Source organism: Vidua chalybeata, chromosome 6 (genome assembly GCF_026979565.1).
Source record: "Vidua chalybeata isolate OUT-0048 chromosome 6, bVidCha1 merged haplotype, whole genome shotgun sequence".
Classification (NCBI taxonomy): Eukaryota; Metazoa; Chordata; class Aves; order Passeriformes; family Viduidae; genus Vidua; species Vidua chalybeata.
In genome coordinates, this window is record NC_071535.1 from 2,483,240 (window position 1) to 2,544,187 (window position 60,948).

A 60,948-nucleotide genomic window follows, 5' to 3' on the forward strand; every position below is an offset into this window, starting at 1 on the left:
ATCAGGAAGCGTTTTGGTAGTCCAGAGTAAAAATCATGGAATCACAGAATCCTGGAATGGTTTGGGTTGGAAGGGACCTTAAAAATTCATTCACAGGGACACCTTCCCACCATCCCAGCCTGCTCCAAGCAAGCTGTCACCGTAGGTCCTGAAATAAAGCCACCAGCACCCAGCCCAGCACGGATCTGTGCCGATATCCCAGTTTTTCCCAAGCACCAAGATCAACTCCCAACCCCTTCCATCCTTTTCCGTGTCCGTCAGAGCAGCTCCAAAGCCAAACGGTGTCGCTGGGGTGGGGGGAAGGAGCCGAGTCTCTCCTCGCCTGCCAGGCAGCTCAGCTGTTCCCTGGCTCCCCTCCAGCTCCAACTCTCGCTCCCTTCCCTCCTCACCTCCCCAGGATTCGGCTCTGGAGCAGCATCTGCCGAGCAGGAGGAGGTGAGGAGAGCGTGGGCGAGCTGCTGCTCCCCGTGCGGGCCCTGATGGGAATAAACCCGTCGGCACTAATTGCGCTCATTAGCTGCAGGCGGAGAGGAGAAGCGCAGCCCATCTCCCGGGCATGGATTTGTGCCCCGCGCTCGGCTTGGAGGAGGGAACAGCGGGAAGGGCTGGTCCGGGCAGAGGTTTCGCTGCCTCCATCCTTGTCACCGCCGGTGGCACGGGCAGGCTGCGACACTCGTGTGGCTGAGGGCACCGCGGGGACGGGCACGAGCTCCTTTTCTCCGTGCTGGAGTCCCTCAGGAACTGCAGCCACAGGACAAGGGAGAACGGCTTTTTGAAACGGGAAGAGTGGGAGTTTGGCTTGGCCCTGTGGAATTCTTGGCTGGGGGAGGCGGTGGCACACGGTGCCCAGAGCAGCTGTGGCTGCCCCTGGAAGTGCCCAAGGCCGGGTTGGACAGGGCTGGGAGCAGCCTGGGGCAGCGGGAGGTGTCCCTGTGAATGACATGGGGTGAAACTGGATGATTTTTAAGGTCCCCTCCAAGCCAAACCATTCCAGGATTCTGCGATTCCACGATCCTTCCTCGTTCTACTCCCAACACACTTCCTGATCACAGACTCAAACATTGGTTGGACAGGGCTTGGAGCTCTCTGGGACAGTGGAAGGTGTCCCTGCCGTGGCAAGCGTGGAACTGGATGGGTTTTAATGTCCCTTCCGACCCAAACCATTCTGGAATTCCGGAATTCCAGAAAAGCTGAAGGAGGCCGAGGTGCCAGGGAGTCCCTGCCCTGCTGACACCACTCCAGGAAGAAGCTGGAGGAGCTCCAGCGGATGGGAGAGGAATGTCCTAAAGGGAAAGGGGAGGCAGAGCCCCCCTGGATCCCGCTGAGGCCACGGAGGGGGCGGGCTCGTCCCGCTGCCATCCCAGCTGGAGCGCCGGGAAGGGCTGGCACGGAGGAAATGTCAGGATGAATGTTGCAGTGCCTCGTCACGCTGTCACCGCCTGGCTGCCTGCAAAGTGCCACCCCAGCCCCGCGGCAGGGGTGGGGGGGGGACGGGGGCGGCCTCGCTCCCCCCGGAGCTCATCCCTTCCCCAGGGAAAAAAAAAAAACTTCAGCTGGAACCTTCCCAGTGCTGCCCAGTGCAGATCTCAGTGCTCCCAGTACAGCTCAGTGCTCCCAGTATAGCTCCCAGAGCTCCCAGTAAAGCGCTCCCAGTACTCCCAGTACAGCTCAGTGCTTCCAGTACTCCCCAGTACAGCTCCCAGCTCTCCCAGTACAGCTCCCAGTGTTCCCAGTACAGCTCCCAGTGTTCCCAGTATAACACAATGCTATCAGTACCCCCAGTACATCTCGCAGCTCTCCCAGCGCAGCTCCCAGTATAGCTCCCAGCACTCCCAGTACAGCCCAGTGCTCCCAGTATCCCAAGCACAGCTCCCAGTGCTCCCAGTACAGCTCCCAGCACAGCTCCCAGTACAGCCCAGTGCTCCCAGCACCCCCAGCACAGCTCCCAGCACAGCTCCCAGTGCTCCCAGTACAGCTCCCAGAGCTCCCAGTACAGCTCCCAGTACAGCCCAGTGCTCCCAGTATCCCCAGCACAGCTCCCAGCACAGCTCCCAGCACAGCTCCCAGCACCCCCAGCACAGCTCCCAGCACAGCTCCCAGTATCCCCAGCACAGCTCCCAGCACAGCTCCCAGTATCCCCAGCACAGCTCCCAGTACAGCTCCCAGTGCTCCCAGTACAGCTCCCAGCACAGCTCCCAGTGCTCCCAGTACAGCTCCCAGCACAGCTCCCAGTGCTCCCAGTACAGCTCCCAGCGCAGCCCCAATTCCCCACTGGGCGCACACCGCGCCAAAGCCCCGCCCCCTCGCAATAACCCCGCCCATTGACATGACCACGCCCCTCAGTGTGACCCCACCCACTACAGGCTCCGCCCCCTCTGCCGCGTCCATACCCAAGGCAGCGCGGCCACTTCCCCTCCCGGCAGCCCGTTCCGCTCGCTGATTGGTCGAGGCGACCGCCGCTCAGCGCGCTGGCCAATGAGCGAGCAGAACGCCGCGCGATGGGGGCGGGCGTTCCCCTTCCTTCCGGCCCGTGCGGTGCCGTCGGCGCGGCCTGAGCGGGGGAGGCGGCGCCGGCACCGGGACCGGGACCGGGATCGGGACCGGGATCGGGACCGGGATCGGGATCGGGATCGGGGTCCGGCACCGGGACCATGTTCCGCCGCAAGCTCTCGGCGCTCGACTACCACAACCCCGCCGGCTTCAACTGCAGGGGTGAGGAGGCGGCGGAGGAGGCTGGACGGGGATTGGAATGGGATTGGGAATGGGAATGGGATTTGGGATTGGGAATGGGATTTGGGATGGGATTGGGAATGGGAATGGGATTTGGGATTGGGAATGGGATTTGGGATGGGATTGGAATGGTAATGGGATTGGGATTGGAATGAGATGGGATTGGGATTGGATTGGGATAGGGGATAGGATGGGTTTGGGACTGGAATTGGGATGGGGATGGGATTGGGGTTGGGATTGGAATGGGAATGGGGGTGAGATTGGGATTGGGATGGGATGGGGATGGGGGTTGGGATTGGGATTGGGATTGGGAATGGAAATGGGAATGGGATTGGAATGGGGATCGAGATGGGATTGGGATTGGAATGGGGATGGGATTGGAATGGAATGGGATTGGGTTTGGGATTGGAATTGGGATGGGTTTGGGATTGGGATGGGATGGGATTGGAATGGGGATGGGATTGGAATGGGGATGGGATTGGGATTGGAATAGGATTGGGATTGGGATGGCATTGGATGGGCTGGAGTGTCCCTTGCCACCAGAGCATTCCATGATCCCGTGGCTAAAGCTGGTCCAGAGCCGAGGTGCCCCGGCTGGGCTTTGGGGGAGCGGTGACACCGCGGGGCTGTCACCTCCTGTGTCACCTCCTGTGTCACCAACTGTGTCACCTCCTGTGTCACCCCCTGTGTCACCCTGTGTCACCAACTGTGTCACCAACTGTGTCACCCTGTGTCACCAACTGTGTCACCAACTGTGTCACCTCCCGTGTCACCCTGTGTCACCAACTGTGTCACCTCCCGTGTCACCCTGTGTCACCAACTGTGTCACCAATTGTGTCACCCTGTGTCACCAACTGTGTCACCAACTGTGTCACCTCCCGTGTCACCCTGTGTCACCAACTGTGTCACCTCCCGTGTCACCCTGTGTCACCCTGTGTCACCCCCTGTGTCACCTCCCTGTGTCACCCTGTGTCACCCTGTGTCACCAACTGTGTCACCCTGTGTCACCCTGTGTCACCCTGTGTCACCCTGTGTCACCCCCTGTGTCACCTCCTGTGTCACCCTGTGTCACCCTGTGTCACCCCCTGTGGGTTTTTAATATATGTTCTATATAAATATATTTATAACCCACTAAAAATATATGTTTATAAACATATACTAACTAAAATAAATATATACTAACTAAATATATGTATATTCTAAATATATAAATAAAATATACTGTAAACATAAATATATAAGTATATATACTAACTAAATATATGTATATTCTAAATATATGAATAAATATATTGTAAACATAAGTATATTATAAATATATAAGTATATATACTAACTCAATATATGTATATTCTAAATATATAAATAAAATATATTGCAATCATAAATATATTATAAATATATAAGTATATATACTTACTCAATATATGTATATTCCAAATATATAAATAAAATACATGCTAAATATAAATATATAAGTATTTATACTAAGTAAATATATGTATATTCTAAATACATAAATAAAATATATGCTAAACATAAATATAAATATATAAATATATACTAACTAAATATATGTATATTCTAAACACATGAATAAAATATATTGTAAACATAAATATGGTATAAGTATACAAGTATATATACTAACTAAATATATGTATATTCTAAACACATGAATAAAATATATTGTAAACATAAATATGGTATAAATATATAAGTATATATACTAACTAAATCTATGTATATTCTAAATGCATAAATAAAATATATGGTAAACATAAATATAAGTATATAAGTGTGTATACTAGCTAGATATATGTATATTCCAAATGTATAAATAAAATATATTGTAAACATAAATATATTATCAATACATCAGTATATATTATCAGTATATATATAATATGTATTATAAATATATAAATGTATACTAACTAATAAATATATACTAACTATATATAAATATATATAAATAAATATATATATATAATATATTTTATATATATATATAATATATATTATATAATACATAATATATATATATAATATATATAAATAAATATATACTAACTATATATGTACCCACTAAATATATATATTTATAACCCACTCAATATATATTTTGTGAATTTTAATATAATTTTCTATAAATTTCTTTATTTCTATGTGGGTTTTTAATGGGACAAGTGCTCCGAGGTTTGTACCAATCAGATGGAAAGATAAGATAATTCTGAATTCCTGCTTTTTTCCCCTCCTCCTCCGCTCAGATGAGACAGAGTTCCGGAATTTCATAGTCTGGCTGGAGGACCAGAAGATCCGACACTACAAGATCGAGGACCGGGGCAATCTGAGGAACATCCACAGCGAGGACTGGCCCAAGTCCTTCGAGAAGGTATTTCCTTGCTCCAGCGCAGCGCTGCTGGAAATGCTATCTCACAGAAATAACCCTGCGGTACTGCACTTCTAGCAATTGCAGTGTATTTTTGAAGCCAAACTGGGGCAGTTTATTACAGTGGAGGAATTTTGTGCATCGTTTTCCCTCAGCTTTGTTTGTTTAATAAGTGGATTATCCATCTTAATCTGTTTTTTTTTTTTTTTTAATTTTTTTTTTTTTTTTTTGCCTGATTTGATGCAGCTCTTGAAGCATCAAGAGCTGACTGCAAATAAACAAAATTTTTTCCCTGCATTAATGCTCCTCCTGTACCAAAAGGAGGTGGATGAGGCTCCTGCCAGCCTGTGGGGGAAAGCTCATCCCTGCTCCTCCTGCCTTTCCAGATGGATTTTCTGCATCCAGATGGATTTTCTGGGTCCAGATGGATTTTCTGCATCCAGATGGACTCTGGGTCATCTCTCTGCTCCTGAGCATTTGCAGCCACCACAAAGCTCTTGAGCTTTTCCTCTTGCTTCCCATTTTCCTGCTCTGTATTTCCCAGTGCCCAATTGGATGGACTCCATCCCATTTTTTTTTTTTTTTTCCCTCTCCTGGAAACTCTTGCTTTGCTCACTGCTCAGAGGGAACCTGAATTATTCCAAAATCCTGTAGGTAAATGGGAATTTCTGGAATTCCTGGCAGCTGGTGCTGTTGTGGTGCCTTTCCTGGCTTGGGGAGAGTGTCCTGTCCATCAATTCCAGGGAATTCCTGTTTTCCAGCCCCTGGCTTCCTTTTCCCAGCTGTGTGGCACTCCTGTCCCTGCAGCAGAGGGACATGACAGAATGTCACCATGTCCTGCTTTTTGGGAGCCTTGGCAGCAGCCAGGGCTGGGATCTCGTGGTCTGGGACAGAACCTCAGCCTGGTTTTGTCCTCTCTTGTTGTACAAAATCCCTAAAAAAGGGAAAAATTCTTCTGCTGCTCCAGGGAATCCTGTGGTTTGGGGAAGCCTCAGGTGGCTTCATTCCAGGTGGGAAGGCTTTGTTGCAATTTGTTCCCCCTTGCCTTGTTCCATTTGCTCTGTGACATGAGCAGAGAGCAAAGCAAGGGCATTTTGGCGCAGTCTGGCAATAATAAACATTAATTAAAAATAAAATTCCATTATCAGGTGTCAGACTTGAGCTAGAGGTGGACTGGGACACTCCAACGTGGATCAGATGCCACAGCAGGAATTTCACAGTGACACCTCTTGTTAATTAATATTTTCTGTGGGAAAGCGACAACAGTTCTGTGCTCCCAACTGATTCATCCACTAAAATCCTTTTGTTTTCTCCTTTTTTTTTTTTTTTTTTTTTTTTTTTTCCAGTACATGAAAGATGTGAACTGTCCCTTCAAAATACAGGAACGCCAGGAAACAGTGGATTGGCTTCTTGGCTTGGCTGTGAGGCTGGAGTATGGAGATAATGGTATGAGGGAATCCATTTAATGCCTCAAAATGGGAGGGGACTGGGGGATTCTGATTCATTTCACAGAATCCCAGCATGGTTTGGGTGGGAAGGGACCTCGAAGATCCATGGGCAGGGACACCTTCCACCATCCCAGGCTGCTCCAAGCCCTGTCCAGCCTGGCCTTGGACATTCCCAGGGATCCAGGGGCACCCTGTGCCAGGGCCTGGCCACCCTCACAGAGGAGAATTCCTTCCCTTTGCTTGGAGGAGCTTTGCAGCATTCCCAGTGCAGGGTCACTCCCTCTGTTCCCTGGATCCATTCCACGTTCCATTTACTCTGGAGACAGTTTCATCTGCAACCTTTATTGCCAAAGCTGTGCTGTCCCTGTGCTCTGGGACAGCTCCAGCACTGTCCAGCCTTCCTGGGAGCCTTGCTACAGCTGGGAATTTGTTGGCAAAGAACCAAATGTGTCTTCTCCTCCTTGAAGCCCTCCTGTATTTTCTTGCTGTTTGTTCTGGGGAATCGCAGAGGGATTTGGATTGGAAGGAAGCTGTAAAGACCTTCCAATCCAACCCCTCTGGCAGGGCCATGTCCAGCCAGGCCAGGTTGCTCCCAGCCCCATCCAGCCTGACCTGGAACACTTCCACAAAGGATTTCCTGCACTTCTGCAGGTGCTTCAGGTAGAGCTTCAGCAAGTCAGGGTTTTCCTTCAGCTTGGAGAGCAGCTTGGAGGTCCTGCAGGAGCATCCATCCTTCCTGCCACATCTCTGGAAGGCACAGGGTGACAGGGACAGAGGCACCTCAGGCCTCTCCTGGGCTGCCCCAGGGAGCAGCTTTGGGTTGGAAGATCCCCTAAACCCCACCTCATTCCAGCCCCAGGAGTGCTCAGCCTGTCCTGGTTTTCTCCACAGTGGTCAGGACCCAGCTCTGCCTGCTGGGCACAGTCTGGGAAGGCCCTTCCTTGTCCCCACGGGCTCCTGGCCCCCTGGCACCCCTCCCTCACCTTCCTCCAGCGGGTCCTGGCTTTCCTGCTGAGGAAAACCACCAGGAGCAGCAGGCACAGGGCTGGGATGCTCCAGTAAAGCACCTCTGGCATGGTGATGCCCTTGTGGGCACTGCCCTTCTTCTCCAGCTCCAGGGGGGGCACATCCCACACCAGGGTGGCCCAGGAGGGTGGGCAGGAGTGGGGGGTGCTGTCAGAGTAGAAACAGCTGAGCCCAAAAGCCACCAAGAGGAGCTGCTCCAGGCTGGGCATCCCGCTGGGATCCTGCTCAGGCCATCCCTGTGTGGCTCCTGGAGCTCTGCAGGGTGGGGACAGGAGCTGTCACCCCCACTGTGTCACCAAATGTGCTGTGATGTCACAGTGCCCTCGCACACACCGAGTGCCATGGGCAGGGACACCTTCCCCTGCATTTTAAGTTTTCATCAAAATCAGTGTCAAAAGTACATTTCACTTCTTTAAAAAAAAACCCACAATTTCAAGTGCTTGTTTCCACCCCATGCTTGGAGGAGCTGTTTCTTTTCAGCTCCCACGGGACTGGAGCAGCATTTGTTATTTTATTTTGTTTCTGGGTAGAGCCAATCCCATTGTAGATATTTACCCCCTTCTCCCTGTGGGATTGCCTTTATGAGAACTTCCTCTGAAGTGTATTAAATGCATTATATTTAGTACTGCATTTATTCAGAGAAGTTATTCTTAGAACCCCTTTTTTTTTTTTTTTTTTTTTTTTTTAACAAGTGGATGTGGAACCCTTGGGAACTAGGACAAAGTTCTGAAAAAGTGGAGTTAAATCTCCCCAAGTCACAGCAGCTCCATCTCCTTGTGGAGAGAGTGGGAATACAAATGTAATTACTGGTGGCAAAATAACAACAGCCAAAGTGCTGGTTTTCCATTGCCTTTAATTCCTGCAGGGCTGAGCTCTGCCCAGAGCAGGGCTGGGTTATGAATACCTGTGATGTGATTCTCAGTCCCTCATGATGGGCAAAATGAGCTGCCTGTTCCTTGGGATTGTGTGAAAAAGGAGGAGTTCAGGAGCTTCCATCCTCCAAAGGCTTGGAAAACCCCAGTGTGGGCTGTGAAACAAACCCTGAGCTGGAAAAGTTTCATTTGCTCAGCAGGACCAACATCATCCCCCAGTTCTTGATCCCTGCTCAGGGCAGAGGGCCCTGGCAGTGGGACTGATGGATTTTGGAAGTGGCAGATCTGGGAGATGCTGATGCCTCAGGTTTTGGCTTGTCTATTTTTCTCATTCTGTGCTGCTTTAGTGTGTGGGTCTGGGCTCCATATTATGGGATGGTGAGCTCTCTGCACAGAGCAGGGAGACAAAACAATTCCTGCTCCAGCTGGGCACCAAGGACAAATGATCCAAAGCTCAGCCCAGGAGCACAAACAGCGTGGGCTGGAGAGAGAAAAACAAGCAGGATGGGAGTGCCTGGGCTAAAGCTGGAATGGGACAATGAACTGCAAGGTGCAAATGGAGCAGAGCTGATCAAAGTGACCAGTTGTCCATTTTTCTGGCCATTTTGGGTTGTGCTGCCCAAGATGGATCCATTGAGGCCTCCTAATAAATCCCTACTTTATTCTTTAGCTCCATCCAGTCTCTGTTCTAGGTCAGCCTTCTCAAGGCATCATGGAATTTCTTGTTGGGACTCAGATGTTTGTTAGTTCTGAACTCTGTCACAGTCTCACAAACCCTGAGTTCTGCAGCACTTCAGCAAACTAAAAATGGAGCCCCATCTCTCTCCTCTACAAGGCCTTTTAAGGATAAACTGCCCAATTCAGAAATGACACCTCAATTATTTTCACTTTTAACCCAATCACCAACCACCCGTGCCCGCAATGGGGACTTTTTTATCCAATTACACAAAACCACCCAAACCCATGGAGAAGGAGGAGAAGAAGGAGCAGCCTCCACCCTAAAACCTCCATCTTGCTTTCTATCTATTCCTGCATTCTAAACCCTTAAACTCTGAGTTTCCCACCCTGTGACATCACACACTTCTGTTCAAACTCCACCCCCACAATCCCAGTTCTGCCATTCCATTTTGGAAGCTTCTCCACGGCCTCAGGTCAATGCAGAGTTCTCTTGGGGGTCAGACTCTGTCAGCACAGAAAGTCTGAAATTCTCAGCACCCAGATTTTCATCTCTTGTTCAGCATTCTGGGGTGAGGCTGTAATGAAGAGCATCCTGCCCTATGGAAAAGTGTGGAGCAGGCTCTGAGGCTGCTCCTGGAACCTCTCTGCAGCTGGGAGCTCTTGGAGCAGCTCACAGGAGTGGCAGCATTTGGTATCATTAATGGGGAGCTCCAAAATCCCAGTTGATAAACCCAGAAATCTCAGTTTATAATCCCACAAAGGCTCTTGGGCAACCACCACACCCCAAAAATCCACCTGTGACACCAGAGCTCCTCGCTAAACTTTGAATTGGTTCTTTTTGCCATTAGTGCTGATGATTTTTATGTTTGCCTCCTCATTTTGCAGCTGATAAGTACAAGGATTCCACCCCTGATGGTGCTAAAAACGCTGACAACACAGCAAAAAATGCAGAGCCACTGATTAACCTGGATGGTGAGTGTGCCACAAGCTCCTGGATGGGGATGTGCTCCATGGCCTGTGTGTTCCTCAGTTGGTTAATCCTATGATGTAGATTTTTTTTTTTTTTGTAAGCCCCATATAAAGCTTCAGGAATGCAGATCTGAACATTTACATGAACAGCTTTGCTCTGTAAATCATAATTATTTATTGTAGTTGAGGGAGAAGTAGCAAGGTGCCTTAAAAAATAAAAATTTCCAAGGCAACATGATGGCAGGCTGGTTACTTCCATGCTGCCAGGATTTTCTTGTTGGCTCAGTCTTCCCCAGCTGTTCTGTCATAATAATTTTCTTTTTTTTTTTTTTTTTTTTTTTTCCTGGTAGGCACAGACAAAATAAATGGAAGTGGTGGGAAAGAGCTGCTAAAATGAACCCTAAATCTTCCAAGTCTTTTTCCATTCCTCCATCTCCAAAAAGACAGGGATTGATCCTGCCCTCACCAGCAGCAGGGATAAAAAGATACAGAATTATAAAAATGTACAAAGAATGTACAGAACACAATATTTGCTTTATTCTCAAGCACTTTACCTGGTTATGTAGCCCAGTGCTGATTCCTCTGCAGCCAAATTGTTTCCTCACTGCTTGGAATAATGGAATTAAGGTTGGAAAAGCCCTCTGAGATCACTGAGCCCAACAATTACCCCAGCACTGCCACATTCAGCACTAAATAATGTCCCCAGGTGCCACATCCTTGTTTTTTTGAGCACTTCAAGGATGCTGGGGAATTGCCCTTGTCCATCCTTAAGAGCCATCCAATGCCAGGGAGTCAGGGAGCCAGTTCTGCCTGCTGGAATCAGTGAAACCAAAAGAAATGATCGTTTCTTTTTAATGATAATGCTTTTTTTTTTTTTTTTTCCCAGTGAATAATCCTGATTTCAAGGCTGGAGTGATGGCTTTGGCTAATCTGCTTCAGATCCAGAGACATGATGATTACTTGGTGATGCTCAAGGTGAGTTTCCCACTTTTCCCACCTCCTTTTTCCCTTCTTTTCTCCAGTGCCTGGTGTGTGTTCACAGCTTGAGGTGCAGTTACTGATAAACATGAATTTTTAGGCAAAGATAAGAAAAAAAAAAAAAACAAAACCAAACACATCTATGTTTTTTCAAGCAGATAAGAGCACAATTCATGGAAATTCATGCAGGGAAAATTACCCTGGTAAACAATTTTAGCTGAGTTCCTTAAGGAACATCCTCCAAGGAGAAGGTTCTTTTGCAGTGCTAGAAATTAAGAGAAACTCCAAAATTTAAAAGTTAATGATGCCAAAGATGTTTTAAAGCAACATCCAAGGGAGGAGCCACTGTTGAAAGTTTCCTTTTTCTTCTGAACTGTTTACTCCTTGTCATTACTGAAATCAGTTTGATTTAGTTTTGACAACTAATTATGGGGTTTAAGTACCCTAAATAGGGTAATTAATTTTCTAAACCATCTTTTTTATGCCTTGAAGGAAATTTCTGATGGAACTCTACAGATTTGGGGTCAAGCCCATACTGTGTTTTTTTTAAATAAAAAATACACTATTGATGAGAGTGTAAAATCCCAACTTCTTACTTGATCATGTCATACTATGGGAATAAACTTGGTTTTGTTTGGCATTAAAATAAAAGCATTTCACTGAAAAAAAAAGAAAAAACCATAAAGTTCTGTTCATGACAATAGTTGTGATATTTGCTACAATTATTTTGGAGATACCAGAAGCTGTGGATATTGAAGTTTATTGAGTGAAAGTCTGTAACTCTTGGAAGAGTATTATGGTAACCTGGTTTCTTGAGGAATTCTCAGCCTGCAGTTATTCCATCCATTTTTTTTTCTCCTTCTCTCCAGTATGGTTTCCTATTTTTCCCTTCCCAAAATATCCTTCTCCAATCTTTAGGGAGCATGGAGATCTCACACCCCCTACCAAAAAACACTCAAAACCCCACAAAAATCAGTGAAAAGGGATATCAGGTAGGGAGAGGAGACCCTGGGTGTGGTGATACTGAGGATTTGCAGCATGAATGAGCTCTGCTCTTACCAAAATTCCTTCAGGTCTTCCCTGAAGGAAACTTTAGAGAATTTATAATTCTGCATAAATGTATTTTTATTTCCACTTTTTTTTTTGGGCAAAACCAGCCTGAATTTTCTTGCTTTTAATTCCAGCAAGAGTGGATTCCTGCAGTGAAAATCCACATTCCAGGCACAATGCAAAGCTGGTTTTGGGGTTGAGATGATGATATTAGAAGGTGTCAGTCAAACTCTCCAATTCTCCCCCACAATAAGCAGATTTACAGAGAATTTCTGATCCCTATCCAGGCTTGGACACTCAGGAGTGGATGTTTTGGGAGAGCCAGAGGGTGCAGGCACACCACAGACATCTGGCTGGGGGGAGCAGAGATTTAGATCTCATTTTCTTCATTTAAACCTGGCAAGTTGATCTGAAAGCATCTGTGGGACACAGTTGGATATTTCCTAATGCCAAAGGCACTTGGAATTCTCTTCCACAAGGTCTGGTTTCACTGCTGGAATTAAACTCCCCATCAAACCATCCCTTTGTCCAGGCCACTTCCTTCAGTGACAGATTTCTAGAAGTATTTAAGTGACAACTTTCTGGTAGCAGCTCAACTTTAATCATGACCAAAACTGGGAGAAATCCTGGGGGAGAAACACGGAGCTGCTTCTGTCACTTTTGGCTGCTCATCAGGGAGAGTCTGAGCAATGTGTTTGACAGAGCCAGTTCTTCTTTCCTGTGGAAATCTGCCTGCCTGGTATTCCTGCAGCTATTTTTGGAGGCATTTGGAGCTGTAGGTATCAGTAACTGATGGCTCTGATAGGATTTCACCCCATGTGCTGGAGCCAGGGAAAACAGATGAGCACCAGGATTGTCAGAGTCAAGGCTGCTCTTGTTCCCAAGGCTAAAATTAATTCCTTTCTGCTCTCAGTCTTTTCCAAGCCTGCCTGGGGAGCCTTGCTCCAGGTTTCTCTGCATGTGGGAGGTGGTTCAGCACCTCCTAAAAGATGCTGGCAGTAGGATTTCCTTCCCAAGGCAGCATTTCCTTCCCAAGGCAGCATTTCCTTCCCAAGGCAGCATTTCCATCCCAAGGCAGCATCTCCTTCCCAAGGCAGGATTTCCTTCCCAAGGCAGGATTTCTATCCCAAAGCAGGATTTCCATCCCAAGGCAGCACTTCCTTCCCAAGGCAGGATTTCCTTCCTAAGGCAGGATTTCCATCCCAAGGCAGGATTTCCTTCCCAAGGCAGGATTTCATCCCAAGGCAGCATTTCCTTCCCAAGGCAGCATTTCCATCCCAAAGCAGGATTTCATCCCAAGGCAGCATTTCCTTCCCAAGGCAGGATTTCCATCCCAAGGCAGCATTTCCATCCCAAAGCAGGATTTCATCCCAAGGCAGCATTTCCTTCCCAAGGCAGCATTTCATTCCCAAGGCAGGATTTCTATCCCAAGGCAGCATTTCATCCCAAGGCAGGATTTCCTTCCCAAGGCAGGATTTCCTTCCCAAGGCAGGATTTCCATCCCAAAGCAGGATTTCCATCCCAAGGCAGCACTTCCTTCCCAGAGGAGCTGCATTGCTGCAGAGTTTAAGGTGTGAGAACTGAGGAAAAGAAGATTGGTGCTGCTGCCTTGGGGTTGTGATCAGCTCATTTTGGAATCATGGAATTGTTCAGGTTGGAAGAGACCTGGAAATCATCGAGCCCAACCATTGCCACTTGTCCCCAAGTGCCACATGCACACAGCTTTGAAATCCCTCCAGGGATGGGGATTCCACCACTGTGAAACCCTTTCCATGCCTGTCCACCCTTCCCAGGAAGAAATTTTCCCTGATATCCAACCTAAAGCTCCCCTGGCACAGTTTTGAGGCCGTTTCCTCTTGTCCTGTCTCTTGTTCCCTGCCAGGAGATCCCAACCCCCAGCTGGCTCCTCCCTCCTGTCACCCTCCTGAGCCTCTTCTCCAGGCTAAAAACCCCAAGCTTTCCAGGCTGTTCCTTGTATTCTGCAGCTTCTGTGCCAGGAGTGGCAGGAATTCATGGTGTGAAATCAGTGTCCATGTCACTTCTGGTTCTCTCACCTGGGTGAGATCCTACATGCCAAGATTATTCCTAAGTGGAAAGGTTTAAGGGCTGGAAAAGTTTAAAAAAACCCCACAAATCTGGGTTTGAGGTTATAATTTTGCCTCTTTTTCCCTTGGAATTGCTGAGAAATGCCTCAAGACATGAATTAATTGCTGTCCCCTTTCCATGTTTTCCCCAGGCAATTCGGATTCTGGTTCAGGAGCGCCTGACACAGGATGCCATAGCCAAAGCCAGCCAGTCCAAGGAGGTTTGTACCCATGGCCAGGCTTAATTATTCCACGTTAATTAATGAAGATAAAGCTCTGTCCCCTCAGTCAAAACCACTTCTGTTGCAGCACCTCATTTGGGAGGATGGTGGAAGCTTCATTTATCCCAAGCATGCTGATTCCAGCAGATCTGGGGGATTATGGAGAGCAGGACACAAAGCTGGTTTTGTTCCATGTTGATACAAATACACCTGTGTGAGAAAGCATGGAAAAGCTCTTCCCTGAGTTCTTTTCCAGAGGATTATCCTGACTGTTCAGTGCAGCAGCCCTATAGTATGAGGAGAAATGCATGACCTGGCTTTTCCTTGGAATTACCAGTGTTAGCTGCATAAAGAAGTTGAAATATTCCTTGTTTGGAGTGTTCTGCTTCATGTGGACACCTCATATGTGTTCAAGGAATGGCAGTTTGGAAATCCAGCTCCTCCCAAAAAAAAAAAAAAAAAAAAGGAGCAGTGAAGGAAAATTCTGCCCTTAAACTCAGATTTTTGCAGAATTCTTTGCTGACCACGAGCTGTCTGTTGTGAAGATGTTCCAGGGCATGACTGTGGGTTTTTAGTTTGGGATTTCCTCATCATTGCAGACCTCTGCAGCATTTGGCAGAGCTGGGGAAGGCTGGGAAAGGCAGCCTCACCTGCCCTCAGGTGTATGAGTAGGAGTGTCCCTGCTAAAGCAGCTGGATCTGCTCAGAGAACCCAAATCCCTTCCTTTTTTTTGGCAGCTGCTCACAACAATCCATGGTTTATTTATTTATTGATTGATTAATCAAAGCTTTGGACCTGCAAATCCATGAGACTGTTCAAAGAACAGGAAAATAGGGAAGCAGCTGAGCCTGTTGTCTTCATTTTAGGTTCTGTAATGTTAATAAAAAGCAGCTTTTAGTTGTTGTTTTCATAGCTGCACAGCTGGGATCAAAATGAGATTTTCTTGGAGGAACAGGGAGGGAATTCTTCTGCCAGGGAATTGTTCATTTCTGATAGATCTTCAAAGCATCAGCAGGGATAAGATGTCTCTGTCTGGGAGATAACCTGGGAGTGGTTTTTTTCCTTAGGAATGCCACATTCCAAGGGGTGTGAAGAAAAGGGAGTGGTGAGAAGCAGGAAAATCTGTGCCAGGAGGGACCATCAACATCTTCATGTGCCAAGGGAAAAAAAAAGGAAACATCTGCAAAGCAGAGAGGATGGCTGGGTTGGGAATTAAAGAGAAAAAAAAAAAAAAAAAAAAAAAAAGGGAAAATTAGATTTATTCTTCAGGTCTTGACTGATTTGGAAATGGCCACATTTTTGTGCAGCATTCATAAATCAGATTTGTAGGGAATGAGGCTGGAAATGAAGTTGTGTGTGCAGTTCCTGATGTAAAGGTGCTCTTTTTTTTTAGTTTATCCCCTGTTTGAAGGATCGTGAGCTTGTTGTAGGATGGGCTGAGGGGATTCCAAAGGCAGCTCCCCAAAAAAGGATCAGACTCAGGGAGTGTGGGAAGAAATTCCCTGCTACCAGGTGACACTGGGGGGAACCTTGGGCAATTCACCCACAAAGAACTGGGAGGGGAAAAAAAAGACAAAAAATGAGAATTTTTCCTCAGAAGCACCCCAGGCTGGCAAGAACTTTTAAGTATAAACCTCAGTTCTTTAAAAAAAAAAAAATATAGGAAGTCTGATATTTCTGGAATCTTTCTGAAGTGCCTTTAATGGCATTTTGATCACCAGCTTTAACAGTGGAGATGGATTTTTAAGATTGCAGTTGACTATAAAGGCCATGGAAAAACCCCACTTTTTGCAAATGAGTTACAGCCACCAGTTTGTGTTTAATGTGTGTTTTGATCAGCTCAGAATCTTTTTTTTTTTTTTCCATGAGTATAAAAGCCTTTAAAGGAAGTTTTCACTGTCTAAAACTTTACAGCCCCATCCCTGCAGAAATTAATGGTGTTGGAACTCTGATGTTTTTGTTGTGCAAAATGCAAGGCTTTTGGCAAATGTTGAAAAAAAACTTACTGAGGGTAATAAAAGCAAATGCTGGGGTTTGGAATGTTTAAATCGAATTTTAAGTGCATGTTGAAGCTCCCTGAGTAATGATTTAGTGTGACCACTCCTCTGCAGCTGGACAGGGCAAAGGAAACAGAGCAATGCTTAGAAATGACCACGAATAAATTTTGCCTTGGAGTGTTTTAATAGAGAAAATGTTTTAAAAAAATGGAATATTTCACTTTATTCCTAAGCTTAACACTTGAGCAGATGCTTCTGGGGATATTGTGAGCTCAGCAAAAGTTGATTGCAGAGAATTCCTGCAGCTCTTTGCAGTCAGCCCCTGCTCAAAGCCTGGCAGCTGTTGAAAGGCAGAAGTTTCTAAGAAAGCCCAGTTTTGTTTTCCTGGGAAGCTGCTGGGCTGGGTGATGGCTCCCAGTCCTGCTGTTGGCCTTTTAAGGATTGAATGCAGGCACTGTGTATCCACTGAGGGATTCTTAAGCAGGACGGTTTTTCTGTAATAATACTCCGGGTCTGGTGTTTCAGGACACAAAGGGAGTTGTTTAATCAACTTTTCAAGCTTTTCACACATTTTTGTCTAAGCAAAACCCCTATTTTCTCCCCCATTTACCTGCTGGAGTACACGATTTTATTTACCAAACATCTAAAATGACATTTTTTACAGGGTTTTTTTTTTTTTTTCTCTCTTTTCCAGGGTCTGCCTGTTGCTTTGGAAAAGCACATCCTTGGATTTGACACGGGAGGTGAGCACTGCTCCTAATGTGACTTTTAAATGGGGAATAGTTTGCCTTTGACAGAGTTATTACTGTCAAATCCAGGGCTGATGTGGACAGTAAAAAACCCTGCAGTGGAAAGAATTCCTCCCTCCCAGCTGGTTATTTACGAGCACCCCTGAGCACTTTGGGTTTGGAACAGCAAAGCCTGGATCCAGTCTGGCTGGAATCTGTTTAAATCCCAGCTTTTAATGCAGCCCGAGGAACGCATCCTGCTGTTTGTAAATCCTGCTGCTACCAGCAGGGGGCAGCTGTGCTGCTGCCACCGACTGCGGCTGCCTCCGCTTGCCTAAAATCCCACCGGGGCAGCTCAGCTCGGCGTGACCGGGTGGGTTATCGATAAACCCCATGGGTTATTGATAAACCCCATGGGTTATCGATAAACCCGATGGGTTATTGATAACCCCGATGGGTTATCGATAAACCCGATGGGTTATTGATAAACCCCATGGGTTATTGATAAACCCCATGGGTTATCGATAAACCCGATGGGTTATTGATAACCCCGATGGGTTATCGATAAACCCGATGGGTTATTGATAAACCCCATGGGTTATTGATAAACCCCATGGGTTATTGATAAACCCCATGGGTTATTGATAAACCTAATGGGTTATTGATAAACCTAACGAATAATCGATAAACCCCATGGGTTATTGATAAACCCGATGGATTATTGATAAACCCCATGGGTTATTGATAAACCCGATGGGTTATCGATAAACCCCATGGGTTATTGATAAACCCGATGGGTTATCGATAAACCCCATGGGTTATCGATAAACCCGATGGGTTATTGATAAACCCCATAGATTATTGATAAACCCCATGGGTTATTGATAAACCCCATGGGTTATTGATAAACCTAATGGGTTATTGATAAACCTAACGAATAATCGATAAACCCCATGGGTTATTGATAAACCCGATGGATTATTGATAAACCCCATGGGTTATTGATAAACCCGATGGGTTATCGATAAACCCCATGGGTTATTGATAACCCCGATGGATTATTGATAAACCCGATGGGTTATTGATAACCCCGATGGGTTATCGATAAACCCCATGGGTTATCGATAAACCCGATGGGTTATTGATAAACCCCATAGATTATTGATAAACCCCATGGGTTATTGATAACCCCATGGGTTATTGATAAACCTAATGGGTTATTGATAAACCTAACGAATAATCGATAAACCCCATGGGTTATTGATAAACCCGATGGGTTATCGATAAACCCGATGGGTTATTGATAAACCCCATGGGTTATCGATAACCCCGATGGGTTATTGATAAACCCCATGGGTTATCGATAAACCCCATAGATTATTGATAAACCCCATGGGTTATTGATAACCCCATGGGTTATTGATAAACCTAATGGGTTATTGATAAACCTAACGAATAATCGATAAACCCCATGGGTTATTGATAAACCCGATGGGTTATCGATAAACCCCATGGGTTATTGATAAACCCGATGGGTTATCGATAAACCCCATGGGTTATTGATAAACCCGATGGGTTATCGATAAACCCCATGGGTTATTGATAAACCCGATGGGTTATCGATAAACCCCATGGGTTATTGATAAACCCGATGGGTTATCGATAACCCCGATGGGTCATTGATAAACCCCATGGGTTATTGATAAACCCAATGGGTTATTGATAAACCCGATGGGTTATTGATAAACCCCATGGGTTATTGATAACCCCGATGGGTTATTGATAAACCCGATGGGTTATTGATAACCCTGATGGGTCATCGATAAACCCGATGGGTTATCGATAAACCCCATAGGTTATTGATAAACCCCATGGGTTATCGATAAACCTAATGGGTTATTGATAACCCCGATGGGTTATCGATAAACCCGATGGGTTATTGATAAACCTAATGGGTTATTGATAAACCTAACGAATAATTGATAAACCCGATGGGTTATCGATAAACCCCATGGGTTATTGATAACCCCGATGGGTTATCGATAAACCCCATGGGTTATTGATAAACCCGATGGGTTATTGATAAACCCCATGGGTTATCGATAAACCCGATGGGTTATTGATAAACCTGATGGGTTATTGATAAACCTAATGGGTTATTGATAAACCTAACGAATAATCGATAAACCCCATGGGTTATTGATAAACCCAATGGGTTATTGATAAACCTAATGGGTTATTGATAAACCCGATGGGTTATTGATAAACCTAATGGGTTATTGATAAACCCGATGGGTTATCGATAAACCCGATGGGTTATTGATAAACCCCATGGGTTATTGATAAACCCAATGGGTTATTGATAAACCTAACGAATAATCGATAAACCCCATGGGTTATTGATAAACCCGATGGATTATTGATAAACCCCATGGGTTATTGATAAACCCGATGGGTTATCGATAAACCCCATGGGTTATTGATAACCCCGATGGATTATTGATAAACCCGATGGGTTATTGATAACCCCGATGGGTTATCGATAAACCCCATGGGTTATCGATAAACCCGATGGGTTATTGATAAACCCCATAGATTATTGATAAACCCCATGGGTTATTGATAACCCCATGGGTTATTGATAAACCTAATGGGTTATTGATAAACCTAACGAATAATCGATAAACCCCATGGGTTATTGATAAACCCGATGGGTTATCGATAAACCCGATGGGTTATTGATAAACCCCATGGGTTATCGATAAACCCCATAGATTATTGATAAACCCCATGGGTTATTGATAACCCCATGGGTTATTGATAAACCTAATGGGTTATTGATAAACCTAACGAATAATCGATAAACCCCATGGGTTATTGATAAACCCGATGGGTTATCGATAAACCCCATGGGTTATTGATAAACCCGATGGGTTATCGATAACCCCGATGGGTTATTGATAAACCCCATGGGTTATTGATAAACCCAATGGGTTATTGATAAACCCGATGGGTTATTGATAAACCCCATGGGTTATTGATAACCCCGATGGGTTATTGATAAACCCGATGGGTTATTGATAACCCTGATGGGTCATCGATAAACCCGATGGGTTATCGATAAACCCCATAGGTTATTGATAAACCCCATGGGTTATCGATAAACCCGATGGGTTATTGATAAACCTAATGGGTTATTGATAAACCTAATGAATAATTGATAAACCCGATGGGTTATTGATAACCCCGATGGGTTATCGATAAACCCCATGGGTTATTGATAACCCCGATGGGTTATTGATAAACCCCATGGGTTATTGATAAACCCGATGGGTTATTGATAAACCCCATGGGTTATCGATAAACCCGATGGGTTATTGATAAACCCCATGGGTTATCGATAAACCCGATGGGTTATTGATAAACCTGATGGGTTATTGATAAACCTAATGGGTTATTGATAAACCTAACGAATAATCGATAAACCCCATGGGTTATTGATAAACCCGATGGGTTATCGATAAACCCCATGGGTTATCGATAGACCCGATGGGTTATTGATAACCCCGATGGGTTATTGATATACCCGATGGGTTATCGATAAACCCCATGGGTTATTGATAAACCCGATGGGTTATCGATAAACCTAATGGGTTATTGATAAACCTAATGGGTTATCGATAAACCTAATGGGTTATTGATAAACCTAATGGGTTATTGATAAACCCATGGGTTATTGATAAACCTAATGGGTTATTGATAAACCCCATGGGTTATTGATAACCCCGATGGGTTATTGATAAACCCCATGGGTTATTGATAAACCCGATGGGTTATTGATAAACCCGATGGGTTATTGGTAAACCCAATAGATTATTGATAAACCAGATGGGTTATTGATAACCCAATGGATTATTGATAAACCCGATGGGTTATTGATAAACCCGATGGATTATTGATAAACCCGATGGATTATTGATAAACCCAAGGGGTTATTGATAAACCCGATGGATTATTGATAAACCCGATGGGTTATTGATAAACCCGATGGGTTATTGGTAAACCCAATAGATTATTGATAAACCCAATGGATTATTGATAAACCCAATGGATTATTGATAAGGAACAGCCAAGCCAGGTGACCCAGGGCACCATGAACTTCACTTCTGCTCCTCATCACTTAAATCCCTGCTTGGAATGTTTCACACCAACCTCGGGAGTGGGAGGTTGGAATGAGATGATCCTTAAGGTCCTTCCAGCCCAACCCAGTCTTTTGTGTTTTGAATTTGTTATTTTCCTTCATTTTTATTGTAATGTGGATATTTTGAATTAATCAGTTGTTATTTTTATTTGTATATTTATTTATTTATTTATGTTAAATTTTTATTTTCTATAATTATATTTTTGTTCTAAATGTTTATTATTTTCTTAAGAGAGCTTTTTAAGGTATATTTTTATTTCTAATTACAGAAGTATAAATTTGTGTGTTTTTTTTTAATTTGTATATTTTAGTTTTATATTAAGTTTTTTTAGGGGTTGTAAATATTTTTTTGTGTTTATGGAAGGGTTTTTTTTAGTTTTTTGGTTTGGTTTGCGGTTTTTTTTGCTGCTTTTTGATTTTTTTGCAGGTTTGTTTTTTTTTTTGTTTTGTTTTTTTTGTTTTGTTGGTTTTTGTTGTTTTTGTTTTTGTTGGTTTTTGGTTTGGTTTGGCAGCAGGATTTCCTTCCCGAGGCAGCATTTCCATCCCAAGGCAGCATGGATCACCAGTTTTACCAGTCAGATGGATTCTTAAGATTGCAGTTGAACATGGATTTTACTATAAAGGCCATGGGGAAAAAAAAAAAACAAACCACTTTTTGCAAATGAGTTGCAGCCACCAGTTTGGGTTTAATGTGTGTTTTGGTGCTTGGTTTTGTTTTTTTTTTGTTGTTGGTTTTTTTTTTTTTTTTATTTGTTTTGGTTATTTTTGGGGGGTTTTGGGGTTTTTTTTTTGGGTTTCGTTTTTTTTTTTGTTGTTGTTGTTTTATTGGTTTTTTTTGGTTTTTTTTTTTGGTTTTTTTTTTTTTTTTTGGGGGGGGGTTTTTTTGGGTTTCGTGTTTTTTTGTTGTTGTTTTATTGGGGTTTTTTGGGGTTTTTTTTGTTTTTTATGGTTTTTTTGTGGGTTTTTTTTGGTGTTTTTTAAATTTTATTTTATTTTAGTTTAGTTTATTTTAGTTTAGTTTAGTTTATTAAAAAAATTTATGTGGCTCCCTCATTCCCTGAGCTCTGCAGGATGGCGGGGAAGGTTTGGAGGCCACCCCATCCCTCTCCAGCAGCAGGGAACATCCTTCTCTGCTTCCATCCTGGAAACCACCAACAGACACAACATGCAGGGCACTAAAACCTCCTTAAATCCCTCCCGTGAGCTGGAAGTGCTGGATGAAACCCACGTTTAATTCCAGTTCCTCTCTGTGCCCCTCCCCAGATGCTGTTATCAACGAAGCCGCCCAAATCCTGCGCCTGCTGCACATCGAGGAGCTGCGGGAGCTGCAGACCAAAATCAACGAAGCCATCGTGGCTGTGCAGGCCATCATTGCTGACCCCAAGACTGACCACAGGCTGGGAAAAGTGGGCAGGTGAAGGGAGAAGAGCTGCCAGCCCCGTGTGCACTCGGTGCAGTTAGGAGCAGCTCCGCTCTGGCACGGGAGTAATTGGCCTGTTCGGGAAAGAAAACGGGAAATTGGATTCCGACTTCTGATGAATTACCAGATTTTTCTTGAAATAAATGAAATCGAGGGAAACAGATTGTTCTGATGAGCTCTGAGTTGGCAAATAGGACTTCTTTTTTTTTTTTTTTTTTTTTTTTTTGTGTGTGTGTGTGTGTCTCTTTTTCATTGTGTTTGGCTTTTGTGTTGAAGGAAATGCTACATAAAATCTTCTTTTCCTGAGGTCCTGCCCTAGGAGCAGCTTGCTCCTGGCTTGCTTGCTGCTTCCTCATGCTGAAATAGTTCCCCTAGAACTGAAACAGTGAAAAACTGAATCCAAAGGGCAACTTAAACCAACCTTTTTTATTCAATTATTGAAGTAACCTAGAAAAAGTGAAGCATTACAACGTAACTGGTATTTCTGAACATGTATTGGTCTACACTGGGTAGGTCTAGGAAGGCACTTGGAAGACCCAACAAGCATGAACAGATCAATCCTAGCATATTCTTCTAATATAAATACTAAAAGACATGCATGGAGGCAGTGGTGAAAACACAGAATCATCCTCTGGAAAATCTTGAATGCCTTTGCCACATCCCATCCCTGTTCTGCAGGATTTTGGAGCACACACAGCCTCTGTCTTCAGGGCTGTTTGTTATTTAGACCCAGCAATTTACTGCATCCACAGCTTCCCATAGGCACTTAATTCTTATTTTTGGATAAAAGGACCTCTTGGTCAGATTGTCAAAACTATGAAAAATGAATCCATTCTTCTTCCAATAAAATAAAACATTGGAGGAAAAAAAAAAAAAAAGCTACATTTTAAATCTCCTTGCATTTGAGAGAGAGTTTGAGTCATGGCTTGAGCTTCCCAGAACGTTTTTGGTTTTTTTGGTGATATCTCAACATTTTCCACTTGGTAAAAAAATACAGTAGTAAAGTCTTGAGGTATAACTATAAAAAATACTTGAAAATCTTTTGCAGGAAAGCAGGGCACGTCATTGGCCTTGGTGAGGAACTTCTCCCCCCTTGTATGCAGTGACAGTTCTCTGGGTCTGAAATTCCTCTGCGTGCAAAGATCCTTGTTTCCTTGAAAATAGTAACTATTTCCTGGCTGTGGGGAGAAATGGAGATTTTTTTTTTAGTGTGTCAGGCACCCAGCAGCCATCAGAACTCAGGAGGGGATGGGGTTTGGGTGGGTTTTTACCTCCAGGGCAGTAGGGATAAACTGCTGTGATTCCATAGAGGTGGGATCGCTGCTCTGGAAGATACTCATCAGTGAAGGAGCCTGTTTCTTTATTTACAGCTATCACCCCATCCCTGGTGAAAAAAAAGGGGAAGAAGTGTTTTATTCACCTATGAAACTGGGTTTTTTTCCCCTACTTATGTGTGTTTAAGAACAGGCAGATGACAAGCTTGGTCTGAACACCTGCAGGACAAGTGGAAAGAAATTTGCCCTGCAAAATCCTCCTCCAGCTCAGTCAGTGCATTTCTCAGTGGTGATGCAGCCACAGAAAAGAGCCTTCCAAGGAGAGATTATCTCCCTGAGAGTCCCCTCCAAGCGTGGCAAGCCCTTAAGTGTTTGTTGTAACCTAAGATTGGATGGGAGTTGTGAGAGCTTCCAGCTGGAGTGGGAAGAGAGGCGAGTTCCTGCTGCCGAGGCAAAGGGGACGCCTGAGGACAGGATCTTTCCTTGGACCTCATCTACATCCAGAGACTTGAGCCAAGTTTCAGTTTAAAAAAAAAAAAAAAAACCCCAAACCACTGTTTCTGTCCCTCCCAGGGAGCTGGGCTTGTGTCTAAACAACTCCTCCGTGCTGAGATTTACAAGCAGGTGTTGCTGAAGCCACGCTCAGAGACCCAGCAGAGCGCTGGGGAGGCTCCAGGATTTGGGAGCAGGCTGGGATTCCTCTCAGGGAGGGGAGCTGAGCATTCCCAGGCAGGCAGGGGTTGGGTTTTTCCCTGCTCACCGTCTCCAGTCCGTGTGGTAGAAGTGGTTGGCGTAGCTGATGATGCTGAAGGGGTAGTTGAGGTTGCTCTGGATGACGCGCCGGCCGGTGCCGTCTGGGAATGTGCATTCCAGGTGCTTGGTGCCTGTTCAAACACAAAATATTCCCCCATCCCGCTGGAAGTGCCACACCAGATATGTTCTGTGTATTTCACAGACTCACAAGGATCACGGGACACCCCAGCAATCCCACCCTGGGCATCCCTGGCAGCTCCTGGAGCTCTGGCAGCCTCGGGGCTGTGCCCATTCCCTGGGGAGCCTGGGCAGTGCCCAGCACCATCTGGGGGAAGAGCCTTTTCCTGATTTATTACATTTTGAAACAGCTTTTCAGCCTAAAAATGCAGAATCGTAAAATTCAGGGCTGGAAAAACTCCCTAAGACCAAGTCCAGCCACTGTCAAGGCCACCACTGCTCCATGTCCCCACATGCCACATCCACATGGCTTTTAAATCCCTCCAGGGACAAGGACTGCCCTGAGCAACAACATTTCCATGAAGAAATATTTCCTAAAATCCAATCTAAACCAAGCTGGCCCAACACTGGAGCCCACAGGTAGCACTGGGCTGAAGACACCCAGGATTTTCCCACGAGGCTCAGTGTGACCTTCTGTGATCCATTACCTGCATCTGCCCAGCACAGCAGCTTGGAGAAGGGGTCAAAAGTCAGGCCATTGGGCAAACCAATGTCTGTGTGCACCAGAACCCTCCTGTTGGCTCCATTGACAGTGGAAGTTTCGATTTTGGGAGCTTCACGATTCCAGTCCGTCCAGTAAAGGTTGCTTGGGAAATAATGCACAAACAGGGCACACAACAGTAAGGAGTGGTGGGAGATGATCCTGCTTCTAAGGCCTGGTTTTTCCCTTATCAGTGCCTGAACCATCTTTATTTGATTAGGAAAAAAACCTCTCCGAGCAAAGCAGAACAACATTAGAGATGTTTATGACCCAAACTCCTGCAGGCAGCAGCTTCCTCGACGAGGGCGAGTCTGAGGAGCAGCACATTTTGTATCCCAACAGCACCCTGGAGGCACAGCTTTCCAAAATAATCTACATCCTGATACTGCAACAGCACTTTGAGCCAAATCTCGAGCTATTCAATAAAAAGAAGGGGGCTGGGGAGCAGAGCCAATCCCTCCTACAGGACGTGCAGGGTCAGGACGGGGCCGAGTTCTGCACCTTGCAAAAGCCCAAACCCAAAATGCCTGCGGGCTTTCAGCTGCTCACCCTCGGACGGGGTCCACGGCGATGGCGCGGGGGTTGACGAGCTCGGTGTCGAAGAGCACGCGGCGCTCGGAGCCGTCCAGCCGGGCCCGCTCGATCCTGTCCAGGCCACTGTCCGTCCAGAACATGGCCCGGCGCAGGTGGTCCACGGCCAGGCCCTCGGGGCTGATCAGGCCTGCTGGGAGATGGCCACGCTCATGGTGGGGAAATGCCGCTCCGGGATCCCTCAGGCATCGCCAGCCCGATGGTGATGCCTTTAACTTTTGGATTTTTTCATGTATTTGTAAACCTGTAATTCTTCAGCGTGTAACTCTGAACTGCAGTGTGAGCTGCTGCTTCCCCATTTTGGGGCAGGCACAATTCCTCTCCAGGCCTGGCAGTCAAGGACACCTCACTGCCTCAGGCCCCCAGAGATGTGAACAAAAGTGAGTTGGGGGCAGCAAACGTGGGGTAAACGACTTCATTAGCTGAAGCTGTAATTAAAAGATTAAACCCCAATATGCAAATAGACCAAAGTGTGAAAATGCATAACCTGTTGTCCATTTTTGGGTGTAGCCCCTGGGTGGGCTTTGTCTGCCCAAAACGTACCTTCAATAAATACAACCACTTAATTTTGTCTTAATTTTGTCTGGCCTTTGTTTTTATGTAGGCATCCACGGGAGGAGCCCGGGGCTGCGATGGGAAGAGCAGATGTGGCTTTGGGCAGGTGACACTGGGGACGGGAGCACACCTGAGCTGATGATGGTCTCTGGCTCGGAGCCTGGCTCCAGGCCCGCCCGGCTGATGGTCCGGCCGGCCACGTCAGTCCAGTAGATCATCCTCTCCCGGCAGTCGTAGTCGATCCCCACCACGATGGAGCCCTGCCAGGGTCGGGAGAGGGACATGGGCTGAGATCCTGCCAGGAGGCTCAGGGAGAGACCTCAACCCATCAGCCGGCACTGAGAGCTGCCTGGGACGCGCTGCAAGTGGGGAATGACACCCAGATCTCCCATTTCCCCAGCAAAACTCTGCTCTGTTCCCACTGCACCCCCCCAGGCTGAATCCCTCAGCAGAGGATTTTAGGGCAGCTGGTGCGGGCTCACGCCCTCATCCAGATGGATTTGGACCCTTTGCCTGAAGGAGAGGGTGCTCCAAGAGCAAAGCCAGCCCGGGGAATGACCTTCAGGATGGGGAGGGGGAATACTTGGCAAGGTCCTTCACTTCCCCAGGGTGCGGGGAGGGTCCTGGCCCAGATTTCAGCGTTCCTCTGCCTTGGTCTGGCCTGGCTGGAGAGCACATGGCCACGCTCCAAGGGGAGTCCAGAGAAGGAAAAAAGGCCAGCCCTGCAGCTGGAAATCTGGGCTGAGACCAACCCTGGAGAGCTCTGTGAGCACCTGAACTCCTTCCCTTCGTGAGCAGTCCCAGGTCTGGGACCTGTCTTTCTACTGGGGATGGCTGGAGGGAGGTAAAAATAGAATCCATACAATCCCAGACTGGTTTGGGTTGGAAGGGACCCTAAAGATCATTCAGCTCCACCCCTTCTACGGGCAGGGACACTTTCCACTATCCCAGGCTGCTCCAACCAGGTCTTGGACACTTCCAGGGATGGGGCAGGCACAGCTTCTCTGGGCACCCTGTGCCAGTGCCTCCCCACACCCCAGTCAATAATTTCATCCCAATATCCCACCTAACCCTGCCCTCCGCCACTGGGAAGCCATCACCACTTCTCCAAAGCGCCACCGAGGCAGCCAGCACAGCCAATGTCCCCAGATACCAGCATCCACCCTGGAGACCCTCAAACCCTGACAAGTGCTTCAGAGAGAGGTGAAAACGCCAAGGGGCAGCACCAGCCTGTCCCAAACCCCCTCGGTGCTCCTGCACCCCATCCCCACCCCAAGGGTACCGTACATGCAGGGAGAGCAGGGTCTTGGCCGCCTCCTTGTGCAGCCGGGTGCCGTTCAGCGGCAGGTAGCCAATCTGCTGGCCCTGGGCGTAGAGCAGAAACGTCCCCGCGGCCGGGGGCGACACGTCGGGCCGGGGCTCGGGCCGGACGCTGGGCGGGGCGACGCTGGGCAGACCTGGCACATCGGAGGGGACAAGACACCGCTCAGGTGGCGTCGTCCCCTCGGCTCCGCGCCCGCAGCGGGGCGCGGTGCCCGCGCTGTCGGCGGCCGGGGTCGCTTTGGGGCGCCGGGCTCTTACAGGGCGGGGTGGTGCCGGGCTCGGAGCGCGTCCCCGGGATCTCCCTGCCGCTCTGCTCCACGCACCAGCAGTAGCCGCTGTCCCCGTGGCACTGCAGCGGGGTGAAGTCCCCGCTGGGGTCACACTGCGGCACGTACTGGTCCCCGCGGGGGCTGCCCCCGTAGTGCTCCAGCAAACTCTGCCGCCAGCGCTCGCACATGCTGGGGGGCCGCTCCGTGGGCTCTGGCACGGGAGGGTGACAGTCACCACCCCATTCGGGGGGGACTCAGGGCTTTGCAGAGCCCTGTGCCCCCCCGGGGTGTCACTGACCTGGGCTCCCACAGCGTGGGGGGGTGGTGCCCGGCGCCATCCGGGTGCCGGCGATCTCCTGCCCGGCGGCGTCCACGCACCAGCAGTGCCCGGAGCTGCCGTGGCACTGCAGGGGCCGGTACCGGCCCTGCTCGTCGCACTGGGGCACGTGGCCGTCACCCACGGGTGACGGCCCTGGTGGCACCTCCCGCGGGTACATCCGCGCGTGCTCGCAGGGCGTCAGCTGCTGGATGGACTCTGCCGGCGGCAAACGTCCCCACCCCGGGCTCAGGGGGTGCCACCAGCTCCCCTGGAGCCACTTGGCACCTTGGCACCACTTCTCCCGTGTCTACCAGCACCCCTTGGTCTGGGGCGGGGGCCAGGGCTGCCCCACTCCAGCCCCCTCGACACCCCACAGCTGTTCCCTCCATCGTAAGTTGACACAGGAGATGGCCCAATGGCCACAGCCACTGTAACCCAATGGGCCAGGGCACCCTAAACACCCAGGAGCCCCTCGATGCACCCACTCGACAGCATCCTGCCCTCAGTGAAGCCCCAGGAGGGTGCTTGGGCAGAGGGTCACAGAGTCACAGAATCCTTTGGGTTCGAAGGGACCTCTGGAGATCCTCCAGTCCAACCTCCCTGCCAAGGCAGGGTCACCTGGAGGAGGTGACACAGGAATGTGTCCGGGTGAGTCTGGAATATCTCCAGAGAGGGAGAATCCACACTCTCCCTGGGCAGCTTTTCCAGGGCTCTGCCACCCTCAGCATGAGGAAATTCTTCCTCATGCTGAGGTGAAACGTCTCAAGTTTTAATTTATGGCTGTTTAGTTTATGGGTCCCCTCCACTCGCTGTGGCCCCACTGTCCCCACGCTGCCGGCAGCTGGGCCGAAGTGGGAAGCCTTTGGGACGCCAGCCAGATGCCCAAGGAGCCAACCCTGCTCCCCGCAGGGTGTCACTGACCTGGGCTCCCGCAGCGTGGGGGGGTGGTGCCCGGCGCCGTCCGGGTGCCGGCGATCTCCTGCCCGGCGGCGTCCACGCACCAGCAGTGCCCGGAGCTGCCGTGGCACTGCAGGGGCCGGTACCGGCCCTGCTCGTCGCACTGGGGCGCGTGGCCGTCGCCCAGGGGCGGCACCTCCCGCGGGTACATCCGCTCGTGCTGGCAGGGCGTGAGGCGCTGCGGGTTCCCTTCCACCGCTGGAAGGCCAGAAAAGAGGAAGAGTGAGGCCGGGGAAGCTGTGCCGGGCGCAGAGGGCACGGGGCCGAGCGGGCACCTCACCGTACGCGCACTGCAAGCCGTCGCCCGCGTAGCCGGGCCGGCAGCGGCAGGAGAAGGAGCCCGGGGTGTTGTAGCAGACGGCGGCCGGGTGACACGGGCTTTCGGCACACTCGTCCACGTCTGTGCGGGGGGAAGATGGGATCAGCGGGGACAGGGACACCCCCACAGCTGTGGCGGGGGGCCCCTCCCGTGCCCACCTTACCGGAGCAGTGGATGCCATCGCCGGTGTAGCCGGGGAGGCACTCGCAGGCGGCGCGGCCGTCACCGCGGGACAGGCACCGCGCCCGGTCCCCCGGAGCGCAGGGGTGCCGCCCGTCCTCGCAGGGGTCGCTCGCCGGTGCCAGCGCTGTGGGGACAGGGGAGGGGTGGTCAGGGCACGTCCACGGGGCACGGGGAGTCGGGGACAGCCCAGCGGGGGTCAGCACTTACGCACACACGCCTGCCCGTCCCCCGCCGGCCGGTACCCGCCGCGGCACTCGCAGCGGTAACTGCCCGGCACGTTCAGGCACACGGAGAAGGGCCCGCACTGGCTCAGGCCCTCGGCACACTCGTCCACGTCTGGGGAAAGGAGGAGACACCGGGCACCCCGATGGTGGTGGGGACACCCCCCCATTTTCAGGGTCTGGCTGCTCGTGGTCTGACAGGGAATATCCTGCCCCACGCTGCCCATCCCATGTCTGTCACTGAACTTAATAAATTACAGAATTAACTTTCTAATCAGCTCAAAATAGAAGGGAATAAAGAACAAGATCGCTTTGGGTGTCTAGTTTTTGACAAAGACGCATTTGTTCAAGGCACACCAATATTCTCAGCTATTTGTGGTTTAAAACTTGGTTTCCTTCTCCTTAAATTAAGTGATCAGATTGGTCACTTAACCTGGGATTTTAGGAGAAGGAAAGCTGTTCCTTATTGAAAGGCAGGATCCTTGAATTCCTTGCCAGCATCACTGTGCAGTGCAGCTCACAGGCACTGGGCAGCTTCTTGTGGAAAGGGACTCTAAAACTGGAAGATAAATTTGCAATGTGAAGCTTGGAGTGATAGGAAAGCAACAACGAAGATGGCTGGATTTGTGGAACGCAGGAATTATTTTTCCATCGGTTTTGCTTTTTTCCTGTCTCTCCTTTTTTTACCCTTCTCTTTTTTGTCTGCTCCCGGAGCGCTTCCCCAGGGACCTCCAGCACCCTGCCTCAGTTTCCCCCCATGACATCCCTGTGCTCGGGGAAGCTCCGTGGGTGCTGTGACATCCCAAATACTGGTGACCACCAGCAGCTCCCCCCCAGCCCCGCTGACCTCGGCAGCCCCGTCCATCTGGGTGGTAGCCGGCCGCACACTCGCACGTGTACTCTGTGCCCACGCCGGGCTGGCAGCGCGCCGGTGCCTCGCACGCGTGGGAGCCGTCGTGGCACGGGCTCACCCCGGGATTCTCGGCATCGTCTGCGGGCGCACAGGGACGTTGGGGGGAATAAAACATCCGGGAGACACAGGGAGCGACCATCCCCACTTACACTTGATCACCGCTGCGCTGCAGCGCCGTTGTCCCGCGCAGGGAACCACCCCCACCACGCCGGCAGCGCTGCAGCTCAAACTGCTCGGGAAACCCCTCCTTTTTTGGCCGATTTTGGGCAAAGCCAGCGCACCGCAGCTTCGGGACACGGCGGCACCCCGGACTGGCACACGGACTGGCGCCCGGGGGTGGGTGCTGGCGCTCACCTCGTGCCGGGCCGATGCGGGCGGCCAGGGCGTAGCGCAGGACGTGCTCGTGGCCGTCGAAGAGGGCGAAGGCGCGCGCCACCGAGAGCCGCTGCCGCGCCGGCAGCCGCGAGTGTGGGCACCCCGAGAAGGTGATGTTCTGGCGCAGGCGGTAGGACAAGGTCTGGTTGGCGGTGCCCGCGGCCACCACGTATTCCCGCTGGCCTGAGGATGCCACGGCTGCCGGATGGCACGGAGAACGCCGTGGGATGTGGGAGAAACGGTGTCAGCACCGGTGTGGCCGGGATGTTCTCGCGCATTCAGGGGTGGTGTGTGAGGAACTGAAGGCAGGTGAGCACAGGTCTTACCTGAGCTGGAGTAGGAGTAGAGTTCCTCGTAGGGAGTGATGTGGACGGTGACGTTCTCGGGCAGGAATGGCACCTCACCCTGGATGTGTGTCCTGAGGCTTAAATAATTGTCCGGCCCCAGGCCCTCGGCTGTCTGAGTTACCTGGACCGTCTCCCCACCGGGGTAAAACGTCACCTCCAGGCTCTGGGTGAATTCAGCGCCTGGGCGGGAAAAGGAAACGCTCACCATTTGTAGGGACAACCCCAAAGCGTCCTTCCCACGGGGGAGTCACAGCGAGAGGTGAGCGCCAGCTGAGAGAGGGACTGGAGAAACCCCGGAGCTGCCATGAACCCCACCCCCAGCAGCCACACCCCTGGGAGCGACGGCACCTCCCAAATCCCCGCTCACCGGTGATGCTGAAGCCGTTCTCAGAGCCGGGCTCCTCCAGGGCGAAGAGCCACGCGAAGAGCCCCCCGACGGGCAGCAGGGGCAGCAGGGCGCGGGCAGCGGGCTGGGGCACCCCGCTGATGGCCGTGTAGGCTCTGCCATCGCTGCCCACGATGTAGGCGTGCAGGTCCACGTCCTGGAAGCGGACGGACGCCCGTCCCACCCTCAGGCTCCCGCTCACCTTCCCGTTGAGGCGATGCACGGCCCCTGGGTGGGGAGATGGGCACCCCTGGCAGCGGCCACCCAGGCACGGGCTGCCCGTCCCCGCCGCCCGCCCCGCGTACCTTCGGGCAGGCACTGCCGCCCGTTCCCGTAGAAGGTGGCCCGGCAGTGGCAGCAGAAGCCGGCGGCGTAGTCGGTGCAGAAGGCGTGAGGGGAGCAGCGCCCGTGGTGCTGGGCACACGTCTCCTTGCTGGCTGCGCTGTAGGTGAACACTGGGGGCAGAGGGGAGACGCTTGGGGACACAATGACAAAGCCACCCTTCACAGGGGGGGTGGGTGCTTTGCCTTCTTGGCCCCAAAAGCACCGCCTGGAAACGAGCCAGCTGGCAGCGGCGGCTCCCAAGAGAGTCACTGGGGATGCAGAGGGATTGGTGGAGGGCTTGGAACCTGTTGCCCGATTTCAGGCAGATCTGACAGAGGGCACGAGATCAAATTCCTGACGGTATTTTTGGGAGACAGTTGGCTGGGGACGGGGCCTCTGCTCCCCCGGGCACGTGCCACGGCGGCTCGACTGGCAGGGAGGGTGGCAAGGCCAATTCTGGGACCTGTCCCCTGAGCTTCCCACCCCGTCCCGTGCTCCGGGCCTCCCGCCTTTCCCTTGGCAAGCCCGGCGGGCAGGACTGGCTCCAGCAGCCCCTTGGCAGCGGGATGGGGCCGAGAGGAGCAGCTTTGGCCGCTTGGGACGGGGTGAACTTTCCAGCCAGGGAGCCACCCCCACTCGGTCGCTGTCCCCACTGGGTCATTGTCCCCGCTGGGCCACCGCAGGGGCTGTGGCCGCTCACCGTCGGGGTTGAAATGCACGTCCTCCTCCACGCCCACGCCGTGCTGGCCGGAGCTGTAGGAGGAGGGGTTGGCAGAGTAGCTCTGCCCGGTGCCACCGTCCCCTCTGGGCTGCAGCCAGCGGCTCCGCTCCTGGGTGTCCCTCCTCCCGGGGACGAAGCCCAGGAGCACCGGGCTGTGGGATCCGTGGCTGGGACGCTGGGCCGTGGATGCGTGGCTGGAGAGGGGGTGGGGGTGGCCGGCGGTGCCAGGGTTGGGGTGCTCAGCGGGGCTCTGAGGCACAGCAGGAGCAGCTCCCTTGCCACCCCCCGGCTCCACGCGCTCCGTGCCGCCCACGTGGAAAACCCACACGCCGGGGATTCCCGTGTTGCTCTCCCTGTGGACACAGCACACACGAACATCATCACAGCCATGCTGGGAAAGCCACCCCAAAAGGTGGCACCACGCCTCCAGGACCCCAGTACAGCTCCCGTGCATGTGGGGCTGAGCCCCTGGTGCAGCCCAGCACCCCAAGGTCACTCCCCAAATTTTTTCCAGGCTCTAAAAGGCTCCAGGGCTGGGAGAAGGTGACCCTGCTCCCCCTGCCCACACCCAGAGCCCCCCAGGTTCCACTCACCTCTCCAGGTTCCTCAGAGCCTGCTCGCTGCTGGCCAGGCTGTGGAAGAGCCCGTCCCTCTTCGGGTCATCGCTGTCCCCCCAGCTGAAGCCCACCCTGGCTGGCAGCTCCAGCTGGACGTTGTAGGACTCCTTGGGTCGCGTCCCCAGGAACTGGAGGCCGCCGTCGGGGTAGAGGAAGATGGTGTAGGTGTCCTCATCGTTGTAGGCTATGACTGCCTGGAAGGTGTTGAGCTGCCAAAGGGAGAGCGGATGGATGGATGGACGGACGGACGGCACGGAGGGGCAGGAGCACAGCAGAGGAGTGAAGGAAGGGGAGCAGGGATGTGAGAGGCAGCCCCACACACACCACAGGGCATGCAAGCACCCCAAAAGGGCCCTCCAACAGAGAGCAGCTCCATGGAGCCAGGCTGGGAGAGCTGGGTGTGCTCACCCAGAGAGGAGAAGGCTCCAGGGAGAGCTCAGAGCCCCTTGCAGGGCCTGAAGGGGCTCCAGGAGAGCTGCAGAGGGACTGGGGACAAGGGATGGAGGGACAGGACACAGGGAATGGCTCCCAGTGCCAGAGGGAAGGGATGGATGGGAGATTGGGAAGGAATTCCTGGCTGTGAGGGTGGGCAGGCCCTGGCACAGGGTGCCCAGAGCAGCTGTGGCTGCCCCTGGATCCCTGGCAGTGTCCAAGGCCAGGTTGGACAGGGCTGGGAGTCACCTGGGATAGTGGAAGGGTTCCCTGCCCATGGCAGGGGTGGCACTGAATGTTCTTTAAGGTCCTTCCAACCCAAACCATTCCATGATCAGCCTGCAGAGATCTCCTGGGCAAGAGCAGGAGCTGGGGCTGCTCATGCCCAGCCAAACCCCGAGTGCCACAATCTGGGAAGATGCTCAGCATCCTCCTGGGAGCCCAGGGCACAGCCTGGCCACTCCCTCAGTGCGAGGGTGTCCCAAGAGCATCCCTGGCCATGCTCTGCACTAGGCGCCCCTCACTCCTGTCCTCCCACTGACACCCCCCTGCTCCATCCCATCAGCACCAGAGGAAAACCCACATCCCGCCCCTGCTCGTCCCTGAGAACAATTTTAGCTCGGTTTCCTCCGGAAAAAACATTCCTGTGCTCCCGGCTTCCCATACATCCCGCTATAGGCAGGCAGCCCTGCGAGCCTTGGGGCCGTGCCAGGCAGCGGCACCGCGGCCACAACCCCCGGACGGGGAGGCTCCGGAGCCGGCACAGCCCTGCCGAGCCACCCGACAACACACACGCTCCAGAAACGCCGAGGAACCAACCCTCGCACAGCTCCTGCTCCTCCAAGCCCTTCCTTCCCACCGAGCCGCTGGAAGCAGCACGCAGGGAACGGCGCCCGAGCGAAGGAAAAGTGATTGAATTCCCAGCTTCACCCCCGGAGCAGCGGGAGGGAGGCTGGGGGCTCCCCCCGCTCCACCCGCCCTGATTTTGGGGCGCAGGGCCCCCGGAGCATCGCTGGATTTCCTGGCAGCCCCGCGGGATATAAAGAGCCTTGTTGTGCCTGTCACACACTCGGGCATTCAGAGACCCCGAAAAGGCGGCCAAAAAAGCTGGGGGGGGGGGAGGGGGAGGGTGGGGGGTGGAATAACCCCCCTCCCCCCGGGGCTGGATTCCTCCCCCACGCAGCCAAATCTCAGCAGCAGCTGCAGGACTCATTCTGCCTTGGGGTGGGTGGCCAGGGGGGACGCGCTGGGTGACATCGATGTGCTGGCACGGTGGGATGAAGGGAAGGAGGGGGGAAAGCCCCCAGCAAAGAGCTGCAAAGGGCAAATTCCAGCCCAAAAGGGCAAGTCTTGCTCCTACAGAAGCAGACTCAGCCTTGTCCCCTTGTGCAGCCCGGGAAAATGTCACTGCAGGGACCAGGAGCATGCCCCAAGGAGTTGGAGGGGACACTGCCAGGGCACTGCCAGACCTCCCACCCAGGCAGGACCCCCAAAGAGGGGCTCTGGGGATCCTCTGCTCCCCATCTCAACCCAGTTTTCCACTTTTAGGCCTCAAAAGGGATTAGCCATGTCTTTCCAGGGCAGGGGGCAAGGCTTTGGAGTCAGTCCTGGTTCTGAGCAGCAGGAGGGCAGCGTTTCCATAAACAACATTTGGTCAGGGGAAAAAAAAAAAAAAAAAAAAAGTAGTGTTTGGGGAGATTTTTAGCAGTTTTGGCGAAGGGGAGCTCAGCAAAGCACAGGCACAAGCTGCATTTCAGGAGCTTTCCCTGGAGCTCCTCATTTCCAAACAAGACCGGTTTCATTTTAAAGCCTGATCCAAACTCCTCAGAGGAGGAAAAAACCACAACGGGGAAGAGAAAAGAAGAGGAGGCTGCATTTTCGATGGCCATGAGGTCGCTGTGAGGCCCCTGATGGCATCTCTTCAGCTGTTTTCCCAACTTTTAAATGAGAGGAAAAAATGTGCCTTGTCTCCTTCCAAACCTCAGCTTCTTGCCTTGCTTGGCTTCCCTCTCAGCAACGTGCCACCAAAGGGCCCCGGAGTGGGGGGATGGCTTCTGGTGGTCCTTGAGGACCTGGTGGCTGCTGCTGGGCTTTGGGGGAGAGCCCATCACCCATCACCCAGCTCTGGGTGTCCATCACCAGCGTTTTCCTGGTGCAGCTCATCCTTTTCAGCTCCTCGGAGGCCGCGCAGCTGGCGGAGCGTCGCTGTCACCTCCTCAGCACGTCATCAGCCTGATGTGACAGCTCATGACCCGGGACAGGCAGCGCTGGAGGTCCACCCACGCAGGAGCCTTATCAGCCCCGTGGGTGGAGAGCACAGGTCACCCCCCACCCCGCCCCGTGCTGGCAGACCACCTATGAGCTTGTTTTCCAGGCACAAAATCAGCCCACGGTGGAAATTCCAAAGCCGGTTGCTCACCAGCAGCGCGATCAGCACAGGGCCAGCCCCGAGCCACCAGTAAAGGTCAGGAGCACAATGGGTGACCTAAACCAGGGCCTCCCCCAGCTGCCCCCAGCCACCCTCTGCCCTGCAAAGCCAGAGCTACCAGCACTGGAAAGCTTTGTCTGGAAAGAGTCAGAGTCGTGGAATGGTTTGGGTTGAGGGGATCTTAAAACTCGTCCCATTCCACCCCCTGCCATGTGCAGGGACACCTTCCACTGTCCCAGGCTCCTCCAAGCCCCAGTGTCCAATCTGGCCTTGGGCACTGCCAGGGATCATGGGCAGCCTCAGTTTCTCTGGGCACCCCGTGCCAGGGCCTCACCACCCTCACAGCCAAGAATTTCTTTCTAATATCTGATCCAAGCAATGTGAAGCCATTCTCCCTTGCCCTGTCACTCCATGTCCTTGTTCAAGCACCTCCAGCCATGAAGGCAACCTCTAAACCTCTTCTGGCCAACAACCCCACCACTGCCACAGCTCTGATCAGAGGGGGAAAGCTCCACGTTCCTCCTGGTGCTCACCCAAGGATGGATGGATGGAGCCACCATCCAGCTGCCCAGAAAGAAAAGACCCAGCATTTTGGGTACCACACAAGAGAATCTCATCCTCCCGTGACACGTAGGGTGGGCATCCAAGCTCAGCCCCTTGGCCTCACCTTCGTGGAGGGCTCGGTGTCCTGGGAGAGCTCCTGGTAGGCGCCCACCTCCTCCCAGGTGGCAATGAAGGCATTGGTGGGCACGAAGGCGCCAGCAGAGCGGGGAAACCCGGCCTGGATGTATCCCACAGCCTGGTCCAGCACGTCCCGAGAGTCATCCTGCCGATAGTAGATGTTGCCTCTGTCCCCGGAGGTGTCCAGGTCGGCCAGGAAGGGGGCGATGACGGGGAAGTCTGTGGGGAAATCGTCATCCACGTACTGGGTCTCCCTGGGGAAATCCTGGGTGGAGATGACCCCGTTGGTCCCCACCTGCAGGGAGAGCGGTGCAGGGTGCTCAGGAGCCGCAGAGGTGCCACCACTGCGGGTCCCTTTGCCCCGTCCCCCCCCTCCTCGGTGCAGTGGGGCACGGGGCTGAGAGCCCTGAGGCCGCGTGGCCCCATCCGGCCGGGCAGAAAACAAAGACCTCGGGCTTCTCCGTCCCCCAGGGAGCTGCGGCTCGGGGGCCGTCCCAGCTGCAGCCGCTGCTGGCGGGGGAACAGCTGCGGAGGAGAAAGCCCTCTTGTTCCTCCGCAGCCGGAGACGGCGGGCAGGAGACCGCGGGAAGGGGGAAATGGACGGACGGACGGACGGATGGATGGAGAAAACACGTGCGGTGGGACAGCGAAGGAGCACATGGAGGGGCAGGGGCGGGCAGGAGGAGGAGGAGGAGGGGGTGTAAAGGCAGGGGAGGAAGGGGGTGAGTGGGAGGAAGGATGGAGGGGTGAAAAGCCAGAGGGAAGGAGGGATGGTGGGACAGAAGGATGGAGGGAAGCAAAGTGGGAAGATGGAGAGAGACAGGGCTGGAATGAGGGAGGGACAGAGGGTGGAGAGATGGACGGAGCGAAGCTGGAGGGACAGAGGGAGATGATGGAGAGGAGGAAGCGGGGTAGGGAGTAAGAGCGGCCGGGGGGAAGGAGGGCAGGGAAGGAGAAGGGAGCAGGGAGCGGGGCCAGGCGGGACTCACGTAGAGGCGGCGGGCGGCGCGGCCGTAGAGGCGGAGGGCGCGGCGGAGCAGCAGCCCCGGCGAGCTCTCGTCGTCTCCGGGCCGGAGCCGGGCATCGCCGCGGGCCGGGCCGTGCGGGAGCAGCCCCGGGCGGGGCAGGGCTGCCCCCACCGCCAGCACCGCCGCCAGCACCGCCGCCACCGCCCGCATCCCGCCACCGGGAGCTCCCGACGGTGCCGAGCGGAGCCGAGCGGGAGGAGCCGAGCGGAGCCGCACGGACCGGACGGGGCGACCCCGGCCCCGCGGGGCGGGACGGGGAGTAGCCCGAGGGGCGTGGCCAAGCAGCGGCCGTCCCCGGACTGGGCCAATCAGGTTTTACCCAAAATCCGTCCAGGGTTGAGGCCCCCATCACCCCGGTAGCGGCATCCCGGGGGGGGGGGAGCGGGGTACCACAGCGGCGGTGTCCCCGAGGGGGCATCCCGGGAAGGAGAGCGCTGCCCCCCTCTTGGTGCCCCCCATCCCCTCCCCGCCTCGCCGCGACCCCCCCGGGGCCGGGCCCGCGTCCAGCCGGGGTCGGGGCCGCTCCCCGCTCGCTCCCTCGGATCCTGCTCCCTTGAGCCGGGAAGAAACGTGACTCCTCATCCCCAGGGGAGCGGCGGGGGGAGGACGCGGGCAGCCCCCGGCCAAAATCTGTCGTGCAGCTCGGCTGGCAGGCGGTCAGCGAGCGGCCCCACGCACGCAGGGCCGGGCGCGGGGTCAGCGCTGTTTATCCTTTCTCTGTCCCATCATCCGTCATCTCCAGCTCTGCAGTGACCGATGGATCGAGGAGAATTCCCCGCCTTTGCGGCGGGGGGTCGGGGTGGGAGCACCCACAGTGGTGGAGGGGAGGAAGAGCTCAAACCCCGACAGCTGCACTCCATGAGTGCTCCTGGAAATCCGGGCTGGGAGCAGCCAAAAGCTCTGCTCCAGCTTCCTGGAGCGTTTTCCCCTTCCCTGGCCCGGAGACTGCATCTGTCCCAAGGCACCGCCGTGCCCGAGGAATGCCAGATAACAAGGAGGGAAGTGTCAAACCCCTGTAGGCTGCCGAGAGAAATAAATCAGGGACACATTCATGGCGTTCCCGACAGGAATCCTCACACCCTCCGCCCTGTCTGCTGCAGTGACAGCGATTTGTCACTGTGGCCCCTGTCCCCTCCGTCCTAGCAGAGTGCAATCCACCGCATCCTGCTCACCCTGGAAAGCAGCTCCCACTGGTGCTGGGATTGAGCTGGTTTGGAAGTCTGGCTGTCCCAGGGAGTGTCGCTGCCGGGGCCACATCTGGAGAAGCCACTGCCCCTTGGCTGCAGGCAGCTGGCTGGCTCCAGCCCCTGGAAGGAGTCATTTGCCTGGCCATGGAAAACCATTAGGACTTTGAGCGGGGTCCAGGCCAGCTGGACACGATCCGCAGCCTGTGAGGAGCTTCCCGTGCCAAAATGTGGCTTTTCTTTGAAGCTCAAACACCTCCATGGCTCTCCAGGGAAACTGGGAGCTGCAGGGGGCCAGCAGCTCCTCTGCCTGGTGAGATCCCGGCTGGGATGCCACTCCCATGGGGAATGGTGGCATTTGGTGGCACCTCGGAGGTGGCAGTGGGCAGAGGGGGCAGGAAGTGAGGGAGGGAAGCCTTGCTGCTCCATGAGATCTTTGGGGGCTATTGAAAATCCAAACCACGGGCCCTGAGAATCCTCTGGACAGGGAAGGAGGAGCTGCCAGGCTTCCTGCAGTCCTTAGGATGCTAAAAAGTGAATTTCCCCAACTCCCTGAGCCAGACTGGCACCAGTCAGCTAAAAAAAAAAAGGGGCAGCTGGGGAGAGCTGGAGTCCTGTCCTGGCCTTGGGAGCAGAGCCCTGCTGGCATGGGCATCCCTGGGGCTTTGGGAGAAGCTGGGAGCCTTAGAGGGGATGGGAACAGGGATTGGGGTGAGGAAGAGGATGGAGACAAGAAAGGGGATGAGGATAAGGATGGGGATCATGATGTGGATGGGGTCAGGGATGAGGATGGGCAAATGGGAATGGGACAGAGACAGGGATGAACATTGGGATGGGGACAGGAACAGGGATGAGGACAGGAACAGGGATAAAGATGGAGACAAGGATGGGGATGGGGATATGGATGAGGATGGGAAATAGAGAATGAAGAGGAAGGTGAGGAAAGGGGCAAGCATGGGGATGTGGATGGGCATAGGAATAGGTTTTGGGATGCATATGGGATTGGGGATAGGGATGAGGATGAAGGTGGGGATGGGGACAAGGATGAGGCTGGGGACAGGATATGGATGGGGACAGGGACAGGCTGAGCTCGTCCACACCCTGTGCTGGGAAGGGAGGTGGCACAGGGACCCTGTAATCACTTCCATGTGCCTCGGCAGAGCCTCTGGCTGCAGGGTCCATCCCTTCTTTCAGCTTGGGCATAAAAACAATCCAGAGCCATTTCCTGGGAGGCATTTTGGGCAGAAACAGATGTGCTGACATTATGGAAACGGGGGAAGATCCGGGATGGGGCTGAGGATGGATCTGTCCCGACCCAGCAGACGCTCCCAACTCCCTGTGCTAAACTGGGAAAACCAGGACGAGCCCCTGGTGACACTCCTGCCAGATGTGGCTGCTGGGCGGGTCGGCACCTCCCCGTCCTGCTGAAGGCTCACCTTCCCCTGGGCTCCCAGCAAGGAGCAGGAAAAGCAGAGGAATCCCTGGCTCCGAGGCTGCTGAGGCAGGAAATCCCGGCAGCCTCCCCCCGCGAGCCTGGCAGGCTGGAATTGCTGATCCCCCGCAGCCGGCAGAGATAAGGGCAGCAGCAGGAAACGCGCACCTCTCCCGGGGCAGGCGGGAAAGGAAGCGTGATTCCCGGGGATGGGAGCGTGGCCCGTGGTTTGGATTTTTTTTTTTGGGGGGGGGTGCAGCACGCAGCAAAGGCTCGCAGGATGCACCGGGGCCGCTCGGTGCTTTGGGATGTTTGCAGGGAAGCAGGGCTGGGATAAGAGCAGGGATTCAGCCCGGGCTGGGTCAGCAGTGTCCCGTTGCCAGCTGGGTTAGTGGGTCACTGCAATAAAGGCCTTGGAGCGTTTCTCCCCCTGCTCAAGGTCAGGGGATTTGGCAGGAAGGGCCATGAAGCCGTGCCTTGCACATCCCTGTGGTTCCTGCAGGGAAGGGCTCTCACAGGGAGAGGGCTGTGCACCCCTGAGCTCCCGGGAGCAGCACCAACAAGGGGTTTGGCCTCATGTCCTAAGAAAAAGAGAAGTCTCAGGGGACCTCCCTTATAGAGTCATGGAATGGTTTAGGTTGGAAAAGCCCTCTAAGATCATCCAGCACTGCCAAGGCCACCACTGACCCCTGTCCCCAAGTGCCACATCCACACAGCTTTTAAATCCCTCCAGGATGGGGAATCCACCACTGCTCTGGGCAGCTGTGCCAGGGCTGGACAAACCTTGTTTGTGAAGAACTTTTCTCAATATCCAATCTAAACCTCCCCTGGCACAACTTGAGGCTGTCCCTGTTCCCGGGGAGCAGAGCCTGACCCCCACTTGGTTGCCCTCTCTTTCCATGGAATGCTAGAAAGAAAATTCCTCCATCTGTAACAACTGGAATCTGCTGGATAATACCAGCCAAACGTGACAGCAGCATTTCTGAGGCTCTGTAAAACCAGACAGAACAAAACCAGACCCCATCAGCTGCCCCCTGGCCCAGGAAGGTGAGCACAGCCCTGGGTTTGAGCCCAACCCTCAGGAGCCATCAGCTGGTGCCTCGCTTTCCAGCAGCAGGAGCAAGCTCTGAGCTGTGCCAAGGACAAAGGGGGACTCTCTGGGTGGCTGTCCCCCTTCTGTGGGGTGGCACTGCATCCCTTCAGGCCATCCTGAGGGACTTCTCCATCTCCCTGCCTTCCCTGGGGCTGTTTCCTTTCCTGGGAGCAGCCTGAGGGAGCTGACAGCAGGGCAGGTCCCCCCCCCCCAGCACAGCACCCAGCTCTCCACATCTCCATTTTTGGGAACACTTCCCATTAATTTTTGCTCTCAATTCCTTGACTCAGCTTCGCCTCATGACTCAGCACCTCCTCGCCCTGGCCCGCTGCAGGGACACAATTCCCAATGGATCCAGGGATGGACACAATTCCCAATGGATCCAGGGATGGACACAATTCCCAATGGATCCAGGATTTGCTCAAGGGCAGCCACCCATGCTGCAGGTGATTTCCCACTTGTGACCCAGCCACGGATCTTTCAGCTCAGGACATCACAGGTGTTGTGGGAGAGAGGTTTTCCTCATGGAGAGTTGGAATTATGGGGTGCAGCACACCATGGGAAAACAAGGTTTTTATAAAAAGAGGGTTTCTTGGCACCTTGGCTGGAGCAGAAATGTGGGAAAAGGATTCAGTGCATGGAGAGGAGGAAAACCAAGTTGGATGAGGCTCAGAGCAACCAGGCCTAGTGGAAGTTGTCCCTGCCTGTAGCAGGGGGCTGGAATGGGATGAGATTTAAGGTCCCTTCCAACCCAAACCATTCTGGGATCCCAGGATGAAGCTGCTGAATCCTCTCAGCTGGAAAGTGGAGCTCGGATCTCCCAGCACCCCGAGGAGCTGAAGACTCACAGGATGGAAAAACTTTCTGAGACATCTGAGCCCAGAAAGAAACACTCCAGGTTTTACAGTGCATTTTAAGACATAAAGATAAAGAAAAGGTTTTGGTTTTTTTTTTTTTTAATCTCTGGGGCTCTCCTTCCTTCCTTCCTTCCTCTCTCTAAATATTGCTGCAGAGCTGTTTTTACTCCAGCAGCTGCCGGATGAGCGCGAGGAGCCCTGCGAGCCCCCGGCACAGAGCTCGCAGGGAGCTCCCAGCCCTGCCTGACACTGACTGATTCCTGCTCCCCAAGATTAGCCACCAGCTCCTTATTTGCTCCAGGCTCCAGCAAATTCCCTGGCAGAGGGGATTGCATCTGCAGGCAGAGCAGCCCGGATGGGTTTGTGCTGGAGCATCTGTCAGGAGGGAGCGGGTTCAGAGCAGAGATAAAATCAGGGTTCAGAGCAGAGATAAAATCAGGGTTCAGAGCAGAGATAAAATCAGGGTTCAGAGCAGAGATAAAATCAGGGGTGTCTCCAGGGAGTCTCGTGTTTGTCCCTGCAGCACAAAGCACAGCAGACACACATTGCCTGTCCCCATCACTCTCCAGAGCACAGAATCGGAGCAGAACCACAGAATTCCCTGAGCTGGAAGGGACCCACAGGGATCATCCAGAGCTCCTGGCCCTGCCCAGACTGCCCAACAATCCCACCCTGGGCACCCCTGGGAGTGGTGTCCAAACTCTCCTGGAGCTCTGGCAGCCTCGGGGCTGTGCCCATTCCCTGGGCAGCCTGGGCAGTGCCAGCAACCTCTGGGGGAAAAAAATTTTCCTCATATCCAACCTAAACCTCCCCAACACGGGTCTGATCCTGTCCCATCCCAGGGCTCTGACCCCCAGCACGTGCTGGGCTGAGCTGCTGCAGCTTTGAGACCCTTCCTCGGGTGTTTATACCCCGAATCAAGAGCTTGCTGCAGAATTAGGCTTTATTTGTTGCATGGATTAGGCGCCCCTGGAATCTGCCCAGCTTCTCCCCAGCTGGAAGTGGACAGGGAATCCCAGGATGTTTTGGCTTGGAAAGGACCTTAAATCCCATCTATTTTCGTGGGCAGGGACACCTTCCCCTAGACCAGCTCCCGGGGAAGCTGGGATCCCTCAGCTTGCCCTGGGAGCCACCATCAGAGCTGGGATTCAGCTCTAACAAATCCAAGTCTCGCCCCAAAACCTCTTTCCAGCTCATCTCTCCTCGCCTAACCTCCTGGGGCCTCCAGCCCTGACCCCTGCAGCCCCCGAGGGCTCGGGGGTGACTAATCCCAGCAATTAGCCTCGTTCCCTGCATTTATCTCCTTCCTGCCTTTGTCTCCCCCTGACAGCTTCTGGGAGCAAATCCGCTTCCAGCCACATTTCCCCGGCTCCATCGCCGCTGCCAGCCTTTGTCCCTGGGTGAAGAGGTTATTCCCCCCCCCCGACACGTGTCCCCTGCATCCGCTGTGCCCCAAAAGCAGCGCCGAGGTCACCGAGCCCCGGCAGGACCCGCTGCGGCTGCGGCTGCGGCTGCGGCCGGGAGGATTTGTTCTTTCAATTGAAGACGGATGCAGCCCCGGCGGCGTTTCAGGCTAAAAGGGATTTTAGGGCTGAGCGATCCGGCTAAATGGGGACAGAAGGGCTTGGGGTAGCTGGAAATTCAATGGGGAATCGCGGGACACATGGGCAGCACATCTGGGAGCTGCCTGCCCCACCCAGCCCAGCCCTCGGGAGAGGCTGTGCTCCCACAGGGGAGCTCCGGGGACGCACGGACATCCAGAGGGATGGAAATTATAGAGAAATTACAGCTGCGGGGTTCGCAACCTTTCCATGCCTAAAGCAAGGAGCCAGCCCGCTTGGATTTAATTATTGTTATGTTCCCTGAGATTTTATTTTGGTTTTTTAGTTCAGGATTCTTCTCCCCTTAAACTGAGATTCAAAAATATGGGCTGCTCATGAAGGAAAAAAAGAGACAGAGATAGAGGGGGGGAAAAGGATGGAGAGAAGGAAGGATGGGTCTGGGTTGAAAGGGACCTTAAGAATCACCCCATTCCAACCCCTGCCATGGGCAGGGACAGCTCCCACTATCCCAGGTGGCTCCAAGCCCTGTCCAGCCTGGCCTGGGACACATCCAGGGGCACCCTGTGCCAGGGCCTGCCCACCCTCACAGCCAGGAATTCCCAATTCCCCATCTCCCATCCATCCCTGCCCTCTGGCAGTGGGAGCCATTCCCTGGGTCCTGTCCCTCCATCCCTTGTCCCCAGTCCCTCTCCAGCCCCCTTGGAGCCCCTTTAGACCTTGCAAGGGGCTCTGAGCTCTCCCTGGAGCCTTCTCCTCTCCAGTTGAACATTCCCAGCTCTCCCAGCCTGGCTCCAGCCCTTGGAGCAGCTCCGTGGTTCCTCTGGATTTGCTCCAGCAGCTCCACGTCCCTCTGATGCTGGGGGCAGCACTTTCGGTGGGACCAGCCGGGGAGCGCCGGGCACGGCTGCGGGGATGGAGGGGAGGAGAAGGAGCGGAGAGGGGCGGGGAGCGGGGCCGCTCCTGGTAATCCCGGTGATCCCGGCAATCCCGGTGATCCCGACAATCCCGGCCGCTGCCGCCGCCTGCCGCCCGCAGCGGGACACGCCGCACGCACCCGTGGGACACACGGACCCGTGGGACACACGGACCCACGGACAGCCCCCCCACCCCCGGCGGGACCCCTCGCTGTGCCCCCCGGTGGTCCCTGCTCAGGCACAAGTCGCCCCCACACCCCTCAGACACCCAGGGGTGGCACAGCCGGGACCCAGGAGCTGATCAGAGCTGCACCCACCCAGCCCGGGCACGCTCCGGGCCCCGGACAGGTGCCTGCTTCCCGGAACTTCCCTTCTCCCTTCTCCTTTCCTTTTCCTTTCCTTTCCTTTCCCTTTCCTTTCCCTTTCCTTTCCTTTCTTTTCTTTTTCCTTTCCTTTCCTTTCCTCCCCCTTTTTCCTTTTCCTTTCCTCCCCCTTTTTCCTTTTCCTTTCCTCCCCCTTTTTCCTTTTATTTTTCCTTTTATTTTTCCTTTTCTTTTTCCTTTCCTTTCCTCTCCTTTTTCCTTTACTTTTTCTTTCCTTTCCTTTCCCTTTTTCCTTTTCCTTTCCTCCCCCTTTTTCCTTTTCCTTTCCTCCCCCTTTTTCCTTTTCTTTTTCCTTTTCTTTTTTCTTTTCTTTTTCCTTTTCCCTTTACTTTTTATTTCCTTTCTTCTCCTTTTTCCTTCCCTTTCCCCCCTTTTTCCTTTCCTTTTTCCTTTCCTTCCCCTTTTTACTTTTCTCTCGTTTTTCCTTTCCTTTCCCCCCTTTTTCCTTTCCTTCCCCCCTTTTCTTTTTCTTTTTCCTTTCCTCTCCTTTTTCCTTTCCCTTTTCATTTCCTCTCCTTTTTCCTTCCCCATTTTCCTTTTCTTTTTCATTTCCTCTCCTTTCCTTCCCTTTCTCCCTCCCTCCCCCCCCTTCAGCCCCCCCCATCCCAGGGCTGATCCCTCCCTCCCGAGTTCCCACCCTGCTCCCAGACCCCCTCCTGTCCGGATCCCTCCCCGTGACTCGCCCTCGGTTGTGCTGGAAACGCCACCGAGCCCAAAAACCACTTTCCTCCTTCTCCTTTCCGGTCATCCCCCGGCCGGGACAAGCCCCGGCCCGGCCTTGTGCAATTCACGGCGCAGCGTTGCTCCATCTCCTCCCTGCTTTCCTTCCCCTCGCTTTCCTGTGTGTCCTGGGACACAATTCCCAACTTCCCGGGGTTTTTATCCTCCTCCTGCGGGACGAGCCCGCAGCTGGAAGCAATCGGCGGGATTGCAGCCGCTGACTCAGAGCGGGGCTGTTGCATTCCCGAAGCGACAGTGCCACAGTCAGGATGGGGGGACGCGGGGAGCAGCGCTGGCTGCATTTGTTGATTTAAGTCGGGGGGGGGTTTGGGCGTGTCGAAGATGCTCGGTGCATCTTCCCAGAAAACAAACAAACAAACAAAAAACAAAACAACAAAAAAAACCAAAAAAACCAAACAAACAAAAAAAAAAAACCCAACCACAAAAAAACCCAAACAAACAAAAAAAAAACAAAAACAAAAAAACCCAGCCAAAAACCCCAAGATAAAACTCAAAACACCCCCCCAAAACAAACAAACAAACAAACAAAACCCCCCCAACAAAACAAAGCAACAAAGAGCAAAAAACCCCAAACAAATAAAGAAACCTCAAAAAACAAAACCAAAACCAAAAAACCCTCAAAAAACAAAAAAATCGAAAAAAACTCAAAGAAACAAACAAACCCCCCCTACAAAACAAAACCAAAAAAGAGCCAAAAAAAGCCCAAACAAAGAAAACGACCCCAAAGAAACCGAAAAAATACAAACGAAAAACAAAAAAAAAAAAAAAAAACCCACAAAATAAAAAAACAAACAAACAAACAAAAAAACCAAAATAAAAAGAAAGAGAAAAAAAAAAAAAAAAACCTCCAACAAACTAAAAAAAAAAACCCAAAACTGTTCTAAGGAATGAAAAAGCCCGGGGTATCCCCACCTGAGGGTTCCCCATCCTTGTGCTCAATCCCTGGGTGCCACCCCAAGCTCTCAGTGCATCCTTTTGGCAAGGGCGGCACCTCCTGCCCACGCCCGGGAGCTGCGAATGCCCAAATCCCGCCGGCTGGGGAGAGTGAAAGGCTGAAATCCTGTTCAGTCTGGGGGAAGCAGAGCTGGGAACAAGTGGGAAAGGACCCCGGGGAGGGCAGCAGGGTCCCCAGGAAGGGGAGCGAGGCTGGGATGGCTCTGGAAGCACCAGGCAGAGGCGACCCAGCGCTCCCGGGCAAGGAAGAGGCTTTTCCCCGCTGGACCCTCCCAGCCCGGTTTGCTCCACCAGGGAATGTCCAGCAGGAGCTGCCAAAGCCTCGGCGCATCCCTCCAAACCCCTCCTCGGCTCTAAGTCAGGGTTTTCAGCCACCAGGACAAACACTTCCAAAGGGAGCGCTGAGCTGCAGGAAGAAAATCCCGTGCTCCTGACAAAGGGCAGGCGGACGCGGCTCTTTGGGAAAAGCCAGGCTTGGGAAAAAAACTCGGCACAGCAGCAGAGCAGGCGCTCCTCACCAAAATCTGGCAAGGACAAGCTGTAGGGACTCAACAAAAGTTTTTGGGGAAAAAAACCAAACCAAAACAAACAACTAAAATTCCTTATGGATGCTTCAAGTTTTTCCAGCTCCTCATTTGTCTCTGGGTTTTGCGGCTGCTTTTTCTTCCGCTTCGGGTTGTTTTTATTCTGGTTTTTTTATTTCCCCCCCCTCCTCTCCAGCAGGAATGTGACCAGCCAGAAGAGGGTCACGTCGGAAGCGTGACGAACGGCGGAGATTCGTCATCCGTGGTGATGAGACTTTCTCCAAATAATTTTCCCCTCCTCTAATAGCTGCAATTCATGCAAATGAACCCAAGGAAGAGCTAATTGGGGATTTGATGCAACCTGGCTGCCCACGCCGGGTTCTCTCCCAGCGGAGATGGAGGAGGGAGGTGAGTCTGTGGTTACATTCCTGGCTGGACACTTATCCCAGCCCCGAGCCTGGCTCGAGGGATCCATCCCTCTCCACAGAGAAGGATGGGCCCTTGTTGGAACCCTGGATGCTGAGAATTTTTGACTTTCTGTGTTAAAAGGCACAGACCCTCAAGAGAGCAAGAAGAAGGAGCAGCCTCCACCCTAAAACCTCCATCTTGCTTTATATCTATTACTGTATTCTAAACCCTTAAACTCTCTCTACAAGGCCTTGTAAGGATAAACTGTCCCATTAAGAAATGACACCTCAATTATTTTCACTTTTAACCCAATCACCAACCACCCGTGCCTGCAATGGGGACTTTTTTATCCAATTACACAAAATCACCCAAACCCATGGAGAAGAAGGAGAAGGAGGAGCAGCCTCCACCCTAAAACCTCCATCTTGCTTTATGTCTATTCCTGTATTCTAAACCCTTAAACTCTGAGTTTCCCACCCTGTGACATCACACACTTCTATCCAAACTCCACCCCCACAATCCCAGTTCTGCCATTCCGTTTTGGAAGCTTCTCCACGGCCTCAGGTCAAATGCAGTGTTCTGTTGGGGGTCTGTGCCTTTGAAGAGAAAAAGTCTAAAATTCTCAGCATCCAGGGCTCCAACAGGCACCGTGGTTGGCCATCCTCAGCATCAGATCCTCCAGCAGCAGGGGAAGGAATCCAGACCAGGTGAAATCATCCCCTGCCCACCTGCTCTGACACCCCCAGCCACACCTGCACCACGTGGGTTCCTCCTGTGCCTGCTCCCAGAGCATCAGAGCCACGGTCAGGTGGTCCCAAAAAGTCCCTCCTCCACCCCAGAGTTTCCCCATGGAGCAGTGCAAGGTCAGGAGCAGCAGCACCCCCTGATCCTTCGGGGTTTCCAGCCACAGCTGGTGCAACCGGGGGCAGCACCCACCTCCAGAAGGGGCTGGGTTTTGTCACATTTCTTCCTCCTCCTCTTGCCAAGCATTGAACTGCCGCTGAACTTGGCCTTCTGGTGGCTGTGAAGGGACTTTCCCGAGGTGGGGGAGCTAGCCCAGGGCTGCAGACTCTTCCCCATCAGAGCAGACATGGGAGTGTGCGGGGTCACGGCTCAGCCGGCAGCTGATCCCGTCGCTGGGATCGTCACAGAACCCCACAACGGTTTGGGCTGGAAGGGATCCCACAGCCCACCCAGTTCCCACCCCTGCCATGGCAGGGACACCTTCCACTATCCCAGGTGCTCCAAGCCCTGTCCAGCCTGGCCTTGGACACTTCCAGGGATCCCACAGCTGCTCTGAGCACCCTGTGCCAGTGCATCCTCCCTGGCATTTGCAGCATCACAGCAGGACTGGCACCAATTGCTCCAGGGATCAGGACAGGCATTGTGCTCCTGGTAAATCAGCTCTCCAGAGGTGCTGGGCTCTCCTTCCCAATCTTCATCCTGGGGAAAAGCTGAGGGATCCCATCACATCTTCCTTCCCCCATTCCCTGCTGCTGGGATTCCTGCAGGGAGCTGACAGCAGTGCAGGGTCAGCTAAGGAAGGCACTGGGTGTTTTCCAGGGGCTATTTTGGAGGCTATCATTCGGATTGCTTCCCAGGGCAGGCTGAATTTCCTCTCCCCCGGGGCCCCAGGCAGGAAGCAGCCTTTGGGTTCACGCTCAGACCTAATGAGGGCAGCACTCCAACACCAACCGTGGGTGAGAGCTGAGCTGCAACGAGTTTTATCTTGATTTCTTCCGGACCTAGGACTTTCCCTTGCACTGCCACAAACAGTCCCTGCCCTCACTGCTGGAGGAATCACCAGCTACAAGAACTACAGCCCACCACTAAAACCTGCCATGCTGATGTCTGGCCCCTCAAACCTTTCCCGCTCCTGCTGTCATCTTGATACTTCCCTGTGCTTCGGGTACACTCATCCAGAGTAGCAAAAAGTGGTCTGAAAGCAGACAGGCACGGTTTCGTGCTTATTCATCATCACATGCACCCTGCAAGCCGCTGTGTGTGTTTTTTGCAGCCGTGGTGCTGCGGTCAGAACTGCTTTTCCTGGAAGGAGCTCTGGGGGCTTCTCCCGGAGTTTGCTGGTGGGACAGAGGAGCACTGCCAGGGCCTGGGGGGGTCACCAGCACACGGCACACCTGTGGGATGGGCTGCAGGTAGATGTGGCACCTGCTCAGGTTGAATCACATCCTAAAATCCCGGAATTGTTTGGGTTGGAAGGGATCTGAAAGATCGTCCCGTTCCCACCCTCCTGCCGCGGGCAGGGACACTTTCCACCGCACGGAGCTGGCTTCTGTCCTGCGACACCCGCAGGGAATCAGCCCCAGCTCCCTTCCCTGTCCCCACAGGGGCTCAGCCCCAGCCCTCGGCCCTGTCACCCCTCCAGGGGCTCAGTCCCTGTCCCGTAACCCCCCCTACCGTGCTTGGACTCAACTCCCCCACCCCTAACCCCCCCCCGGGGCTCAGCCCTGTCCCCTTCCCGGCACCCCCCACCCCCGAGGGGCTCAGCTCCAGCTCTCTCCCCTCCAGTGTCTCATCCCAGAGTCCCCCACCCTCACCCCCGGCACTCACCCCCGGCCCCTTCCCCTCCCTCTTGCCGGGAGCCTCGGTTCTCCCGGGGGAGCAGCGCAACCCCCCCCCGCCCCGCAGCCGAGCTCCGACGGCCGGGGCGGGCCGGCAGGCGAGAAGGGGCTGTCCCAGGGGCCGTGCCCGGTTGCACTGCACCTCCTCCTCCTCCTCCTCCTCCTCCTCCTCCCGCCTCCCTCTCTCCGCGGCGGGGGCCACCCGCCCCGCCGGGACAGTCGCCACCGGCAGCCGCGGCGCGGTGAGGCGCGATCCATCCATCGCATCCCGCTGCGATCCATCGCATCGCATCCCGCGGGACATCACCCCCGTGCGGCGCGGGCTTCTCTCGGTTCTATCCCGGCCCGGGGCGTGGGGGGACATTCATCGCACCCCGGTGCGGAGCGGGGCATCCCCCGCAGCCCATCCCGGCGCGGGCGCTCCCGATGGAGACCGAGGGTTACCGCTGCCGCAGCAGCCGCTACATCGAGAGTGGGCAGTCGGCCGTGCCCAGCTCGGTGCTGTTCGCCGCCGGCCTTTTGGGGAACGTCCTGGCGCTGCTGCTGCTGGGCCAGCACCGCCGGCGGTCCCGGTCGCCCGGGGGCCGCCCGCCGCGGGTGTCGGCGTTCTACGTGCTGGTCACCGCGCTGGCGGTCACCGACCTGCTGGGCAAGTGCCTGATCAGCCCCATCGTGCTGGCAGCCTACGCCTACAACCGCAGCCTGAGCGAGCTGGGGCCGGGGGGCCGCGGCGAGGACCAGCCGGGGGTGCTCTGCCAGCTCTTCGCCTTCCTCATGGCCTTCTTCGGGCTGGCCCCCACGCTGCTGCTGCTGGCCATGGCTCTGGAGTGCTGGCTCTCCCTGGGCCACCCCTACTTCTACCGGCGGCACCTGACCCGCCGCCTGGGTGCCACGCTGGGGCCGGCGGCCGCCGGGCTGTGCGCGCTGTTCTGCGCCCTGCCCCTGCTGGGCTTCGGGGCGCCCATGCAGTACTGCCCGGGCACGTGGTGCTTCATCCGGATGGCCGGCGGTGGCCCGGGCCAGCTGGGCTTCCCCGTGCTCTACGCCAGCCTGATGGGCTTGTTGGTGCTGGCCATCGTGGCGTGCAACGTGAGCAGCATGCGGCACCTGTACGGCATGGCCCGGCGGCAGCCCCGCCGCGGGGCGCCCCCCGCCGCCGCCCCGCGCATGGAGGAGCTCGACCACCTCGTCCTGCTGGGGCTCATGACCGTCCTCTTCACCGTCTGCTCCCTGCCGCTCATCGTGAGTAATCCCACCGCCCCCCGGCTCCGGGAAAATCCCCCTGCCCCTGGGGAGTGTGGGTGCTTGCGTGGGTGCCTCGCCGGGGGTCGGTCGTTGCACGAAATCCCTCGGGGAATATCCTCTCCTCAGCGCCATCCTGTCACAGGGAGGTTGGATTGATGATTTGGCCCCCTTGGAATAGCCCCCCACCCTGTCCATGGGGGTCAGGCACCCTGGAATATCCCCCCCACCAGCCCCTGCTCCTGGGAGCCTGGGTGGCTGCTTCGGCCCCCCTCAAATACTCACACCCCACGCCCCAAGGGTTGGTCGTTGCATTAATCCGTTTGGAAAAATATCCTTTCTTAGCACCATCTCCTCACAGGAAGGTTGGATTGATGATTTGGCCCCCTTGGAATGGTCCCTGATCCTGTCCATGGGGGTCAGGCCGTTGTTAAAGCACCCTGGAATATCCGCCCCCACCAGCACCACTCAGTCCTGGAGAGGTCAGAGCACTGATTTTGGGAAAAACCCTGACACCACCAGCAGCTCCGAGGAGCCAAGACTTTGCCTCCTTCTAAATCCTCCCCCACTCTGCCCACAGGGACCAGGTCATTGCCTAAATCTCCTTGGAAACCCCCCCCCCACCACCACCCCCCACTGCCAGGGGTCAGGGGGTGTTTAGGCCCCTTGGAATAAACTCTGGAACCACCACCCACTCCTGGAGGTGCAGGGGGGGATCATTGCTGTAGTCCCTTGTGAGTAACCCACCCCTGCCACCCTCTAGGATCCTCTCCAAGGGTCACGTTATTACTTTAATCCCCTTGGAATAAGTCCCCCCCCCGGCTCCACTATCCCATTCTGGGAGGTTGCCCACCCTCGACACAAGCACCACATCCCCAGCCCTCGATTTATTTAAATTAATTAACTAAATTAAATGTATTTAATAATAAATAAGTAACATTTTAATTAAAGGTTATCCTTTAACCCTCATGGAATAACCCCCCAGCACCATGACTCTGTACCAGAGGTACTGGGGAGGGGTCAGAAATTTACTTTGTCCCCTTTCTGAGTGTCCCTCACCCTATCCCAGGGATCTGAGTATTGCTTTAACCCCCATGGAACAATGTCCAACACCCATCCTGGGATGAGGGAATTAATTCATTGTTTGATCCTCCTGGAATAACCACAACAACCCCACCATCCTGTCCTGGGGTTGATTTATTGCTCAAATTTCCTTGAAATATTTTCCCACCCACCCCCTCACCCCACTCTGTCCCGGGCAGGGTCATTCCATTGCCCCTCCCTCCCTGGAATACCCAATCCCAGCACCACATCCCCAAGGGTCAGTTCATTGTTTTAACCCCCTAAAACAACCCCCCCATCATCACCACTCTGTCCCAGAGGTGTTGGAGGGGTCAGGTAATTATTTCAGTCCCACCTGAGTGTCCCCTCCCCATCCCAGGGGTCAATTTGCTGCTTTGGAAATTCCAGTTTGCACCATTGGAATAACCCCCACCCCATCACCACCCCTCTGTTCCTCTGAGGGTGCCCCCGAGGGGTTTAAGGTTTGGGAGGGGGGTGTCAGTTCATTGCCTCAGACCCCTCAATCACCCCCCATTCAGACTCTTCAAAACCCCCCATTCCCATCCCTATCAGACCCTTTAAAGCCCCCCATTCCCATCCCTATCAGACCCTTTAAAGCCCCCCATTCCCACCCCTATCAGATCCTTTAAAGCCCCCTATTCCCACCCCTATCAGACCCTTTAAAGACCCCTATTCCCACCCCTATCAGACCCTTCAAAACTTCCCATTCCTACCCCATCAGAACCTTCAAAACCCCTCATTCCCACCACATCAGACCCTTCAAAACCCCCTATTCCCACTCCCATCAGACCCTTTAAAGCTCCCCATTCCCACTCCCATCAGACCCTTTAAAGCCCCCCATTCCCACCCTTATCAGTCCCTTTAAAGACCCCTATTCCCACCCTTATCAGACCCCTCAATAACCCCCCATTCCCACCACATCAGACCCTTTAAAGACCCCTATTCCCACCCTTATCAGACCCTTCAAAACCCCCTATTCCCACTCCCATCAGACCCTTTAAAGCCCTCCATTGTCACTCCCATCAGACCCTTTAAAGCCTTCCATTCCCACCCCATCAGACCCTTTAAAGCCCCCCATTCCCACCCTTATCAGACCCTTTAAAGCCCCCCATTCCCACTCCTATCAGACCGTTTAAAGCCCCCCATTCCCACCCTTATCAGTCCCTTTAAAGACCCCTATTCCCACCCTTATCAGACCCCTCAATAACCCCCCATTCCCACCCCATCAGACCCTTTAAAGCTCCCCATTCCCACCCTTATCAGACCCTTTAAAGCCCCCCATTCCCACCCCATCAGTCCCTTTAAAGCCCCCCATTCCCACCCTTATCAGACCCCTCAATAACCCCCCATTCCCACCCTCGTGTCCCAAAGCTGCTGGGCAGATCCAGCTCCCTGTGAACCCCAGTGAATGACGGCCTGAAATCCTCTCACCTCTTCCCCAGGGATGGGAGACCCCCGGCAGGAGGGAGCCCTCGCTGTCCCCTTTGTCCCCCATTCCTGGGTCGGATCCTGCAGTTCCACCTTTCCATCCCCCTCTGCAGGCAGTGCTGGTGCCACAGGCGGGGCTACCCCAAAATCAGGGTGGGGGGGTGTGCACGGGTGCTGCCACTGCCTTTGGTGACAATTTCCACATCCTCTTCCTGTCACCAGCATTCCGTGAGCTATCAGCCACCAGCAGCCCTGGCACAGCTGGGCTCCTACAGGTTTTGTGACCACCCCAGGATGAATCCCTGCTGAGTTATCCAATGGATGCCAGCTCCAATTTCCATGGCAGGGGGATCAGCACCAGTGGGGTGCCCCAGCCTTGGGGACAGAGCAGCATCTGCCAAGGCTGGATGATTCCTTCACCCATGAAAAAATCCTGGTCACTGCGACCACATTTCCAGCTCTAACACCCTATCCCTGAGCCACGACCACCCATGATCCAGCCCCACTCCCAGCTGGACCCACAACCCACAACACACCTGATACGATCCATGGCGACACTGAGAGGTTAAAAACCTCTTTTGCTGCCCTGGCAATATTTTTACCTCCCCCATAGCAAGACCTCCCCTAATTCCCCCCTATTTCCTTGAATTCCCTTTCTCCCATTTCCTGGATTTTTAATTTTTTTTTTTTCTTTTGGCCAGATCCGAGCCTACATGGGGGCTTTTGCCGCCGATTTCAACGAGAACGCCGACCTGAGCGCGCTGCGCTTCCTCTCCGTCAACTCCATCGTGGACCCCTGGGTCTTCATCATCTTCCGCACCTCCGTCTTCCGCGGCTTCGTGCGCCGGGTCTGCCGCAGGCTCGGCTCCCGCAGAGCGTCTCTGAAAGGCTCCAGCCCTGCTGGTGACGGCCAGTTCTGTCCCCCGGGCTGGCGCGGGACAGATCCCCCGCGGCTCGGCACCCCCTGAGCGCGGCGCCGCTGCGAAGCCGGCGGCTGCTGGCGAGGATGAGGAGCGAGCCTTCGGCCCCGCATCCCTGCCCTGGAGCATCCCGAGGCGGCACAGGGCGGTGGCAGGCGGGGACAGCGTCCAGCTCGCTGCGAGGGACGCTGTGAAGGGTTTCTGTCCCCTCCCCAGGCTGCGTTTTGCCCCGGAGAGGATCTGGGATCCCCGGGGATTTGGGGATATTCCGAGCAGCGGCGCTCTGCGGAGGGTGCGGGGAGAGCCCGGCTCCAGGAAGGCAGAAGGGCTTTGGAGTGTGGTTCAGGGCAGTGGGGACGCACAGGGAGAAGTGTAGGTGCGTCCCCATGGAATAAAAGTGGTTCAGTGTTTCATCGCCTCGGCCTGTGCGCGATCCCATTCCATGCCAAGGAATGGGTTTGGGATGTCCCCAGACTGGGTGAGGGGCAGGAGGGACTCAGAAATTCGAGCAGCAGTCCCTGGCGTGAGGAGGAGCTGGATGCAGGTGGAATCCCTCCCTGGCACACCCTCCACCCCTGCCCAGGATCTTCCCTACTCCCAAGGCAGGGCTGTGGTTTGTCCGCCCTTATCTCGCTCTTCTCTGGAAAACTCCGAGCACTGATGTTGCATTTGTGTTCCTCAGCCGTACCTGTTCTGCTGTAATTATTTAAATTCAGTATTTATGACTTTCCTGAGCCTTAATGAGGGCAGTAATTGAGAGAACACAGAGCCTGGCGTGCACAAGCTCTCGGTGCGAGCGTGCAAGAGAGCGATCATTTTAATGGAAGATCCATTTCCTCTCAACCACAGGTATTAACTGGATCTAATTTTTGCCTCAAGTGACCATTTAGGCCAAAAAAATTACACGATGACCAACTGTTTAGTGCCCTTTGAGGAGACAGAGGGTATTTCTCTCCTCTGTTTAGCTAAGCCTTGCAAGGTGCAGCCGTGTTCCTGCCTGCTCTCACGTGATGTTTACTCTCAGCGTCAAACAGATTCTGCTTTTGAAGGAACAACATCTTGGAGCTTTTTGGAGGTGACTTGCTGGGGTTGGCTCTGGCTGTTTCTCCCAGCTGGAGAAAAAGGCAGAGCTGTGTTTGGGGATGTTTTGGAAGCACCTGCGAGCTGCCAGCTCAGTTCTACTCCTCGAGGTTTTCCGAGGAGAAAGAAGGAAATGAGGGTTGGTTCATGGATTGGTTTCATGTTACTGGCATGGTATTGACTTGGAGATGGCTCACGTGGGGCTGCAGAGTCAACAGCTCAGAGCCTGCTCCGTGGCTTTCCTGGGATCTATTCCACCGCAGCCGGATGAGATAACGGCCCTGGAAAACTTTGCTGTTGTCCCCCCTAAACCGGGATCTCCTCCCCCAAACATCCGTGCTCCACTCGGGACAGCCAGAGCAGGCACGGTCAGGCTGGGAGTGTTCGGTGATGTAGAATCACAGAATGATCCCTGAGGTGGGATAACATTTCCAGGATCGTGGATCCAGCACTAAAATGAGCTGAGGGCACTCTGGGTGTGCAGGGCATCATCTGCCCGTGATGCCTGGGAGGATCCACTCCTGGAGAGGCCCTGCCTGAGGAAAAGTCCCTGCCCCCGGAGAGATCCCTGGCCCAGGGGAGATCCCTGCCACAGGAAAGGTCCCTGCCCCAGGAGAGATCCCTGGCCCAGGAAAGATCCCTGCCCCAGGAGAGATCCCTGCCCCAGGAAAGGTCCCTGCCCCAGGAGAGATCCCTGCCACAGGAAAGGTCCCTGCCCCAGGAGAGATCCCTGCTCCAGGAGAGATCCCTGCCCCAGGAGAGATCCCTGCTCCAGGAGAGATCCCTGCCCCAGGAGAGATCCCTGCTCCAGGAGAGATCCCTGGCCCAGGAAAGATCCCTGCTCCAGGAAAGGTCCCTGCCCCAGGAGAGATCCCTGGCCCAGGAAAGGTCCCTGTTCCAGGAGAGATCCCTGCCACAGGAAAGGTCCCTGCCACAGGAAAGGTCCCTGCCCCGTGCTGTGTGTGTTTAGATCCCAGGGTAACCACCATCCATGGAAATCAGTAATTAAACCAACACAAACCAAATCCGGTTCTTTATTAAGGTGCAAAAATAGACTCCCCCTGAGCCCCGAGACGAGGCAAACACCGCATCCCCGACCCACCCGTGATTTTATCATCTCAGGAAATGAACCATGGAGCCACGAGTGACACCCACCCCATCCCTGCAGCTCCCTGGCTGGGACCACGCATTTCCCAGTGACCTTGACACGCTCCTCTGGCTTGGGCAGCACTTTTAATCGGGATTCTGCCCTTCCTGGTGTCCTACCTGCTGTGGGAACAGACTCGGAGTCTCCAGCCAGCCGCTGCCGCCTCCGGGCGAGCCGAGCGGCGGCTGCAGCCAGCGAGGTTTGGATTTGGGGCTGCAGCCAGGGCGGCCTCCAGGCGGATAAATCCTCGCTCCCGGCTGCTCCCGGGGCCGGGGCTGCCGTGTCCCTGTCCTCGCCAGAGATGGCAGCACGTCCCCAGCCAGGGCCGGGCTCCCGGCTGGACGAGCACAAAGAGCAGGGAGACCACGGATGTTCTCCACCCCAAGCTGGTCCCTTGGGCACCCCATTTTTCTGTGCCTCAACACGTACAGTTTGGGGCTTCAAGGAGTTTTTTTTGTCGAAGCTTAGATCCCCTCCTTACTGAGTCTAAGATCAAGCTAAAAGGAAAAGAAAATATAAAATAAATAAGAATGGAAATTAAAAAAAAAAAAAAATCCCGACAACGCGTGGGTTGGTTGTAAATGCTAAATAGGAACCAAAAGAACTCAGGGGGCTCCAGCTGAGGAGGGGAGAGCTGCTGCGGAGCCCCCCCTGATCACATCCTCCCCTCCAGTGCTCAGTCATTGCCCTGGGGACCCCTCCGTGCCAGCGCTCCTGTGCCAGCCGCTCCCGGAGGGACGGACCTGACGCTTTAATGGAGGCGATAAAGAGACGCCGCTCAGCTCGGGGCTGCAGCTCCGCCCCGGCGATGCTCTTTTGGGGGCTGTTTGATGTCCCCGTCACCCTCCAGCACTGCCAGCCCTGCCCTGTCCCACGCTGTCACTGCTGCCACCACCAGCATCACCTCTCCCCGCATCCCGCTCCTTTCCTGCACAGAAATCGCTCTCAGGGTGGGCTTTTTTTAATTTTTTTTTTTTCCAGCTCACGAAATCCAGTCACAACTTTGCTCAAGCTCATTTCCCGACAAATTGTTTCTCTCTTGCAAAGAGCCCTTTTTTTTTTTTTTTTTTTTTTTAATTGCCTGCCTGCATTTTTCAGCTGTTCTGCAAGCAGGGAGGCACGTGCCTGGGCAGGCAGCTGTGCCAGGGCTGCCAGGAGCCCCAGCCAGCCCAGGAGTGGCTCCGTTTATTTTTTAACCCGTGCACCCAGGTGCTGGTACAGGATAACAAGACAAGGCACCAAAACCTGGCCCAGAGCTCAGCCCTGCTTGCCCAGGATGGGGAGTGAGGCTGCTGGAAGCCCCGGAACACGAGATAAGGGGTGGGAAGGCTTTGGAAGAGAAGCGTTAAGCACAAGTCAGGATGGGGGGGGTTGGTTAAAAAGGGATGAAGTCCACTCACCATAAACAGGAGGGCTGGACTCCTCCATGTCCCTGGAGCCAGGACCATCCTTTAAAATCCACCAGGGATGGAGCAGGATCCCAGCACCCTCCCCAACCACAGGCAGCAAACTCCAGAGGGTGAAAGCTCTCCATGAAGCTCATGAACCTTTCCTCCAAGCCCAGAGTGTTTTCTCCGACTGGGCCAAGCCTGGAAATGTTCTTTTAGGGAAAAAAATGCTAACAAACCTTGAGAGGATGCATGAGGTGCTGGAGTGTGACCAGGGAAGGGAATGGAGCTGGGAAGGGTCTGAAGGAGAGGCTGAGGGAGCTGGGAAGGGGCTGAGCCTGGAGAAAAGGAGGCTCAGGGGGGACCTTGTGGCTCTGCACAGCTCCTGACAGGAGGGGAGAGCCACGGGGAGCGGGGGCTTCAGGCTCTGCTCCCAGGGAACAGGGACAGGACAAGAGGAAATGGCCTCAAGTTGCACCAGGAGAGGTTTAGATTGGGTATTGGAGAAAATTTCCCTGCCCGGGGCAGTGGTGGAGTCCTCATCCCTGGAGGGATTTAAAAACCATGAGGATGTGGCACTTGGGGACATGGGTCTGTGGTGGCCTTGGCAGTGCTGGGGGAATGGTTGAACTCAATGCCTTAGAGGACTTTTCCAATTTCAATAATTCTAGGATTTGATATGGCCCTCGCTAGAGGCAGGACACGAGCTAAACATGGAAGCAACGGGAAGAAAACAAACACTTCCCAAGGCAGGACAGATTGTACCAAGCAGCCTGTTCCTGGTTTCCAGCACAGAAGGGGGAATGAAAAAACAAAAGCCCAGCAATTTTCCTATTATTGCAGAAAAATCCCATCAGAGACAACTGTCAGTGGAGAAGCCTGAAGCCCCAGAAGGGTATTTAAGGCTCCATTAGCTGCCAGGAAAATGAGAAGAAGCCAAAACCCCTTCCTGAGCTGTGACACGGAACGCCAGAAAGGAGTGGGAGGCTGGGAAAAGCCTTGGAGCACCCTACAGGGTGCCTGCTGCTCGGAAAAGGGCTCTGGATGGGCAGAGTGCAGCTGCCTGGACGGATCAGGGCAGGATTCAGCCTCAGCTGAGTTTGTGGGAGGCACAAAGGAGGGCTGGAATCAAACAGCATGGCTCCCAGCAGCAGATGTGTCCATGTGCTCGGGTGCTCAGGACTGGAAGCAGGGTTGGAAGAGTTCCTGGGATGTGTTTTCCTGGCCCACCGGTGGTGAGGTGGTCTGGGATGGCCACAGCACAGTCCCCTCTGTCCCACCCATTGATCCAACCATGGGAACAGAGCTGGGGCTGTGGCTTTGCCACGTCACCCTCAGCTCGTCCTCCCCACCACGCTGAAGAGGCTTTTGAGCTGTGTGAGAGGAGAAAGCAAAGCCAGGCCTGGGAGTGGCCCCTCAGAAATGGAGGTGCTGTCACAAACCGCAGCTCTCCCGGCCCTCGAGTTTGCCGTGCCCCGCATTTCCTTTGCGAAGTTCCT

General features: G+C 53.5%; 3 protein-coding genes across 5 annotated transcripts; 2 read left to right on the forward strand and 1 right to left on the reverse strand.

Annotated features, from left to right (window-relative positions):
- The first annotated feature begins 2,510 nt into the window (after window positions 1-2,510).
- On the forward strand, window positions 2,511-22,957 carry RTRAF (RNA transcription, translation and transport factor). The gene is made up of 8 exons (XM_053944645.1): window positions 2,511-2,712; window positions 5,001-5,125; window positions 6,469-6,568; window positions 10,032-10,118; window positions 11,002-11,090; window positions 14,380-14,448; window positions 17,140-17,188; window positions 22,638-22,957. The coding sequence occupies exons 1-8, from the start codon at window positions 2,652-2,654 to the stop codon at window positions 22,790-22,792; spliced, it is 735 nt and encodes a 244-aa protein (XP_053800620.1). The 5' UTR covers window positions 2,511-2,651; the 3' UTR covers window positions 22,793-22,957.
- A 248-nt stretch (window positions 22,958-23,205) lies between these two features.
- On the reverse strand, window positions 23,206-38,677 carry NID2 (nidogen 2). 3 transcript variants are annotated; one of them, XM_053944634.1, is made up of 22 exons: window positions 38,489-38,677; window positions 37,486-37,794; window positions 33,935-34,167; window positions 33,321-33,694; window positions 32,602-32,751; window positions 32,279-32,524; window positions 31,891-32,091; window positions 31,544-31,762; window positions 31,124-31,267; window positions 30,263-30,391; window positions 30,036-30,179; window positions 29,834-29,953; window positions 29,518-29,751; window positions 28,576-28,812; window positions 28,267-28,488; window positions 27,973-28,142; window positions 26,816-26,945; window positions 26,089-26,260; window positions 25,487-25,644; window positions 24,829-24,952; window positions 24,066-24,178; window positions 23,206-23,972 (listed from the first exon to the last, which is right to left on the reverse strand). In XM_053944634.1, exons 1-22 carry the CDS (start codon window positions 38,675-38,677, stop codon window positions 23,962-23,964), a joined length of 4,029 nt encoding a protein of 1,342 aa, XP_053800609.1. In that variant the 3' UTR covers window positions 23,206-23,961. The 3 variants fall into 3 exon arrangements, with proteins under 3 accessions (XP_053800609.1, XP_053800608.1, XP_053800610.1); XM_053944633.1 differs by having other exon boundaries at window positions 26,089-26,263; XM_053944635.1 differs by lacking the exon at window positions 28,576-28,812 and having other exon boundaries at window positions 26,089-26,263.
- Window positions 38,678-51,515: 12,838 nt separating this feature from the next.
- On the forward strand, window positions 51,516-56,244 carry PTGDR (prostaglandin D2 receptor). Its single transcript, XM_053944644.1, has 2 exons — window positions 51,516-52,403; window positions 55,616-56,244. The coding sequence occupies exons 1-2, from the start codon at window positions 51,588-51,590 to the stop codon at window positions 55,880-55,882; spliced, it is 1,083 nt and encodes a 360-aa protein (XP_053800619.1). The 5' UTR covers window positions 51,516-51,587; the 3' UTR covers window positions 55,883-56,244.
- Window positions 56,245-60,948: the final 4,704 nt, after the last annotated feature.

Bases quoted from the DNA above. Each gene is read 5' to 3' on its own strand.
- PTGDR (XM_053944644.1), top strand. From the start codon at position 51,588: ATGGAGACCGAGGGTTACCGCTGCCGCAGCAGCCGCTACATCGAGAGT. The intron at 52,404-55,615 runs GTGAGTAATCCC...TCTTTTGGCCAG, and splicing joins TCTGCTCCCTGCCGCTCATC to ATCCGAGCCTACATGGGGGC.
- RTRAF (XM_053944645.1), top strand. From the start codon at position 2,652: ATGTTCCGCCGCAAGCTCTCGGCGCTCGACTACCACAACCCCGCCGGC. The intron at 5,126-6,468 runs GTATTTCCTTGC...TTTTTTTTCCAG, and splicing joins GGCCCAAGTCCTTCGAGAAG to TACATGAAAGATGTGAACTG. The intron at 10,119-11,001 runs GTGAGTGTGCCA...TTTTTTTCCCAG, and splicing joins GCCACTGATTAACCTGGATG to TGAATAATCCTGATTTCAAG.
- NID2 (XM_053944633.1), bottom strand. From the start codon at position 38,677: ATGCGGGCGGTGGCGGCGGTGCTGGCGGCGGTGCTGGCGGTGGGGGCA. The intron at 37,795-38,488 runs GTGAGTCCCGCC...CTCTCCCTGCAG, and splicing joins GCGCCGCCCGCCGCCTCTAC to GTGGGGACCAACGGGGTCAT. The intron at 30,180-30,262 runs GTAAGTGCTGAC...CTGTCCCCACAG, and splicing joins GGACGGGCAGGCGTGTGTGC to CGCTGGCACCGGCGAGCGAC.